Source organism: Prunus persica, chromosome G1 (assembly GCF_000346465.2).
Source record: "Prunus persica cultivar Lovell chromosome G1, Prunus_persica_NCBIv2, whole genome shotgun sequence".
In the NCBI taxonomy this organism is placed as follows: domain Eukaryota; kingdom Viridiplantae; phylum Streptophyta; class Magnoliopsida; order Rosales; family Rosaceae; genus Prunus; species Prunus persica.
The window spans coordinates 3,503,180-3,572,343 of record NC_034009.1 but is presented as its reverse complement, the minus strand read 5'-3'; the positions used below and the strand labels follow the sequence as shown (position 1 = coordinate 3,572,343).

At 36.9% G+C, this 69,164-nt stretch overlaps 9 protein-coding genes and 2 non-coding genes across 17 annotated transcripts; 3 read left to right on the top strand and 8 right to left on the bottom strand.

Moving 5' to 3' along the window:
* LOC18790095 (histone-lysine N-methyltransferase family member SUVH9) lies at nucleotides 6,662–13,745 on the top strand. 2 transcript variants are annotated; one of them, XM_020554579.1, is made up of 3 exons: nucleotides 6,698–9,023; nucleotides 9,161–9,301; nucleotides 13,184–13,745. In XM_020554579.1, exon 1 carries the CDS (start codon nucleotides 6,941–6,943, stop codon nucleotides 8,957–8,959), a length of 2,019 nt encoding a protein of 672 aa, XP_020410168.1. In that variant the 5' UTR covers nucleotides 6,698–6,940; the 3' UTR covers nucleotides 8,960–9,023; nucleotides 9,161–9,301; nucleotides 13,184–13,745. The 2 variants fall into 2 exon arrangements, with proteins under 2 accessions (XP_007226972.1, XP_020410168.1); XM_007226910.2 differs by lacking the exon at nucleotides 9,161–9,301 and having other exon boundaries at nucleotides 6,662–9,023.
* Nucleotides 14,326–18,155, bottom strand: LOC18789752. Its single transcript, XM_020555869.1, has 4 exons — nucleotides 17,825–18,155; nucleotides 15,934–16,004; nucleotides 15,547–15,682; nucleotides 14,326–14,681 (listed from the first exon to the last, which is right to left on the bottom strand). Exons 1-4 carry the CDS (start codon nucleotides 17,979–17,981, stop codon nucleotides 14,596–14,598), a joined length of 450 nt encoding a protein of 149 aa, XP_020411458.1. The 5' UTR covers nucleotides 17,982–18,155; the 3' UTR covers nucleotides 14,326–14,595.
* TRNAS-AGA lies at nucleotides 26,647–26,728 on the bottom strand. The gene has a single exon. It is a non-coding gene; the product is annotated as a tRNA-Ser (tRNA).
* LOC18791435 (glutamyl-tRNA(Gln) amidotransferase subunit B, chloroplastic/mitochondrial) lies at nucleotides 26,805–32,205 on the top strand. 5 transcript variants are annotated; one of them, XM_020569928.1, is made up of 10 exons: nucleotides 26,805–27,084; nucleotides 27,478–28,135; nucleotides 28,452–28,661; nucleotides 29,281–29,421; nucleotides 29,521–29,724; nucleotides 30,264–30,461; nucleotides 30,532–30,600; nucleotides 31,127–31,243; nucleotides 31,379–31,470; nucleotides 31,804–32,205. In XM_020569928.1, the coding sequence occupies exons 2-9, from the start codon at nucleotides 27,506–27,508 to the stop codon at nucleotides 31,457–31,459; spliced, it is 1,650 nt and encodes a 549-aa protein (XP_020425517.1). In that variant the 5' UTR covers nucleotides 26,805–27,084; nucleotides 27,478–27,505; the 3' UTR covers nucleotides 31,460–31,470; nucleotides 31,804–32,205. The 5 variants fall into 5 exon arrangements, with proteins under 5 accessions (XP_020425517.1, XP_020425515.1, XP_020425507.1 ...); XM_020569926.1 differs by having other exon boundaries at nucleotides 31,596–32,143; XM_020569918.1 differs by having other exon boundaries at nucleotides 26,806–27,084; nucleotides 27,482–28,135; nucleotides 31,379–32,143.
* Nucleotides 38,821–40,020, bottom strand: LOC18791352. The gene is made up of 3 exons (XM_020555113.1): nucleotides 39,697–40,020; nucleotides 39,097–39,599; nucleotides 38,821–38,977 (listed from the first exon to the last, which is right to left on the bottom strand). Exons 1-3 carry the CDS (start codon nucleotides 40,018–40,020, stop codon nucleotides 38,821–38,823), a joined length of 984 nt encoding a protein of 327 aa, XP_020410702.1.
* Nucleotides 40,685–41,941, bottom strand: LOC18790286 (F-box protein At2g05970). The gene has a single exon (XM_007224885.1). The coding sequence runs from the start codon at nucleotides 41,939–41,941 to the stop codon at nucleotides 40,685–40,687; it is 1,257 nt and encodes a 418-aa protein (XP_007224947.1).
* On the bottom strand, nucleotides 42,424–42,505 carry TRNAS-AGA. Its single transcript has one exon. It is a non-coding gene; the product is annotated as a tRNA-Ser (tRNA).
* On the top strand, nucleotides 43,826–44,708 carry LOC109947170. Its single transcript, XM_020556750.1, has 2 exons — nucleotides 43,826–44,269; nucleotides 44,543–44,708. The coding sequence occupies exons 1-2, from the start codon at nucleotides 43,854–43,856 to the stop codon at nucleotides 44,706–44,708; spliced, it is 582 nt and encodes a 193-aa protein (XP_020412339.1). The 5' UTR covers nucleotides 43,826–43,853.
* LOC18791101 (DNA mismatch repair protein MSH1, mitochondrial) lies at nucleotides 45,545–58,751 on the bottom strand. Of its 2 annotated transcripts, none has more exons than XM_020554870.1 (22): nucleotides 58,405–58,751; nucleotides 57,602–57,737; nucleotides 57,388–57,485; nucleotides 56,775–56,850; nucleotides 56,495–56,614; nucleotides 55,749–55,796; nucleotides 55,297–55,361; nucleotides 54,696–54,781; nucleotides 54,289–54,453; nucleotides 53,594–53,703; nucleotides 53,318–53,423; nucleotides 53,145–53,220; nucleotides 52,771–52,829; nucleotides 52,084–52,151; nucleotides 50,390–50,563; nucleotides 49,499–49,705; nucleotides 49,110–49,366; nucleotides 48,815–48,958; nucleotides 47,951–48,008; nucleotides 47,530–47,829; nucleotides 46,246–46,971; nucleotides 45,545–46,036 (listed from the first exon to the last, which is right to left on the bottom strand). In XM_020554870.1, exons 1-22 carry the CDS (start codon nucleotides 58,524–58,526, stop codon nucleotides 45,806–45,808), a joined length of 3,432 nt encoding a protein of 1,143 aa, XP_020410459.1. In that variant the 5' UTR covers nucleotides 58,527–58,751; the 3' UTR covers nucleotides 45,545–45,805. The 2 variants fall into 2 exon arrangements, with proteins under 2 accessions (XP_020410459.1, XP_020410460.1); XM_020554871.1 differs by having other exon boundaries at nucleotides 50,390–50,482.
* On the bottom strand, nucleotides 60,396–60,989 carry LOC18793266. Its single transcript, XM_020555107.1, has one exon. The coding sequence runs from the start codon at nucleotides 60,987–60,989 to the stop codon at nucleotides 60,396–60,398; it is 594 nt and encodes a 197-aa protein (XP_020410696.1).
* LOC18792646 lies at nucleotides 61,620–62,701 on the bottom strand. Its single transcript, XM_007226857.2, has 3 exons — nucleotides 62,116–62,701; nucleotides 61,829–61,912; nucleotides 61,620–61,700 (listed from the first exon to the last, which is right to left on the bottom strand). The coding sequence occupies exons 1-3, from the start codon at nucleotides 62,617–62,619 to the stop codon at nucleotides 61,620–61,622; spliced, it is 669 nt and encodes a 222-aa protein (XP_007226919.2). The 5' UTR covers nucleotides 62,620–62,701.

Genomic DNA, 69,164 nt, shown 5'->3' with positions numbered 1-69,164 from the left:
GCAAGAGAACTGAGACACTCAAGGGTATTATTGCAGAGCTGGTTCCTTCATGTTTTTTGGAATTTCTGCAACTCCAATATATTTTGCTCCTATGTAGTAAGCTTTATTCAGAATAATAAAACCAGAATTAATTAGTCCAGAACTTGCAGCGTTAAAATTAATTGGTTGGAAACTTGCAACATCATAATTAACTCATCGGTTAAAGAAAGAAAACAGGTTCAAGAATATTGAGAAATTGCAACGTAATAATATATTGAAGGGCAGTGTAACTTTTGGGCATGTATAAAAGGAGTTAACTAAAGCCAATTGAGATTCAAAGTATCTGGGTGTGTTCTTCATTGATATTCATATTAAAGCACAGGACATAAGCCAATTGCCAATTATTTATTTGTGTAGTTGTTAATTAATTTAGAAAAGTGGAAAGTTTGCGAGGTTAATAAGGGTAAATCAGGAAAAATCTTATTGAAGTATTGTTTCTCTCTCATAATAATGTTATCAAATAAATAAAAAATAAAGAATTAGCTATAGTTAAACTCATGGACATGTGTCAACTTTTAGGAGGGGTGGTGAGGATACACCTAGGGTTAAGATGGTGAGCAAAAATGCACCCATTTAACTTAGTCAATTTGTAGCATTAAAACTTTTAGGCCCCGCATGGTTCATAGAACGTATTTAAGGAGAAATCACTTTCCATGTCATTTCTCAATGAATGGGAAATGAAGAGTCATTTCTCAATGAATGGGAAATGAAGAGTCATTTCTCAATGAATGGGAAATGAAGATTCATTTCCCATGTTTATTTTGAGTAGAAATGGAAAACAAAGTTTGTATAATTTCCAATTATACCGATATTAAATCAAATAAAAAAAGAATGCATTGAATGATAGATATTACAGATCTAAATTGTTAAATAACGACAAAATAGTCATGAAAAATGTGCATTTAATATTGGCTCATTTTCCCAAACTTTCCTATGATATGGGAAAACAAAACCCAAAAGGGGAGGAGGGCTTTACTTTCCCCCTACTTTTCCATGTGTTAGACAACGATTTCCCATGTTTGGACTTACCACACATGAGAAAGCAATTGATTTCTCATCCCCAAGCATTCTTTCCCATGAACTAAACGGGTATGGATTTGATTTGTGATTGCAATTGACAATGAAGTTTAGTTTTAAAAAAAATTATTTTATGGCATCAATTCATGGTAATTTATTATTTATTATTTTCATGTCATATGAGGGTTCGAATTTAATTTTCACACAAGACCCTCAAAATCTCAATACTAACCATGACAACAGACCATATATATGGCGAAAGAATAATATAGTATGCTTGGAATATTTTATCCTTAGCAACTTAGCATGTTATGTTGTCATCCTGTTGTTTCGATATATTAATTAGGGTGTAGTGCCTTGTGCTTACCTACAACAGGTCATATTATATTGTCAGACTGTTAATCTAATATCATATGTGGCCAACATATTAATCTAATCTGATGAGCAGGTTACGTAATGTTTAAATATGCTACTGTTGTCTATAGTTTGGCAATTTTATGATGCTTACTATTAATAAAATTCATTGATTAGGTTAAGTAATTTTTAATTATGTTGTCCTTGTATTTATCATAACATGCCAAATATATGATAAGAGAATATTACTCCATATATGGACGACATAAATATAAAATCTTATCATTATTAATGTGATAGATTAGAAAAATTAATTTTTTTTTAAGATGACTTAGGAAGTGATATTTTTTGTTGTTGTTGAGTATAAGTAATAGTCTAAACTACAAATGATGGAGTTTTTTTTTTCACACAAAGACAACTAAGATGTCATGAAGGTTCGAACATGAGACATCTTGTCTACAAGTTAAGGTCGTTTTCTACTGAGCTATACCCCATTAACAGGAAATGATATTTTAAAAAACTCAAGGTATCACAAAAATCGATTATGTTATAAAAAATTTTTTAAAAAGGAAGAAGAAAAGGGTGAGACCATTTTTAATACCTCTTTGTCCACTCAATATCTATATTATTACTTAAGAGAACTTACCATTATGAATCACTTTCATAAACTTCCACTTACGCCCTTTTTTTTTATGTTAAATTCAATAGAGAAAAGAAAAAGTAATAGTGGTCTAACCCAATAGAAAATGGCATGAATTTTCACGACATCTTGTTAGTGTGTGTATGTGTGAGAACTCCTAGTCCTCTTATAATTTAAGACTAATATAATAAGGGTATACAAATAATTTAATGTTATAAATACGTAGGATGTGGATGACCTTTTGATATATTGTAACATATGTAATTAGTAGCCTTTAACTCATAATTTGTGGGTTATCTTCCTATCATTGTAACCTATAAATAGGTGATCATCAAAGAAGAAGATGACAAGTTTTTAGGGACTAATTTATATTGTCTTCCTCTATTCCTTATTTCTCTCTACAAATTCCCTTGGTTATATAACAATTAAATAATTATAAAAAAATTTGCTCCACATTTCTCTCACCACCTTGTCTTCCTATTCTTTTGCAGTAAAGCATTCTCACATGGATAACATTTGGTTAGTCTACTTTTTCTATGAAGTTTATAAATTGATATTAGAGCATCTACAATCATGCTTCTTATTTTTAGTTGAAATTTAGCTAAAAACACTATAAAGCTATTTTATGAGTTCTCTATAAAATATCAATTCCAACAATACTCCTTAGGAGGGTGTATTTAATTTAGATTTTAAATGATTTTAAAAGAGTTATAAAGTTGATGGAGTTTAATTGAGTTTGATTGAATTCTACAAACTCCACATAGATTTTGACTAAATTTGTGTATAGATTTTAATTGAGTTTGTTAGAATTTTATTATTGATTTTAATGGAGTTTATCGTGATGGCAGTGGTGGTGATGGTAATGGCGGTGGCGATGGTGGTTTGTGGGGGAGGTAGTGGTGGTGGAGGAGATGGGTGTGGCAGTGATGGTAATGATGTTGGCAGTGGTTGTGGTGGTGCTGATGGTGGGGCTAAGTGAGGGTGGTAGTGGTGGTAGAGGTGGGGGTAAGGGTGGTGGTGGCGGCAGTGATGATGATGGTGCTTGTGGTAGTGGTGGTCACGGTGGGGGTGATGGTGGGGCTGGTAATGAGGACCGCGATGAGTGGTGGTGGTGTTCGGGGTGGCGGTGATGGCTATAGTGGTGGCGGCGACGATGGTGGCTGTGGTGATAGTCATGATAAGATGGTGGTAGTAGAAGTGGTGAAATCATATCTTGAGAATAAAAATAATATATCTATCAAAATCTCTAGAGGAAATAAAGATTTGTCATTGCCTAAAATTAGTCTATTATCAAACAAAATCCACCACTTTTGTATTTCCTTTAAAATCAATAAGTTTTTTAATACACCCAAATTTTTATGAAGTTTTTTTTAAAGTTATGATTGAATACATCCAAATTTGAATGGAGTTTAAAAAGTCTTAATTGAATACACCAAGAATTGAATAGACTTCTATAAAATCGTGATTGAATATACCTAAACTTTTAAACTTCTTTAAAATCTTTTAAAATCTAAATTAAATACACCCCCCCCCCCCCCCTCCCCCCTTAGTTTAGGTAGTCATAAATGCTTTAATTCTTTTTTAATTTATTTTTGGAATAGAGTGTAGACAAAAAAAATATAATAACAAAAAATATTCATAGTATTAAAATAATCAATATTAAATTTTAAGGAGTCACTAGGAATCCTTTCTCTCTCCTTAGATTTAAGAGCTCCTAGAAGTCTCCCTATTTAGGAGGTAGATTGGAGCGTGATTGCAGTTGTGTATTTTCAATTCCTTCCTAAAAATTGTCTGATGAGTTGGTTTAAGGAGCCTATAGTAGATGCTCTTACTCATTAAAGAATTAACAAAAAGAAAAAATCTTTATATGTTTTCTTTTCTCTCTATGCCTCCTTTGCAAAACTTAGAGACGCCATGCTTTTTATTTTATTTGTTTGATCCATAAAAACCGATGTATTCAAACTTGAGACATTTTCCAACATTGAAATGCGACATATAATTAGACGAAGAGCTAATTAGTTATTGTATTTTCTTTTTCGGTGTAGCTAAGTTTAATTGTATAGACATAATTAGAGTGAATCCAATTTAATTTATAAATAAAATACAAGCTAAATTCAAATTAGGTACATTATTTTTTAATCTATATTATATTAAAGATAATTCTCTTATCTATCCTGATAAAAAATTTCACATATGCGTAAGGGGCTTGTAGCTAAAGTGATTAAGAGTATTTACCTATGCATCCGAGTTCTTATGTTCGATTCCCCCATCCCCTAATATTACTTGTATAAAAAAAAGAGAGTCAAATATGCCATTTATTCTTTTATCTATATATATAAAGCAAAAGGCAGAGAATGGTAAAACATTCAAAATACCAGAAAATGCCCTTGGTTAATGCAAACATTAAGAATTCAAATTATTAATTAAATGAGGATAATATGGTAAATTCACACTTTTTCATATTTAAAAAAATTAAAAGAAAAAGAAAAAGCAGATAATGGATCCTATTTTTATGGAACACAACTACCCATTATCTTTTTTAATTCTAAAATAAATTTACTTATTTTTTTTTTAAAAACCTCTCGCAAGCGCGGAAGCACGTGCAGAGAGGCTAATGTCAATTAAATTAGATTAATGTCATGGCTGATGTATGATGAATTTATAAATATTAGGATTAAATTTATTAAACTGGAAAATACTCCACATATTGTGTTTTGGAAATCTCATCTAGAGTAGTGTGATTCATAAGAGCTGGCTTGGATTCAATTACTATCCAGCCCAAATCGAGCCACCAAACGAAGCATAATAATTATGGGTAGAATAGTAATTGCGTAGAATCTCACTTTTTTGTTTGATAGAGGTAGAATCTCACTTTATTGGTTCCAATTTTTACTCTCATTTTACTTTTTCAACCAATCCACTCATTTCACATATCTCACTTTAAAAAAAAAAAAAAATTTATTTATTTTTATTTTTTAACACTTTAACTTATGATACGTGCATGCATCACATGTGCATCATTCTAGTTATTTATGGATCTAAATTTCATTTTTTTTTTGAACAATTTGGTACTTATGTTTTATCTTCATGTTATTATAGAATGGAGGGAGAAAAAAGGTGAGTTCGTAAAAATTGATACATTCATATAATGGTAAAAGGCAGGGGAATTTCTCTCACACACACACACAATGACAATATACTATGAGGGTTCAAACTTGAGACCATTGATCTGTAGTCAAGGCCCTTTTTCACTGAGCTAAACCTCATTATAATTGGTTACCATTAGTTTTGTTGTTGTTGTTTCTTCTATATATATACTAGCCTTTTTTGCGCTTGCGAAAGGCTTTTTATTTTTATTTTTAAAATTTTAAATTTATTTTAGAATTAAATAAGATAATGGGTCGTCCATTATCTGATTTTTCTTTTAATTTTAATTTTTTAATATGAAAAAGTGTGAATTTATCATATTATCCTCATTTAATTAATTAATTCAATTTTTAATGTTTGAATGTTTTACCATTCTCTGCCTTTTACTTTATATATAGATATTTTTTTTTTTCCATTTTAACATTAGGGAAAAGAAAATGAGTCTAGTTGTATTGCATGAAAATAGAATCCAAGATCTCATTAATTTCTTTTAATATAAAAACGGTTAATTTACTATATTATTCTCATTTAAAGAATAATTTCATTAAATGAAATATTGATAATTTACTATACTATCCTTATTTAATGAATAATTTTATTTGTTAATAATTCCGTAAACTAATGATATTTTGTGGTATTTTGAATGTTTTATCATTCTATGTCTCTGCCTTTAGTAATAAAATTTAAAGTTCATGATAATAAGGGCTTGTTTTTGAGTGCTTCTAGAGAATTAAAAGCACTTTCTGACTGTGTTTGGATTGAAAGTTTAGAAGCGCTTTATGATATTATATGCTTCTTTAGGAAGCACTCCCAAGTGCTTTCCAGATAGTAGTTGGATTTTTTTAAAATGAAAATTCAAGCTTTTTAATCATAAAAGTACTTTTTGTTTATCAATACATTTTTGCAACAAATTTTCTATAAAGCATTTGGATTTTTTATTCTATGAAAATTCAAGATTTTTATCATAAAGACGCTTTTGTTTATCAATAAGTTTTTGCAACAAATTTTCTATTTCCTACAACCACCATTATTCCAATACTCTGGCTAATTTGGGATTGCTTATCTAAAAAGCACTTATGTTCGTAAGTACTTTTAGGAAATGAGCTTTTATTATAAAAACCTTGAAATTAAGGTAAGAAAAGGAGTGCTTGCTTCTTGGAAAAGCACATAACATGTGCTTCTCCAAAAAATGCTTATATAATCCATAAGCACTTTCAAATTTTTCTATCAAACACTGCCAAAAATACTTTTAATTATTAAAATTTTTTTTCAACTTTTCTAGAAGCACTCCCAAACTAACCACTCATATATGGTAATTTTTGAGTGCGATAACTCCCCTCACAACACAAGCATAACATGTGTAGATAGTTCTGGATGAAAAATTAAAGTGGGACCCAAATGGGTGTTGTAATACATCAATCGTCAACTGATATTTGCTGTCCTAAGCATCCAATGCTCACGTATATTTTATACTCTATCTTAGGGACAGAGGGGCAATTCTGTCCAAGAAAGTCAGTTTCATTCAATTTTAATCTAATTTGCTGGGAAATTTGGACGCCAAAAATTGACGCCCTTGTCATTTTAACATTTCAAAATCCGCCATGAAAGTACCTCCTTCAAATTTCTCTGCAGAACCCTAACAAAAGCCCACCCACAACCACAACCGCAACCGCAACCTTCCATGCTCAACCTCCACAACCACACTGCCTTCCCACTCAAACCCATTTCATTTCTCTTGAAAAAATGGGCTCTCTCATCCCAATTCTAGACCTCAATAACCTCCCAGAATCAACCGCAGGCTCAACCCCAACCAACACCACCACCATCGCCATGAAAGTCCCGAAAATCGAACCCAAGCTCGAACCTTTCGACGAGCCACTCGATACCCAACTGCCCCAACTACCCCAAGAACCCTTCGTTCCCACTCCTACCCCCAACTCTTTCGCTAATTCCCAATTGACCCCTTTCTCCGACCCCAACCACACCCCTCTATCTGAATCCTCCACCGTACCCTCAGACCAAGACAATGTGTACTCGGAGTTCCATCGGATTTCCGAGCTTTTCCGAACAGCTTTTGCAAAAGGGCTCCAGCGTTTCGGTGACGTAGACGTTTTGGACCCGGATTCGCGAGCAATTGTCCCAGTTTCTCAAGAACAACAGCTCCAAGAGGTTGTCGTTGCGCGAAGAAAATACCCCCAGCGGTCCTCTGAGCTTGTCCGGGTCACCGATCTCAACGTTGAGGACCAGCGCTACTTCCGAGACGTAGTGCGAAAAACACGAATGCTATACGATTCGATTCGCATTCTGTCAGTGGCGGAAGAGGAGAAGAGGGCCCCGGGGCTCGGGAGACGAGCCCGAGGCGATTTGCGAGCCGCTTCGGTGCTCAGGGATCGTGGGTTGTGGCTCAATCGCGACAAAAGGATTGTTGGTTCGATTCCTGGGGTCTATGTTGGCGATATCTTCTTTTTTCGGATGGAGTTGTGTGTGGTTGGATTACATGGCCAAGTCCAAGCTGGGATTGACTATCTTCCGGCGAGCCAGAGCTCGAACCATGAGCCAATTGCAACCAGCATTATCGTTTCCGGTGGCTATGAAGATGATGAGGATGCGGGTGATGTGATTATCTACACTGGTCATGGAGGGCAGGACAAGTTTAATAGGCAATGTGCTCATCAGAAGCTGGAAGGTGGGAATTTGGCATTGGAGAGAAGCATGCATTATGGGATTGAAGTGAGAGTTATCAGAGGGATCAAATGTCAAGGCAGTGTTTCAAGTAAGCTTTATGTCTATGATGGCTTGTATAGAATTTTTGATTGTTGGTTTGATGTGGGCAAGTCTGGCTTTGGTGTTTATAAGTACAAGATTTTGAGAATGGAAGGGCAAGGGGAGATGGGTAGCGCCGTCCTTAAGTTTGCCGAGAGTCTTAGGACTAGGCCCTTGTCTGTGAGGCAGTCGGGTTATCTTAGTTTGGATATTTCTAATAAGAAGGAGAATGTTCCAGTTTTCCTTTTCAATGACATCGATTCTGACCAGGATCCCTTGTACTATGATTATCTTGTGACAACTGTGTTTCCAACGCAAGTATTTCATCAGTCCGGGCAGGGGACTGGGTGCGATTGTGTTGACAGTTGTTCTGGTAATTGCTTTTGTGCTATGAAAAATGGAGGCGAGTTTGCTTATGATCAGAATGGGTTTCTATTAAGAGGCAAGCCTGTGGTTTTTGAATGTGGGACCTTCTGCCGTTGCCCCCCCCACTGTCAGAATCGTGTCACACAAAAAGGGTTGAGAAATAGACTGGAAGTGTTTAGATCAAGGGAAACAGGTTGGGGAGTTAGGTCCTTGGACTTGATACATGCTGGTGCCTTTATATGTGAGTACACAGGGGTAATTCTCACTAGAGAAATGGCTCAGATTTTTGCAATGAATGGTGATAGCTTGGTTTATCCACATCGGTTTTCTGACAGATGGACAGAGTGGGGAGATTTATCTCAGATATATCCTGATTATGTACGTCCATCTTATCCTTCAATCCCACCATTGGATTTTGCAATGGATGTATCGAAAATGAGAAATGTTGCTTGTTACATGAGCCACAGTTCCACTCCAAATGTGCTGGTGCAATTTGTACTGTATGATCACAATAATCTAATGTTTCCTCATATTATGCTATTTGCAATGGAGAACATCCCTCCCATGAGAGAGCTGAGCCTTGACTATGGGGTGGCTGATGAATGGACGGGGAAACTTGCTATCTGTAACTAAATAATTTTGATGGCGTGATGCTTTTTGGATCATGCAGACAGTTACCGGAATATGAGATACTGAGGTAAATCCAAATTCTTTCTCAGGCAAAGTATTTATTTATTTTGGTTTTGTGTTGCATCAGATCAGCTTGCCTTGTTTCCCTTCTAATTGCTGAGAATCTTAAGCAGTGAGTTTCTCTTTTCTTGTGATTTGCTGTAGCTCTAGTTCAAACTTCAATGCCACCTTAGCACCAATTTATAGCCTGCTAGGTGTGTGATTCCTTGTGCAATGATGTACTCTAGTAATCATATGGTGAAGCATATCCGGAGGAAGGGGCCTTTAAGATTCTCTGTGATGGAGGTGATTTGTCTTGTTACAGATAGTAGCTGGTCATGCTAATCTATGTACTTAGGATTCACCTTTTCCATTTGTGCCTCTTTGGATCAAGACTGTTTCATTCATTTCCATTGTAGGTACTATCATGGTGCATGATACTGCCTATAAATTATAATCATGGAATTTTATTGTTAAGTTTTATAATTTTCTAAGATCGTATGTTCGTCTAAAGATAAATGATTGAGGGATAAAAGTTGCTCAATCTCTTTATCTGTTTCATGGTTGTGTCTTGTATGTGTCTGGAGTTGTACTTTTAAATTTGTTGCATTAGAAATAGGTGTTTGGATTGCTGTTGTTAATCTAGTTATATGCTATGAGATATAGAGGATATCATAGTCACCTGCAGTGAGAAAATAAAAGTAGTAAGGAGTAAAGGGGGACATCAATGCTGTTTAAAATCAGCAATTAGAATAGTTTGTCACCTCACAATTTGTTTGACTCCTGCAATATGACACCGAGTATCCAGAAATTTTCCATTTCTGTTCATGACCCCTAAGGGAAAAAAAAATAAAAATTCAATTCCTCTTGCAATGGAAAGAGATTTGACCCCTTTGACCTAGCCTAATCCTAACCCATCACCCAACCCTCTCTCCAATATTGCTCTACGTCAACAAGTTCAGATAGAAACTTTTGTTGAATTTACATAATGATTTCTTAACATTGAGCAGGGGCGGGCCTGTGTTAGTTTTCGCTATTCTGGGGTTGTATCTTTACGTGAGCAGGGGAAGATTGAAAGATTTTTTTTATAGTGGAGCATAGTAGCCAGTTCCCAATAAATAAAATCTTATCGATGAATTTTTTTGGTTACACTTATACAATTTTAAATTTGAACTTCCTACATGATTTCTCATTCTACAACAAAAGTATTTGCTTTTCAGTCCTGAAAAATGATACTCCCTGTTGTATGTTCAAACACATTAAAACAAAAATCCAACCCCCTAAATTATATATATTTTTTCAGTACGAAATAAAAATGATGCTATTTTTTTTTTCCCTTGTTAGGGGGTATAAATATTTAGTGCTTCTAGCAGGAGTGATTTTGTCATAGAGTCATATGCCCCATTGCTTGTAATTGGAGTCATCCTTTGAGTCTGCATGCCATTATATTACTAATGAGCGCAGCTAGAACAATATAGAGCATGCGTCATATTTGCACCTTTGGGTTCTGAAATCTGTGTTTGTATTTGAGATATGCCAGTTATAGGAATAGTTGTTATTTGAAGCAGTTATAGGAGTAACCTTTAAAGACGATGCTTTTGTTGGCAAAAGCTACAACTACATAATTGTGATCTCTTTATTTTATTTTATTTTAAACAAAATGTATAGAAAAATTAATACTTACTATTGATGAAAGGGAAGTACAATCAAAGTCCACAAAATATATGACCTTTTACTTACCATAAAGAGAAACTTATAGCACAATAACCGCCAACCCGCCCAACCCAACAAAGATAATGGGTCCTACCAAACTTCAACCAAAATAAGACACTGCAGTTCCCAATCCCTTAAAAGGAGAAAGAACGGGTAGTCTCTAAATGCAGATGAAACTGAAGCCCAAAGTGAGGCCTAATGTCTAGCCTTGTCGCACATGCTTTTAATCTATTATCCAGCGACTAGGAGAAAGACAGTATTTGATTTGTTTAGTGTTTCTAGTATTTCTTGAAGGGGACTTTAGTACAGGGAACGTTAAAGAGATTTGTGTGGAATAGATACGTGAAAGTCAAATGAAGCGAAAATGTAGTGATCTAGCTATGGAGTGTGGTTGACTATAATAAAGGGCAATAATTTGAGTTACTTCAGTAAACATGAGACACCCCAATTTTATATTTTTTCCCTAGGAAAAATTCCTGGAATTGATTGATGGGAAAGTAATGTAAAGACATAAAGTACTACCCTGATTTCATTTCAACTGACGCATTCATTAATCAGCAAAGTAAATAGATTAGAAGTATTAGAAGCATTAGATTATGAGTAGATAACAAAGTAAGTTTTACCTATGGAACTAGTTCTTGTGTTTTAAAGAAAAAACTGCAAGGCAAATACGCAGAGTTTTTTTGCAGGACCTGTTTTATACCTATGGTATACAGCATAGTTGTTGTGTGTATGGGGTGTTTGGAGGTAATTTACTTAAATTGTACAAATAAATGCTAGGGCTACAACTAAATGTCAACCTACTATCGTGTATGTTGATTTGGGAAAGGATACGCCCAAAAAATAACTTGTGAGAATCTTTGGCAAATATTTTTGGCAGCTACGAATGGACCAATTAGTATTCAGTTTCTTTCATGAATGCTATATGCTAATTTAATGTATGTGTTTGTATATAAAAGGAACTTCTTTAAAAAGGTGTCCACATTTTAAGAAACGTGTGGACTTCCTCTGTTTGGGTGACCCTGCAATTAATGTTTAATGATTCAAACCGTCCATTTCTTACAATATTTGTTCAATGGATCATCCTTGGAAAAAGTTTGGCAAATAGGGAACCATTTTAGTCATCAAAGTATGATCAAATAAGTTAACGAGCACAATGTTTCCGATAAGATTGAAATGATGACTATGATAATCAAATGACTAACAATTTCTGATTTGTGTAATATTTTGCAGAGACAAAATTGGTAGGTTTTCTTTCATCATATACTAGTTGAACATATAATTCTTTCCTCATTGAAATTCTTGGTAGGTTCTCTGTACATGAAAGTGAAAACACATTTGTTCTCTATTTCTTGCCCTTATCATATCAACTAGATAAAAAATACATTTGTTCTCTGCACTGACTCTATAGCTTCAGACAACATCTTGTCATCTTAATTGCTTAACCAAAATATTCAAACCATTTTTTAAAGGCTTGTTTTTTATCTTTCAGGTATGGTAGAAAATAAGGAATCCATGTTGGAATCATGTTTCTGTGTGACAAAGTCACTACTAGTAAAATTAAATTCTGTAAAAGTTCATTGCAAATTGACTAGAATAAGCAATAATTTAGTTTCAAATTGAAATTCATGTTTTTTATTAGAGGTGTATTTCTTTCCTTTGTTTTCTTTAAAACCAATTCATTTTTTAGGTTTGTAAAACTAGAAATTCGTTTACTTCTGCAAGTGAAGATTCAAAATGCATTTTAAGATAACATTCAGTTGGCCACTTTGCAGTAAGTGCCCAATGTATTCAAGCTCTGCCAGGCTGTATTACCACAAACCTGTTTCATACACTTGCCTGCACATGTGAAAACGCACACGCCACACGTGATTGCACATAGCTTGTTCCAGGTGTATATTTCTATTAAAATTTTAAGTTGGTTCATTAACTGTAGCTAAAGCGAGCGAGTCATGAAAATATTTGCATTTAGAAAAGGGAAGTTTTAAAGTTAATTGAATAAAGGAAGCAGCTTGCTTCCCCAAGGGGAGTATGATGAGCCTTCTCTATTGTTTATATCTGCAATTGTATATTATTTGCTTTATATAATTTCGACCAAAAGTTTGCAAATGGAAAGGCAATTCTCACTGGCCAAAAGTATGATGCACTAAATATTCTATCATCCAGTTATTAGTTCCCTGTTCTTTATAATCGTAATTCAGTTCATTAGATTTCTGTATATGATTCATAGTGCAGACTTGAAAGCTTACTCAGCCTTTCACTGTTGTGATCTGAAGCCATTAGTAGGTCATCTGGTCAATATTATTTTCTGTTTCATTGTATGTAGGTGTGCACATGGAAAAAGATTGTGAAACTCTGGTTATCAGACTATGATTGGATATGTTTGGTTATTGTTGCAATTGCATTTATAATATTAGATAACCAATAATCATTCTAATCATTCTAGCTCACAAATTTTGTTATCTTATTTTGCAGATGGCATTCGGACTACATAGCTCTGTAGTTTTCTTAGATGGCTTCTGAATTCTGTGGTCCATGAATTTTTCCTCGAAAGTAGATGCTGAAAATGTAAATTTTGCTATCAGATTATCCAAAAGCATTGACTTGGCTCATGTACATGTCAAATTGAAGTCACGAGGTGTAGAAAAAAAAAAGAAATGGGAAAATGAACTGGAATTGAGAACTCGCTGACCGAGCCACAAATGCTGCTGTGATGATTTGCTCTGACATTTTAGGCATTTTTCTGTTTCCTGGACTAAGTCTTCATACATGCAATTCCACTGCAAGTTGCAGTCTGCAACTGATGGTAGTTGCCGTTAGGTTTGTTAAGCTTGTAAGCACAACTGTAGTAATCTTCTGTACTTGTATATATAATGATCCAAATGGCTAAAGTTTGTACAGGAATTGTATAATTAGTGCTTCCACATATGTTTGAATAGAGTCCATTTGTTTGGTAACTTGGATAATTCATTTGTAGTGGATGATGATGATTAAGGGTTTCAGGTAACTTAAAATCAAGGATAAACTACTGCACTCCTGAATGATCTCTACTTGAATATAACTGTCATGTGTGAGCAAATTCTGGGCCATTGTGGTGCCTAAAACTTCCATGCTCAGGGATCATTTGTTTAAAGAACTTTTGTATGACCATGGAACTTGCTGCTTCCATGAACAAGACATACGTTTCATTTGGAGTCTCTTCTCATCTTGCACTTTCCGGCAAAGCTTGTTGACTATGAAGTTGAAGTATGTTTGCCCCATGCCATAAAAGATAAACATCTTAAAACGGCAGAGACCAATTTGATGTGTAGAGGATAATCTTAAGGACCATTAGTGTTACAAAAAAACCTAAAGGACGAAAAGTGATAATTTTGCACACCTCAAGGACCATTTGTGATAAAAAGCCTTCAATTAATAATCCAATTTTACATTTCAATAGAAAAGTAATAGCTATGTGAGTTAAACCCAAGACCTGATGAATATTGATTTTAGACAAATCGACCAGGCTAGAGAGAGGTGCTGAAACTAACTCTGATTGTTTCCTACTTAAAGGAAAACGATGATTTAAGCAAAACGATAAACTAAGAGGGTGAGAAAAGCAAGTTACCCAACAGCAAATAAACAAAGCATTAACTTTAACATTACTCCAACTGAGACAGGCCAAGGAACATAATACATATTCGTATATTATGCAGGGAGCTTTTGAGTACTGCATCTGCACAAGAATGGCTATGATTGCCAAGTACAATTTTTCTTTTGATAAGATTTTGTGTGGTCATATATAAACCTTTTTTGTTATATAATCAAAGTTGTAATATACACATTTGCAGACAACTCGGTCTCCGAATTCCGGTATAATATGAGCAATAATTTGTGAAGGGCATGGCTCATGCTTGAGATGCGAGTGTTCCATTTTTTTCTAGTTCACGTAGTCTTGCTCTCTCCATCTTCCTTTTACGCCATTCTTCCAAGGCTGCAGGACATTATGCAAATTGCTAAAAATCTAGTTCATAATAAATATAAAAAAAATAGCATCTAAACAAGTAATAGGAACTCAAAACCTTGCTATTTCCGGACCTCAAATAGAGGTCACAGCTAGTGAAAATATGGGAAGCAAATGCATAAAAAGGCTAAATGTATCTTTCTTGCATGTACTAATACTAGAAGTTGGAAAAATAATTTGACGAAAATTTTCATGAAACTCCACATTCATTTTGTAGGCTACTTAATTCACACAAGAAACAAGAAATGATGAATCCATCTGCTCTAGCATCAATTGAGTGAAGAATGTTTGATGAGTTCTCTGAAAGATTAAGGTTACCATCTAACTTAAAATGCGAGCAATTATCTGATTTCATGAAGAACAAGTAACTGACACAGTCGCACAGGTAGCAGGCAGCATGCTTCTAGACAAACACATGATAGACACATCTAAGGTCAGATTCAGAACGGTTCACATATCATCAATTGTTTTTACGTAGAGAGGAATATGCAATATCACATCAAAAAAATACCATCATGGAAAGGTGAGTATTATGAGGGATTCCGTAACCAGAGAGTTCCATTTCATAAACCTCCTCCTGATAAAGATATAATTCACCCAAAAACATTTCTGTTTTGGGTTCCCAGAGAGACTGAGATGCTTATAATGCAGACACAGGAATAGAGAACGCACATATCCAATTTAAAGCATGAGCTGGAAACACAAATGCTCTAAAGGCCGGTACTAGAATACAGCTTCCAGCAGGAAGAGTCATTATATGATCCCAAAAGGGAAAAACAGCTGTTTGACAAAAAAAAAGAAGCAAATATGTAGAGGAAAAATGACAGATTTTCACCTTTGAAGCTGGTAGCATCATTAACAGAATGCAGATCTTTCAATCTTTTAGAAAGGTCACCTGCAACGGTTTGCTTTGTGTCTTTCTCTTTAACTGTTTCTGGTTTTGCATATACTTCTTGTTGGATTTCCTTCACCTGAAGATGGAAGAAAATTTAATGAAAATCAAATTGTACCAAACCATGAACTTTTACAACGTTAACTATTGAAAAATTCCAAAAGTAAAAAGTTACAAATAACTCAAAATGGAAAGTGCACATTCAAATCAGAGAAGCAAGCAGTTTAAAACGAGATGGGTTCGGCTTTTACATGGGGCACTCACCACTTTATTTAAACTAGCAATAGAAGGAATTTTTTACTAGAATTATAACACTGATGCCATACTTACTCTTTTTATCAGTTCCAAGGGTCTCATAGCAAGACGAATTTCTTCAGATTCTCGAACATACCTAAGTGTGGCTGCAGTTGGAAGTATAAACAGTCTGTTCCAGTCAATCTGAATGTTCAATGCTCATTAAGTAATGCATATATACAGGGAAGATTAAAGAACCCAATTAAAGTCAAGAATATATCAAAACAAAGCATATGATATATCCCACATGAAGAACAGAAGCCTTTCACAGTTTCATGATTTGCGTACATTTAACTTAATATAATGAATGCATCAAAGTTTAACAATCACCATGTTTTCTTAAATGAAAACTGCAGTCCTGGCATTGTAATGCCTCATTGAAGAAATGTCTTAACAATCCCCATGTTGGACCATTTTTCCATTAGAATTAACTCATTATTACCATCAAGGTAAATCCCATGCGTTTAGAGTCAGATGAATCTTGTCCAAACATGTTCTCAGCTTCTGCTGATCCTCCAGTCCTAAACTTAGGGTCACAGAAGCAAAGAGAAACTTAGAAAGAAAACCTGCAATGAGTAAGACGTCAGTCCTAAACTAGGGCCATATTAATTTTGAGCCCAAAAGCTTATCTGCCTTCCAGTTGTATGAATCCAAGAGAGCTTAATTGATTTTGAGTTGAATACTGAGCTCTACTGAGTCCTTTTGCCAGCCAGTTACGAGACTTGATTGGTGAAAACCACGTGGACAAATCCCACAGCATGATAGAATGGTAAAGTAATATGGTCCTATTAGCCAAGTGGTACCTCTCCTCTTTTGATAAGGGGAAGTTCGTAGGTTGAGCTTTTGATGAATTAGGTAGTTGAACGAGAAAGGATCTGGAAGGTTTAGGGAAAGGGACTACTGAAGTATATTTAAATAACTTATGATCCATGGAAGCCAAGACAAGCACATGATTATGAAGCTAAAGATAATACTATATGAATATGACGCTAAAGATAATACTATAGATGAGAGCTAAATGCATCATATGAAATATATTTTGAGTAATTTACAAAATTTCTCTAACCAAAAGTTAATCTCAGGGTAACCAAACAAGAGATAGCAAACAAATCCAAGGTTTCACTAATCTAAACAGGGTATTAATTCTTCTCCAAGAAAAACTTAAAAATGGAATGAGATTATGTAGTTCTGAATTTCAGTTCCACAATAAAATTTCACGGCTGTTCAATAATCCCCATTTGGGGTTTGGAAAATTAAGTGCATGGAACTAAAGTCACAGAATTAATGGGGTTGAAATATCAGCTAGCAAATATCATATTTTACTTATTGATTTAACTTTTGAAATTGAAGCTGGTCCAAGTCCAAACTAGGAAGAAAACCTCATAAAGTTAACATTTAAGGGTTCAATCAACTATATTCAAATCCCAAAACCCAATTCTAAGGAGGACTTCCTAGTTAATTTAGAAAAGATGATAAATTCTGATTTTGAATTAAATAGAAGCCCTCAATCACAAAACTTTTAAGCCTAAAAATCCTAATTTAAAAGCATATGCTTAAACCTTCCAACATCAGCATCCTCATATGTCTAGTTTTTGTTCCAGTCACTTATCTACCATAAAGCTGTGCAACAGGATCATAATACCATTAAACCCCACATTAACCTTCCAAATTCCCCTACCCCAAACGAAATGGGTCTCCAATCCAATCAACAACAAGAAGAAAATAATGGGTCGGCAAGAAAAACCCACAACTCTTCATTTATCTAATCCCCAAAAAATTTTAAAAAGTCAGGAAATTTAGATGATGGGTCAGCATGCTTCGCAAAGATACAGAATAACCATGTGACAACTTGTTCTTCATTTGCAGAAACACCAGAGCTCCTTCACGACAAACGAAAAATAAGGCCGAGAGAAAGAGAGAAAGAGACCTGAATTGAGGTGAGAGGTGGACAATTTGGAGCGAGAAGAAGCAGAGGAGAGAAAGCCCTGAAGCAATAGAAGAGCTGTTATCACGTTCAGCAAACACATCATTATGGTCGCGCTCCTGAACGATAATATTGGCCTCCATGATTGCTGTCCCTCCATTGCTTTCTTCTTCTTCTTGTGGTTGTTTCGGTAATAATTTTGCTATTGTAGCAGTGAGCTTGGTATAAATTAGCAGCAAAGAACGACTGATCCCAACCCCGTCGTCCCCGGCATAATTACGACTGCAAACGTGTCTTTTACACCTTTCACTTTCACTTGAGTTCTGCTCTCAAGTCAACATGCTCTAAATTTTAATGGTCCAATTTACAGGTTAGGTGCTACTGCCATTAAAAAATAAAAAATGTAAACAAAATCAAGAATTTTATATAATTTTCTTAATATTATGTTTTTTTTAAGAAGTAATTTCATTAAAATGTAGACAAATTTATTATTTATAAGTAGACAAGTTAATATAGTTCCAACTTATGACGCAATGGACACGTCCTAACCAAAGATTAAGTCATCCCAATCTAGGTCCAATTTTTTTAATACAAGTTGAGCTTTTGTTTTTTTTTGAAGGGTTGCTTTTAATTTAGTTTTTTTTTAATCCTAATGTAAGTTCAAAATATTTAATGCAAGTTGAGTTGAGCTTTTCCACCAATGGTTTGTACAAAAAATAAAATTTCCTTTTTTTTTTCTTTGTCAACAAATAAAGGATATTTAAATTTAGGAGCTCTTAAAACATGAAGAGGAGAAATACCAATAAACTTAGAACTAACTATCTTTTTTCCAACTTAAATATAAAATTTCCCTAATATGAACCGAGTTTGGCCTAAAACTTTCATTTAGATTAAAACACATATAAAGTTTGGTAAAGGCCAAAATTTTTATAAATAAAAAAATATTGGATGGACCAATTAACTTTTGAGCATGACTAATTTAAGGTGAGTTGCAACATTATACTTGGAGCAAGTCCGTTATGTATGTATACACTTTTCTGCAAACTATGAAGAAAAAGTTGATAATGATATATTCTCTTCCAAAAAGCCAAAAAAAATGGGAATTTAACACTTAATAATTGGAATTTGGAGTTTTTATCAAAAATAGCCAAAATTTAACCTTCAAATTCATAAATGTTGTTATAAAGAAGTGAAGCCCACATAGATAGCTATAGGGCATTAGTAAAAAGATGGAGATATTGATAGAGGTATTAGTCAAAAGATGGGATAATGATGTTGGGGAGAAATCATTATGTCTCCCTTAAAAGTCATTTGCTTTGCCTATAAATAGACATTATATTTGCTTGTAAACATACGGAAGAGAAGAAGAGAAAGAGTGAGAGTCAGAAGAAGAGAGAGTGAGAGTCAGAGAGAAGAGAAAGAGTGGAGTCTATCTGAGGAGAAATTCTGTCAGTGTAAACACCACAAAGAGAAATATAATTCCACTTCCAATATTACAGTGGTACTTCTCATCCTCTGATTATTCTAGTTTTATAACACGTTATCAGCACGAAAGTCTCTCCTTTTTATTTTTGAATTTTTCCCAACTCAACACTATGTGGTTATTTCTCTGTCTCCTCTCTGTCATATGTCTACTCTCACTTTACTACTACGACGACATGCAAACTTTCTTTTTTGTGTTCTCACAATTTCTATGTTGTTTCATCCATGCTTGTTTAATTTACTTCTTTGTAACGTAATTTGGAATGACGTGGTTTTTATACCCCGTCCTGTTATTTTATGGTGGTGTAATTTTTTTTTACCCATCGCGTTGTAACACAAATTATTGTAATAAAATGATGGTGTGATCTTAAAACCCATCTATTATATCTTGAATAGTGGCGCAATTATATTGCCCACAATATATGATATATTATGCACTTCATATACATTAGGTGGAGGTTTTTATCCCCACATTTATTTTATTTATGGTATGGAGTAGGTTTATTACCCATACGGCAATATTTATTTAAAAGGGTGGCGCGGGTTTATCGTCCACGCCTTTATTTTTATGTATGGAGCAGAATTATTGCCTATACAACAGTATCTATTTAAAGGGTGACGCGGGTTTATCGTCCATGCCTTTACTTTTATTTAAAAGTATGGAGCAGAATTAGTGCCCATACAAGCACATTTACTCTTATTAAAAGTATGATGTGGAATTAACCCTCATACTTTATGAATTTACTTTACTGCACATTTACTTTTATTAAAAGTATGATGTGGAATCAACCCTCATACTTTATGAATTTACTTTACTACACATTTACTTTTATTAAAAGTATGATGTGGAATTAACCCTCATACTTTATGAATTTTCTTTACCGCATATTTACTTTTATTTAAAGTATGGTGTGGAATTAACGTCCATACAGCAAGCAATTTACTTTATGAATTTACTTTACCGCACATTTAATTTTATTTAAGGTATGGTGCGGGTTTATCGTCCATACCAGCAAATTCATAGCACTTTATTTTTATCATCAATTAATATACCTGAATAATGAGGGCCTGAAATTCCTATTAATAAGTGGCTTAATGTCCCAGATCTCGAGCCTAAAGTTTCGGATGGCAAATTTGGCAAAACTAGAGTTTGCTGCCTTGGACCTTTCCGGAGACAACTATTTATCATGGGTCCTGGATGCCAAAATTCATCTACGAGCCAATGGCCTCGGACAAACAAGTGTAGATGAGAATGATGCTTCGCCTGAAGAGAATGCGAAGGCCATGATCTTTTTTCGCCGCCACATCCATGAAGCGCTGAAGAGCGAAAATGTGGTGGTTGATGAACCGTTGGTTCTATGGAAAGCTCTAAGTGAAAGATACGATCACCAGAGGATGGTGACTCTCCCAAGAGCTAGATACGAATGGACTCACTTGAGATTTCAAGATTTCAAGTCAGTGTCCGAGTATAACTCTGCTATGCACAGAATTACCTCATTAATGAGGCTATGTGGGGAAAATATATCTGAAGAGGATATGCTCGAAAAAACTCTGAGCACTTTTCATGCTTCAAATGTCCTCCTTTAGCAGCAATACAGACATAGCGGTTTCAAGAAGTACTCGAACTTGTATCTTGCCTCTTGTTAGCTGAGCAGAATAATGAGCTCTTATTAAAGAATCACCAATCTTGCCCAACAGGCTCAGCACCACTTCCTGAAATAAATGCTGCATCTCAGGAAGTGAATGCCACTTCATCTCATGGTAGTATCCACAAACGTGGGCGAGGGGGCAAGCGTGGCCGCTGGCAAGGAAGCAGAAAAGATCGTGGTGCTCGTTCAGAGGGTTTAGGTCCAAGGAGCGGTCCATCCACGAATGGCAAAAATATATCACGTAATAAGGGAAAGGCACAGATGAGCCATGTGCCTAGAAATGTTGAAAGCACTTGTCACAGATGTGGTGCAAAGGGACATTGGGTGCGCGCATGTCGTACACCCAAGCATTTGGCGGATCTCTATCAAGCTTCACTTAAGAACAGGAAAGTGGAGACAAATTACATTGATCATGCTCCACCAGCCACAGATGGCTCATCAGAAATATCGCGTCAGCTAAACAAGACGCATCTGGATGTTTCTGACTTTGTTATTGAAAGATGGAATGAAGCTTCTGAGTCCGAATTAGATTAAATTCCTTAATGTACTATTTGTATTAGCTGAAGTGTTGTTTAATTTTTCATTTCAATCCAATAAAAGTGGTAATGTTTTCTTCTTTATTGATTACAGTGCTTATTTAAAGGCATGGATGTAAATTATGGATGCCCTCAAAACAAAGGCTATGGCAAAGATATTTGTCTCGCAGACAGCGCGACTACTCATACGATCCTTCAAGATCAGAAGTATTTCTCAAAAGTAATGCTTACAAAAGCAAAGGTAACAACCATATCAGGTCCTGCAGATCTGATTGAAGGCTCAGGAATAGCTCAGATTATGTTACCAAATGGAACAATACTGTCCATTCCAGATGCTTTGTATTCATCTAACTCCAGAAGGAATCTGTTGAGTTTCAAAGATATACGTTTGAATGGCTACCATGTTGAAACAAAGAAAGAGGAAAACATGGAATATCTTTGCATTACCTCCAGTGATACCCAAAAGCGTATACTGGAGAGTCTTTGTGCGCTCTCATCAGGGTTGTATTATACAACCATACGGACAATTGAGGCACATAGTGTCATGGACCAAGAGTCCATTGACTCAAATGCTTTTAAGCTTTGACATGATAGGTTGGGTCATCCTGGATCCACCATGATGCGCAGAATCATCACCAACTCTAAAGGACATCCCTTGTTGACTAAACACATTATGTTATCAAGTGACATCTTTTGCCAAGCTTGTTCACAAAGGAAGTTGGTGATCAGAACATCACAACCAAAGGTTGATGTTGAGTCTCCATCATTTTTGCAGAGAATTGAAGGGGACATTTGTGGACCTATTCATCCCCATGTGGACCATTTCGGTACTTTATGGTCTTGGTGGACGCATCTACCCGATGGTCACATGTTTGTCTTTTGTCTACTCGAAATATGGCATTTGCTAGACTTTTGGCTCAGATAATTAAATTACAAGCCCAATTCCCAGATTATCTCATTAAGTCAATCAGAGTCGATAATGCTGGTGAATTTACATCTCAAACTTTTGATGACTACTGCATGTCACTAGACATTGACATTGAACACCCTGTTCCCCATGTGCATACTCAAAATGGCTTGGCAGAAGCTTTAATTAAGCGCCTTCAGTTGATAGCACGTACTTTGCTAATGAAAACAAAGTTGCCAGTTTCTGCTTGGGGATATGCCATTTTACATGCAGCATCACTTGTGCGATTGAGGCCCGTCGCCAACAATCAATATTCTCCAATACAATTCGTATTGGGGAATCAACCAAACATTTCACATTTAAGAATTTTTGGGTGTGCGGTATATGTGCCCATTGCAGCACCGCAACGTACTAAGATGGGCCCTCAACGCAGATTGGGAATTTATGTTGGTTTTGATTCACCATCTATCATCAGATATCTGGAACCCCTGACAGGTGATATTTTTACCGCACGGTTTGCGGATTGTCATTTTGATGAGACAATCTTCCCATCATTAGGTGGAGAAAAATCTGTGTCTAAAGAACAAGGCAAACTCATTCCTGAAGAACGACATGAATTATTATGGAATGTATCCACATTGTCTCATCTCGATCCTCATACTGCTCAATGCGAAAATGAAGTGAGAAGGATCGTTCACCTCCAAAGTATTGCAAATCAGATGCCAGATGCATTTAATGATGCAGCAAAGGTGACGAAATCTCATATCCCAGCTGCAAATGCACCCGCACGGATTGATGTCCATAATGGACAAGGCAATGTGCCAGCAAATGGTTCATCTGTTGGACGCCTGAAGCATGGCAGACCACTAGGCTCAAAGGATTCAGTTCCTCGAAAGAGGAAGTTGATGGACAAAATGAATCCAAATGAAATAAATAGAGAGCCCACAATTCATAATTCAAATGCCCCAAAGAGGGACAGGTACTTCCTGAAAAGGAAAATGTCATTGGTGAGACAAGTGCCCCTGGAGTGGCAACTGTACCTGAAAGTCAAGAAATCTCCATAAATTATCCGTCCACTGATGAATTGTGGAGTAGAAATGAGATGATCATCGATGATATATTTGCATTCTCAGTGGCTGCTGAGATCATAAAAGATGATGATATTGAGCCGTGCTCTATTAATGAATGTACACAGAGGCAAGATTGGCCTAAGTGGAAAGATGCAATCCAGGCAGAATTAAATTCTTTGGAAAAAAGGAGTGTTTTTGGACATATTGTTCCAACTCCACCCAATTCGAACCCTGTAGGTTACAAGTGGGTATTTACAAGAAAGCGTAATGAGAAAAATGAGATCTCAAGGTATAAAGCGCGACTCGTTGGGCAAGGTTTTTCACAAAGGCCTGGAATTGATTATGTGGAAACGTACTCTCCAGTAATGGACACAATTACATTCCGTTACTTAATAAGTTTGACGGTTTCAGAAAAACTTGAAATGAGACTCATGGATGTCATTACTGCATGTATGTATGGAGAATTGGATACAGATATATACATGAAAGTTCCAGAAGGATTCAAGCTGCCTGAAGCAGCCAGAAATAAACCACGGGGCATGTTCTCAGTTAAATTGAGAAGATCATTATATGGGCTAAAACAATCTGGACGAATGTGGTACAATCGTCTCAGTAAGTATTTACTGAAGGAAGGATACACAAATGATCCTATTTGCCCATGTGTGTTTATTAAGAAATCAGAGTCTGGATTTCCGATAGTGGCAGTATATGTCGACGACATGAATCTGATTGGAACTTCTGAAGAGCTTCAAAAGACTGCTGATTATCTCAAACGTGAGTTTGAGATGAAAGACCTTGGAAAGACAAAATATTGTCTTGGCTTACAGATTGGGCATAGTGCTAATGGAATTTTGGTGCATCAATCAACTTATACTGAAAAAGTATTGAAACAGTTTGGCATGGATAAAGCCCATCCACTTAGCACTCCAATGGTCGTTCGGTCGCTTGACACTAAGAAAGACCCATATCGTCCAAAAGGGGATGATGAAATGGTCCTTGGTCCAGAAGTACCATATCTTAGTGCAATAAGTGCTTTATTGTACCTGGCACAATGTACTAGACCAGACATATCATTTTCAGTAAATTTGTTAGCAAGGTACAGTTCTGCTCCAACAAGGCGACATTGGACCGGCATCAAACATGTTTTACGATACTTTCGTGGGACAACAGACATGGGCTTATTCTATTCCAGTGAATCGACCAACGCCCAGAGTATTGTTGGTTATGCTGATGCAGGATATCTCTCTGATCCACATCAAGGACGATCACAGACTGGGTATGTATTTACATGCGGAGGAACTGCAATCTCATGGCGCTCAACGAAACAAACACTAGTGGCCACATCTTCCAATCACTCAGAAATACTTGTCCTCCATGAAGCCAGTCGTGAATGCGTTTGGTTAAGGTCGGTGATCCATCACATCCGAAGCACATGTGTCCTACCCTCAGCAACAGACACTCCAACAATCCTGAATGAGGACAATGCAGCTTGTATTGCTCAGATCACAGGAGGGTATATCAAGGGTGACAGGACTAAGCACATATCACCAACATTTTTCTATACACACGAGCTCCAGAAGAGTCAAGAAATCAAAGTCAGACAAATCTGCTCAAGCGATAACCTGGCAGATCTCTTCACTAAATCATTGCCGAAATGTACATTCCAAAAGTTAGTGCATGGCATTGGATTACGACAACAATACAAGAAATCAAGTTGGAGCATGCAAAATCAGGGGGAGCATTCAAGAGTCCTTTAACACAGGACATATGCGCGTTGTACTCTTTTTCCTTCGACTAGGGTTTTTTCCCACCGGGTTTTTCCTAGCAAGGTTTTAACGAGGCAACATGAGCGCATTACCCTTATGTCCCAAATAAAGTTGTACTCTTTTTCATTCGCTTATGTTTTTTCCCACTGGGTTTTTCCAAGCAAGGTTTTAATGAGGTAACCAATCTAGGGACATGTGGTCTTCAAGGAGGAGTGTTATAAAGAAGTGAAGCCCACATAGATAGCTATAGGGCATTAGTCAAAAGATGGAGATATAGATAGAGGTATTAGTCAAAAGATGGGATAATGATGTTGGGGAGAAATCATTATGTCTCCCTTAAAAGTCATTTGCTTTGCCTATAAATAGACATTATATTTGCTTGTAAACATACGGAAGAGAAGAAGAGAAAGAGTGAGAGTCAGAAGAAGAGAGAGTGAGAGTCAGAGAGAAGAGAAAGAGTGGAGTCTATCTGAGGAGAAATTCTGTCAGTGTAAACACCACAAAGAGAAATATAATTCCACTCCCAATATTACAGTGGTACTTCTCATCCTCTGATTATTCTAGTTTTACAACAAATGTCAGTTTTTCAAAAAACTTTCAAATATAGCCAAAAACTCACTTAAATTGACCCAAATGCCCTCTAAATTAAAACCTAACCAAAAAGCATGCTCTTCCAAGCCGTAACCTACTGAGCACAAGCCTTACCCTCAAACACAAGGACACTGCCTCTCGCCAATCACCCTTAATGGAAAGCAAAGTTAATATAGACAAGTTTGTGTTGTGGGAAGATAGTCTATGAATAGCGAGGGCCTTGCAATTTTTCTTGACCTTTTGTGCTGAGGGAAGGCAGCAACACATATGATGGTTTGCAAGAAAGTTTAACCCTTGATATCATATGCAGACTAGCAGTATTTATGATACGAATTTTGCAAGAAAGTTCAACTTTTTTTTCTCAATTAAAAGTTATTATGTCAAGAAACTGATTTTAACTTTTTTTATTATAAAAAACTCCCAAACCCACCGAATCAAGCCATAGTTGCAGAGATGATTTTTATTGCTTGGATTTATGAAAACATCGGCTGTTCTTATTCTTCTTCTTTTTGGTAATTACATTGTCATTTTTATGATAGGATTCATAGGCATGATTAAGTTGACGAAGCCAATCTTGTTTTTGTGCTCCTGCTATTTTCGGTTTTAGCTTTTAGGTGTAATTGAGTTATAATTTAGAGGGCATTTGGGTCAATTTAAGTGAGTTTTTTGCTATATTTGAAAGAATTTTTAAAAACTGATATTTATTTAAAAACTGATATTTATGAATTTGGGAGTTAAATTTTAGCTATTTTTGATAAAAACTCTGGAATTTGACATGCAAAAACAAAACAAACAAATTTTTTGTTTTTTAATAAAGAAAAAAACGTGAGCGGCAGGATTCGAACCTGCGCGGGCAGAGCCCACATGATTTCTAGTCATGCCCGATAACCACTCCGGCACGCTCACTTTTCTGATGGCCAGGGTCTCAATTTTCAACTTTTGTTGAGTGAGCAGATTTAATATGCGCACACAACCCATACGCGCAAGATAGAAAATCTGTGGGGTTCTGAGGTCCAGTGACTTCCTGGGATAGAAAATCTATCGGCTATTGGATTTAGAGCCAAAGTTTTGTTTTTAATTAACTGCCATAGCTTAAGCGTTGCATGGATGTCTCATGGTAGGCTAAGCCTATCTTTGGTTCTCTTCTCTAGTCTCCTGCTCGCCAGCTAAAGCAGAGTGTAAGAGAGTAACATCAACCTTCTTTTCAGCTTTGCCTTCATAGCCGAAACAGCGAACCTTAACTTCTGGAAGCACACACACAGGTGAGTTTTTTCGATTTTCTTATTTCATTCAGTGCTTTTTGTAATGTAATGTAATCCAATGAATACCGTTTTGCATTTTTGTTGTGTTTTTGGGTGGGCGAATTGTGATGATGCCCATCTGTTGTTCGACGACTTGTTTCAGTTGGCAATGGTGCCTTTTGGGTGAAATAGGAAATGGGTTTTGTGCTTCTGTTTGTATATTGAGAGATTAAATTCGATTATGATGTGCTTTGATAGTATTATACTGTTTTAATTTAACAGGTGAATGATATAGTTAGGATTTATGCCTGAAAATGTCACCTTATATTCAATTGTAGCTGTTTTAATCAATTTGGATTCAAAATCTATTTCTTTTTTTCCAACTAACCGGTGTATTGCTTAATGCTTTCGTAGACAGCCCCTGCATTATTGGATTAAGAAGATGGCTTCCACAATTTTTAGAAGCCTTCATTCCCACCCTTTTTTATTTCATCCAACTGCATTAATTAGAAGAAAATATGTCATTTTGTATTGCACAATGAGAAGCGCACAAACCCAGACAGCAACACAAGAAAAGGTCAAGCCACAAGTAAAAGTTTCGCCACATAGTACCCAGAGCAAAGCACTCGAGAAAGCCTCAAAGGACTATGAAGCAGTCATAGGTATCGAAACCCATGTCCAGCTCAACACTCTTACCAAGGCCTTCTGTAGTTGTCCTTATAATTATGGCTCTCCTCCAAACACCAGCGTCTGCCCCATTTGTATGGGTCTGCCTGGAGCTTTACCAGTTTTGAACTTGAAGGTCATTGAGTCTGCAGTGAAAGTGGGACTTGCACTCAATTGCAAATTGTCATTGAACTCAAAGTTTGATAGGAAACAATACTTTTACCCAGACCTTCCGAAGGGATACCAAATATCACAGTTTGACGTTCCAATTGCAACCAGTGGTTACATTGACTTGGATCTTCCGTTAGAGTTTGGTGGTGGGCATAGGAAGTTTGGCATTACAAGAGTTCACATGGAAGAGGATGCAGGGAAGCTGCTTCATTCAGAAGGTGGAAGTTACTCACAGGAAAGTACCTTTCTCTTTGTGCTTACCATCAACATTGTTCTACTTCTTATAAGTTATAAAAGAGTGAACTACATTCAGGTTCTCTGTGCCGTTTTATGGTTTCTTCTATTTTTGGTTTTACTATTTAAAGGCTCAATCAGATTTAGTATGGTCGTATGATTTGTGTGTAAATTCAGTTTTGTAAGTACATTGAATTTACAATGGAGTGGAGTGAGTAAATTTTACTTCTCATAAGTTTAAAAGATTATCAGCGGCTGAGGTTAATTCTCTATCACCTTTCTTAGACTCCTAGATACTGTTTGTTTCTGTTCTGCAGGTTGATTTAAATAGAGCAGGGGTGCCCTTGCTTGAGATTGTTTCTGAACCTGATATGAGAAATGGTATTGAAGCTGCAGAATATGCTGCAGAGTTACAGAGGTTGGTTCGGTATCTGGGAGTGAGTAATGGCAATATGCAAGAAGGTTCACTTCGTTGTGATGTTAATATTTCAGTTCGACCAATTGGGCAATTACAGTTTGGGACGAAGGTAAGTAACTTTTATTTACTTACACATTTGTTGTGTTGTTAGCAACTAGAAATCGAGTATAAAGAGAAATTCTTCTAAAACAGAGTAAAGAACAAAGACCTGAGGGGTCATTAAGGAAAGCACTGGATAACTAGATGTGAGTAAAATTGGGAAAATAAAAAAAGAAAGCAATGAAAAGAAAACTAAGGATGACATAAATCTATGATCCTTACATGTGAACTTGTCATTTATTAGTTGTTGGAGTTGTTGATGTTTGTGATAATCATTGCAATATTATGTTTGTTACAACCACTGCAATATCATGTTAAATTAGATTGTCAGACAATGTTATTTTTATCGTTGGCTTTTGGTGGCGTTTTCTCAGAAAGAAAGCATTTTGTACTTGCCCAAGATCTCGCCTGAATGACATAATAAGATATAGAAACATGTATTCTTGTATTCAAAGAAATGCACTATAAAATTGGTTATATTAAGCCTCTGTATATATTGGAATAAGAAATCCATTTGTTATAGCACATATGCACCTTCTCACCAGTCAACTGTAATGATTGTATCTAGAATACAATTATATATCACTTTTTGAGACTGATTTAATGCTTCCTATATTACATATTGGCAGGTGGAGATAAAAAATTTGAACTCATTTTCATCTGTTAGTAGGGCAATTGATTATGAAATCTCAAGGCAGGTGCTTCTTCATAGTCAAGGCCAGGATAAAGAAATTGTACAGGAAACTCGTCTATGGGAAGAAGGAGCTCAGGTGATTGTACCTTAATCGTCTGGTCGGACAACTGGATATATATGGCTTACATGGTCCCTTGGTGTCTATTTACATGTTCTGTTTACTTTTTTATACCAGAAAACAGTTACAATGAGGAAGAAAGAAGGACTTGCTGATTACCGATATTTCCCAGAACCAGACCTTCCAGGAGTTTTCCTCACTACAGACTATGTTGATGGTATTCGTAATTCTTTGCCTGAACTTCCAGAAACGAAGCGTCGGAGGTATGAAAAGATGGGCCTGAGCATGCAGGATGTTCTTTTCCTTGCAAATGACATGAACGTAAGCCCTCTGCCTGTCTTATTGTCCTCTCCCTAAACCTCTGTTTGGGAATTGCTCGATTGTTCTGGAATTTGGAAGAAAAGGAACGAAACATAAGTTGAAATTTATGACTGACTTCAACTGTTGTTTGTAGATTTGACATAGTGGCTAAGAAAATATGGATAAGACAACATTGTCGGATAGTTCCCTATCCCTAGAGATATTTGTTACTGAAATATTCAATGTAAAATAAACTTCCCAAGGTCATGCAACTGAAACTGCATTTCACACAAAGAAATAAAGAATGAAAGGACGAAAGAAAAGTGAGTGTTTGTCTACTTGCAAGATGAATATTGTATATGGCGTTCATGGGATGGGCATCTGTCTTTTCAGTGTCACTCAGTCTCTTACTGTGAGATGTAATCCAGAAGTTTTTAGTGTCTATAAATGTTTCCTTGAAGTTCGTAGTGTTGATATTCAAGTACAACTAGTTGATGTTTTCCTAGATAGTATAATGTTGAATGACCTGAAAGTGGCTCATTGTTTACTGTCTATCTTAGGTTGCAGAGTTTTTTGATACTACTATTACAAAAGGTGCTGATGTGAAGCTAGCTACCAACTGGATAATGGGCGATATTGCTGCCTATATGAAAAATGAAAAGTTGACCATCAATGAGATTAAGCTTACTCCTCAAGAGTTGGCTGAATTAATAGCTTCCATAAAAGATGGGACCATTAGTGGGAAGATAGGAAAAGAGGTACTTGTTTTTTCTTCTTCTGGACTAGTTTTACAATTTTATTCGTTTCTAAGATCAATAGAATTTGCAGATATTGTTTGAGCTTCTAGCCAAGGGTGGTACTGTGAAGGGACTGATAGAAGCAAAAGATTTAGTTCAGGCAAGTTGTTCAGTTTGTTGCCAGACTCTAATAAGATATAAATTATTTTCAAATTTTCAGATGTGTAGATGTGATTCTTTCAAATAGTTTGTCTGTCTGCTCATTTAAACTTTTATGGCAATTATTTCAACAAGATATGCGATGGTCACTAACTTGATCTGATTGACTGTTCCTAAAGTAACATTCTAGATTATTTCCTCTTTTAAAAATTGATGGTTTTTTATCTTATTTGAGATCCCAAGATGTATAGTTTGAGACGTCAAGAGAGAACTTTTTATTTCTGAGTATGCCCTATACTTTGTTTGTGTTAAAAGTGAGTGTACAGAATTATTACAATGGTAATAATGGAAATCTAACCTTTTTTTCAAGAAGACAATACAATACTTCCTGCCCCCCTTAAATAGATGATTGACTTTGTTAAATTCTTTACTTAATAAATGTCCAATTAGATAGTAGTTTTGCTGGCTGATATTATACAGAGTTTACCAATAAATTAAGGGTTCTCTAATTTCTTTGGTTATAACAGATAGTAGATCCTGCTGAGATTGAAAAATGGGTAGAAAAGGTGTTGTCCGAGAATCCCAAGCAGCTGGAACAATATCGTGGCGGAAAAACTAAGCTGCAAGGTTATTTTGCTGGCCAGGTAAAATCTTTCAAACTTTAACTGGTATGTTTTTTTATCCCCCCTACGCTCCCTTTTCCGTTCATGATTATGCTATTAATAACATAACGTCTTTTAAACTTCAGTGAAATGGTTTTGCATTTTAACCTCATGCAGGTAATGAAACTATCAAAAGGAAAAGCAAATCCAGGGCTCCTAAACAAGATTCTTTTAGAGAAATTGAACGCCAAAAGCTGATAAAGCTGCAGGTTGGTATCTGCAAACAGTTTGTGTATTTCACTGTCGCACACAACTGCTAATGCTGTTGCGTCTCTTGCGCATTCCATTATAAAATCTGAAGGAAATATAATATGTAAATATTGTTTGTAACAAGATGACCGGTCACCAATGGCAAACCTCCATTATTCTAGTCCGATGAAATCACTCACAATGGAAGGATTGTGACATTTTGTTGCATGAATTAATCTTGCCTACGGTAGAAGCGTCTCTTGAGTTTGATGTCTTAGTTTGCCAGCTACTTCTGAACCAATAGTCAGCAGCTGCTTGAGATTTTACTTGCCCTATCTGAATTATGGAATCAGGGTTTCTGGAGAGCGTAGAAATGATTGGCTTCTAGTTTTATATATCCTGTTGCTGTTTGATTGCGCTACAAGCTAGAAAGTTTCATTGGATGAATAAATATTGACTTGTAAGCTCGCCTTCCCACATATAGATTATTTTCCAGAATTCAAGCTCTTGTTTTGGAGTTCATTTTTCTCTCTATGGTTATGCTTGGTGGGCAAGCATACCATGTTCTGTTAGTCACTCTGCCTATTTTCCAGTAATTTTAATGCTTCAACTATTCATTTATACATTTTGTAATAAGATTCTTGATTGGTGGCATAAGGGTAACTAATTGACAAATTTGCCACTTTCTAGCTAGTTGAGCTTTTTGGCTGAGCTTGCTGGCTAATGCTTTCTAGCTAGTTGAGCTTTTTGGCTGAGCTTGCTGGCTAATGCTTTTCATGCTAGGCATCCAATTATTGTGGTCTAAAAGAATGAAATTTAGATGGTGATGTTACATAGTTTATTTTGTTGTAAATAATTAGTTGTGGAGCCCACATGTTCCCTAGGCTTTGCCGATAAAAGGGTTCATCCCTTCATTGTTCAATACACATAGAAATGAGAATAAGAAACTCAGTTTCTCTACTTTCTCTCTCTCTCTCTCAATTTCCTCTCCAAATTCTCCAGTTTTATAACACGTTATCAGCACGATTTCTCTACCTCCAAAATTCAGAGCCTCAACGCTCTCTCTCTCTTTCTTTGCCAAGCCTCAAACCTTAACAACCGACCTCTGCTTTGTTTCCCAGCATGTAGATCACAATAAAACAAGCAAGCAAGCAACCATGGGTTTGTAAATCACAGATCCAGATTTGTAAAACCAATCACTCTTCACTGGATACATAAAAGCGGTAACAAATTACCTACCCAACAGCTTCTCTCTCACACCGATCATCTTCCCCACCAACTGGCCTGAGCCTTAACATAAGAAAAATAAAAGAGCTCTCATTTCAGATCAGAATTATCAATCCAAAGCAGAGAAAAGGGCTACGAAGGCTAGCGGCAGGTTGAAGAAGTGAACCTAAGCTTCGAAGATGTCTGGCCATGGAAACAAAATATCAGACCAGTTTCCGGCAGGTATCGGCCGGCTACACCAGCTCACAGTCCTCAACTTCGCCGACCAACCTCTCCAGCCTCATGTACCTCGACCTCCGAAACAACAAAATCTCAGGGGAGCTGCCCCGAGACTTCGGCCTGAGCAGAAACACTCTTCTTCTTCTTCCTCCACCTACTCCTCCGAACACAACCACCACAACCATCACCAGAGCAACAGCAACAGCTCGAGACCACGACCATGGGTTCGGACCCCATAGCCAGCACCAGAGCAACAGCTCGAGCTCTGCCGCCGCCTCCGCCGAGGGTCATGTTTCAGAGCCTGACTGGTAAGCCTCTGCAGGGACTGACCATGATTGATCTGAACGACCTCGGGTGGCTCGTTTGACCAGAACTTGAAGGAGCTGGCTCAGAGAAATCCAGTCCCAGTCCCACCAACTCCAGCAGCTGTGCCTGCAGCTGGAGACCATGCCCTGAACCTGAACATGCAAGCAACAATGGAGAGACAAGCTTTCGGGCTTAGCAACATAGTGAAGAAGCAGCAGAGCTTCTAATGGCCTCATCTCTTGCCTCTGCCGCTGGGGTGTTTTCCGGCCAGAATCCCCACCAGGAACACGCCGTGGTTGCGGACGTAGTGGAGCGGCACCGGTGTGTTCTTCCTCACCGGGTTTGCTTTTGTTACTGTTGGTAGCAGTAAGTACGAAGGCTTCGCAGTTGCGGCAGCAGCAACAGCAGACGGAGGCTGAGGGCTGACGGAGAGTCTGGCCTTCCACCACTAGCTGTGCTTTGTGGTGTGGACGTGCAGTGGGTTTGCATTCTGAGGTGATGAGATGTTGAAGCAGAGAGATAGCAGCTGAAGCAAGAAGCAGCAAATTGGTATGAGGAGATGGCGGCTAGCCCCTCCCACTGACTCTGAAACTCGTCGTCTCTCTCTCCTAACAATAGGAGAGTGGAGTGAGCGTGGGGAGTGAGGCAGACCATCGGCTTCACCTGGGGCCCCGCCGGATTCTCCATCTACATAATCAACCAGCCTCATGTCCAAGTCATTTTCTTCATGGAAAAGGTTTTTGCAATGGCCGCCAGCCATGACAAGGCAACTTGGTCGTTGCTGTCTTTGGAGGCTTGCCAGAAAATCGAATAAATAAAAAAATAAAAAAAATAAAAAAAATAAAAAAAAAAGCAAGAGAGAGGCAGAAGATGAGAAGTAGTGGAAGAAGAAATTTGGTGCCGTCTGACTGGGTTAAAGAAATTGAGTGAGTGGGTGAGGTTGTAGTACAAACGTGGTGGGACTATTTGCGTCCCATGGATAAGCACAGATTGGCTGGCTTTTGAGGAAAATATTGTTAACAAATCTCACGCGGAGCTCCATAAAAGCACAGCAGCTCAGGCACACGAGATGCTGTCGGGTGGAAAGAAGAAAAGACAAGGAGAGGGTGAAAGAGAAAGCAACAGGCAAAAGTGGCCAACTTGATTTTTGCATTGTGGGCGGCATTATTGGTGCTGGGCAACTTGATTTTTGCATTGTGGGCGGCATTATTGGTGCTGGCCAACTTGCTTCAGGCATAAGTTTTGAAGTTTTCTTTAAAGCCCCATTGATTGTGCCGCTATCGAAATTACACATGCACACTAAATGATTGCCAGGCTTTACTGATTGACAGCCACCCACTTGGTCTCTTGGTTTTGGAATCTTAACGTGAACTTCGGTCGGGGTAAATATGACTTCTACTTTATAAATTGATTTAATATAATATCATACTATTTGATTGTGGTGTTGATATGAACCCACAAATAATTGCCTTTACTTTATCGCAAATTTACTTTCACTTAAAGCATGATGTGGAATTAACCCTCATACTTTATATTTCCTTTTATTTAAAGTATGGTGTGGGTTTATCGTCCATCCAATAATTTATTTACCAGCAATTTATTTTATAGATTAAATGTACTGTATGATGAGTTTTTACAGTATGCAGATCAGGACCAGAAGTTCCTTGATCCTCATCATACAATTATATCAGGACTTGAAAATCCTTGATGATGATATTAAAATGAGAGATGGCAGTCTCTCCGGTACTATATTTGTAAACATGTGATCGGACTTAAGGGTCCTTGATCCCTGACATGTAAATAAGGACCTAGAGTTCCTTAATGATGTAACAGTACCGTATTGGTTCATAGTGCCGTACACATGGATGATAACTATACTGGCAAATGTACTGTACACATGAATAGTGCCGTATACATGAATAGTGATGTATGCATAAATATTTACCATTTTGGGTAAACTATCACTATTCAAAAAGGGAACCTGCAGTTCCTTAAACTCATGGATGAGCAATTAAATGAGATGCCAGAAGTTCCTCATGATATGGACAATTATGTCAGGGCTTGAAGTCCAGAAATATGTACAGAAAATTGTAAATATGTCCATACCATTTGAACAGGGGCGAAAAAAATTCTGAGTTTGTGTTTAGCCCAGGCCAAAAGTTCCGGGTTCCCATACGTTGAAATATGAAATTTGGGAGAGTCGATGTGGTTATTTGAACCTATAAGGCACAAGGTTCCAAACCGTCATTTTGAAAAGACGTAAAAACCACAGGTGCAAGTTTAAGAATGTGCGCAATTATTATTACAGGAACATACAACTGATAGATTTTTCCACCTGCAATGAAGGTGCAGGTCCTGTAAAAATCTATAAAAATACATTATGTTCTGGAAGCCTCTGAAGGAAATTCCGAAACTTCACGCGGCCTCCATTAATGTTTGTCGGCACTTTCGGCGTTTTCAAGTATTATTTTCAAAGCCGATCTTGCTTTACGGATTTCACGGAGCTACTTTTTCAAAAGTAACCCGAGACTCTCGCAATTTTCCTATGGTTAATTTGAAATTCACCAGTTCTACCTATTCCTTTTATTTGTGTATAAATGTGTTACTAACGAAATTTTCTTTGCAGAAGATATCCAGTTTTCTCCATATCTAGTAAATGCGATATCTACTTGTTTTTCTTATCAGTGAGCACTTAATGTGCCCGAGAAGCAAGACTATCTCTGATCATCCATTCAGGAAGCGAGACTATCTCTGATCACGTTTCCCCCACATCAGGGAACTGTGAAGGCAACCTTATGCTCTAATCCCCGGAAGTTCTTCTAAACTAGAAGAAATGAGAGCTTGTAGTTTGCTCCCACCAGCTTCCTTCCCTGATTGCTTACCTTACCTTGCAATCAATATCACAATCTTTTTGCATTTTTTTTCTCTTTTTATAACTCTCTGTTCATAAGAGATCTTATTTCTTTAGAATGAACATCTGAAGAAAGAATCCATGAAGTGATCCTAACTCTGAGGGTTATTTGTTTTTGATAGAGAAAAGAATTGTGACTTTTGCTTTTGCAGGATATAACAAGATCATCAAGTACTACATTTACTGGGCCGATACGAGCTTGAATGATACTTGAGAAAAGTTTCTCCCACCTAAGATGTAAGCAATACTTGTGTTGTTTTATGCTTATATACTTATTTGATATTTTATCTTGAAAGGTAACCAAATAGGGAGATAAGTCCGTTCCAAAAGAATGGCTTGTATGTATCCATGAATTATTAACGCAAATTTTACAGATTGTAAGTTGGATACATTGATAATACACTGCACAGATTAAAGTCCCATAAGAACAGAATATGGGTATAGCAGTGATCAATATGATGCACGCCTGTTGCGTAGCAAATGATGTGGATTGAAGTCCCGAAAGGACAATCCTTTGACATGTCAATATTGATATTATGCACGCCTAATGCGTAGCAAATTATATGGGTTAAAGTCCCGTAATATGGGTTAAAGTCCCAGAAATTAATTGACATGTATGTATTAATCTGTGGCATGCCTGCAGCATGACAGATATATGGGTTCTAAATGTTCCAACTCCCTAAATGGAGATTATCCACGCCCTACTACTAAATAACGCTCCTATGGAGGTTATAATCCACATTCTCACATAATAAAAGCCCCATGAAGTGGCTTGGGTACCCAAAAGCAAAGAAATGCTTATAAATGATGCATGCGCATGCAAACGAGAATGGTGGGATCATGAATTGATGAATGACAATTTTTGGTTTTAGAGTAGCTACTCAAATCATCAATGGGCTGTGTTGATTGGAACCACGTTCAATTATTAAATGTCGACAATATCATTGGCCAAAATGGAAAGAGGTAATTCCATTATAGATGAGAATGAACGTGAAAGAACAAACCCACAGTACGAACCCCAACACATGTTAATACTGAAATTTATACTTGGGTGTTCGGAATAAAAGGGAATATACCTACTTTGTATGACACACTGTTTTCTGGCAGAAACAAGGAATGTTGGGTTTTTCTCCATATTTACAGATTCAATTGTGCCCCCCCTTATTACACAATTATGGAGACCAACATATTATCTTTAAGGGTTATTAAATGCACAGAGCATATCGCCAGAAGCGATTCCCTAAAGATGTATAAATAGCTGGGTTAAAGCTATATAATGTGTCATAAAGTTTAATCCCTTTAAACAAAATCCTTGAAAGGATTGAAATTGCATGAAGCAAGTCCCTAAAGGACATGTGCTTGAAGCACAAAGTTTGTACTCAATATTAATATGCATAAATTACCTCAGTGAGTACATTGATTATAATGTGTTTGCAACACATTAAAACTTCTGCAGAATTCACGAAATATTTGTCTCGACTTAAGGATTGAGCATTATGCCAACGAGATTCTTGCTTATACTCAGAGAGTCTTATCCGTTGGTCCTTCAATGTTTTTCCGGAAGTATACTAGACCAGATAGAGCTCAGCTCCACATTGTACTCTTTTTCCTTCATCCAGGTTTTTATCCCATTGGGTTTTTCCTGGTAAGGTTTTAACGAGGCAGTGTCGCTCAAGGGTTTAGGGTATACTATGAAAATTTTTATGGTCGCATACTGGAAAAGCTAGTCATGAAATTTTTTCAGGGGGAGATATTCACAAAAGGGAGCGTGGTTTTAATAAAGACCTCCATACACTGTACTCTTTTTCCTTCATCCAGGTTTTTTTTATCCCACTGGGTTTTTCCTGGTAAGGTTTTAACGTGGCAGTGTCGCTCAAGATTGACTCACAGAAGCAGTGTCAACTACAATATTCAGAAAGGTGATCAACAGCATGACTTAAAGATATTTTGCCAAGCATCAGGGGGAGCGTGCTATCAATACAGATCTTCAAACACTGTACTCTTTTTCCTTCGTCCAGGTTTTTATCCCATTGGGTTTTTCCTGGCAAGGTTTTAATGAGGCAGTGTCGCACGCGCGTCAATATACACAGAATTTTATGTTACACATGATTATGTACTCTTTTTCCCTTTGACCAGTTTTTGTCCCACTGGGTTTTTACTGGCAAGGTTTTTAACGAGGCATATTCCATATCATTTGTGGTCTCCAAGGGGGAGTGTTGTAAATAATTAGTTGTGGAGCCCACATGTTCCCTAGGCTTTGCCGATAAAAGGGTTCATCCCTTCATTGTTCAATACACATAGAAATGAGAATAAGAAACTCAGTTTCTCTACTTTCTCTCTCTCTCTCTCAATTTCCTCTCCAAATTCTCCAGTTTTATAACATATTTCTATTTTAGGTATGAATATCATGTGTGGCCTATTCATGTGGATTGGATACCATGCCAAGTAGTCTCTCAAAGAATGTCTTCATGTAAAAGCATTGGTCTTAATCTGAAAGTTGGTTTACCTTATTGTGTATCCAATTGCTACATTCTATTAAAGAACTTGGGCTTTTCTGACTTGATTTGTAAAATGAGATCAGTTGCATAAAAGAAAGAAGTGTTTCACCTTTAGATAGAACAAATCCAACCACTAATAAATGTTCTGACTATAACCTGATACATGAAAACATAACACGATCATATTCTGCCCTCCTATCTGCCTCTCATCATGGATTAGGAACAATCCAGAAGGGTGGTGGATCAATTTTCCACTTATCAAGCTGATCAAATGGCTTCACAACTTTATTTCCTATGTTGTAAACTCCATTATCATGACCACCATAACCATTCTCAGCAGAGTCTAATTGGAAATTTATATCCCACCTGTGAAGTAAATTGAGTTTTCTTCCAATTCTGGAAAATCCCTAGTAGACACTGACATCGATTGATTTCCGCCCAAAAACAAAGCTCAATTGTGCAGGGATGATTCTACTTTCTCCCACTTTTTGGCAGTGATGTTCAACTTGAGGATGTAAAACCGCAGAGTTCTATAGGGACAAATAACAGCAAACCCCTCAGGAAGATCCGTCTGACCAATGACTATGCCCTTATGGTTAACAAAGTTCCCTATCACTCTCCCCACATACAAAATCTCACCCAATGACTCCACCAGATAATTCTGAGTAGAATACTTGTAAATGGAAAAGTCTTGCATTATATCCGCCTTTTTAATCTCCGCAAACGGTTGAGCAAGATCAATGCTTTCGATGGGAAAGGACTTGATGAAGTCCCAGACTTCAACCGAGCCATCCCCAGCCAATGCAAACAACTGCTCATTGTGAAAAATAACATCACAATATCCTCCATGCACACCATTTAAGTCTGTCCGTCTGATTCTGCTGTCCTCCTCCGCATGCTTATAAAATGCAAGTTTTGACGGAAAAAAACTATGAATCACCACAACAGCGAAGTTGTTGTCACGAGTTGGGTCGGAGGAGAGGACAGCCTTGGCAATATGAAACCACATCAGCGGGAGCTGAATTTGACGTCGCGAAAACGGGTTTAAAAGATGTGAGTTTGCTTTGCTGTTGATGAACAGCCACCCGTGTGATGAACCCACGCAAAGCAGCAGCATGATCATAGTCTTGAAACGCGCTCTTGATGATGTAAACTTTCTGTTCTTCAAGACTGTAGAAGCAACGAGCTCCACTGGCAGGGTTTTTTTTGTCGTTTTCTTCATAACTACTAGGGAGCATGAGCCATGGAGTACTAGGGGTTCGAGGAGGAGGACATGATGAAGTGGCACAAGATTTTGCAGCGTGATTCCACGAAGAACAAACAGCTCTGAATCGAAGGATGTTGACGAACGAGAGATTGTTCATGATCAGCTGTAAGAGGTCGGGTTGGAGCTCAGACCAGTTTGCCATCATTGTTTGTTGATCAATGAATAATGAATGCATGTTTTGATGAAGGGTTTTGCTTTTGTAGAGAGTGAAGGCAAGCAGAGTTTGTAAATGTAATGGACTGAAAAGTGGGGCAATCCAGGTTGAGTTAGGAAAACCAATTCAAACTGGTTCAGAGTCATATCCTATATATATTTGGACAAACCAAAACACTCGCCATTCATGATTATACTAGTAATAACCTTTTTTTTGACTTGCAACAGCTTTTAGATTTTACCTGCCCCACCTGAAGAAATATGGAATCACAGTTAATTGGGTGCCTGGGGATTTTGAATCTCTGCTCATATGGATTGAGTCGGAAGAGAACCAACTAATCTATACCCACTGGCATAGTTTGTTTCTATAATTAAGTATGAATCATGTGGTTTGATTGTCTAAAAGCATATCTTCATGTAAAATAATTGGTCTTAATATTACCTTGAAAGTGGGCTCACCCCTTATTGTGTATCCAATTGTGCTACATTCGTTTAAACTTTTTCAACAAGCTTTCAAATTAAACCGAAAGTGGGTTGAAACCCAAAGATTTCAACCATAAAAGGCAGCTAAAAAAAGGCTTGATGTGCATTTAACTATAAACTAGTACATGAAAATATCATATGCTCATACATACGTGAAAACTATCTACGTTTCACCATGGATTAGGAACAATCCAAAAGGGTGGTGGATCAACTCTCCACTTATTAAACTGATCAAGTACTAGTGTCTTCACAATTTTATTTCCTAGGTTGTAAACTCCAACATCATGACCACCATAATCTTCCACATAATTTATCTCCTCCCAACGATCATCTGTGAAGTAAATTGAGTTTTCTTCTAATTCTGGAAAATCCCGAGTGGATACTGACATCGATTGATTTCCACCCAAAAATAAAGCTTGATTGCGCAACGATGATTCTACTTTCTCCCACTTTTTGGCAGTGATGTTCAATTTGAGAACGTAAAAGTGCAGAGTTCTATAGGGACTGATATAATCACTCTCCTGAGGAAGATCCCCCTCACCAATGTCCTCATGCTTGACAAAGTTCTGAATGATTCTCCCCACAAACAAAATCTCAGCCAAAGACTCCACCAAATAAGTCTGAGTAGAATGAATGCCCCTTGAAAAGTCTTTCACTATATCCACGTTTCCAATTTCTGCAAATGGTTGACGAAGGTCGATGGTTTTGATGGGAAAAGAGTTGTTGAAGTCCCAGACTTCAACCGAGCCATCCCCAGCCAATGCAAACAACTGCTCATTGTGGAAAATAACATCACAATATTCTCTACGCGCATTTAAGACTGTCCATCTGCTGTCCTCCCCATGCTTACAAAATGAAAGTTTTGACGGTAAAGAATCATAAATCACCACAACAGCGAAGTTGTTGTCGCAAGACGGGTCGGAGGAGAGGACAGCCTTGGCAATACTAACACACATCCGTAAACTTTCCAAGGAGAGATCACCGGTCAAGCGAGGAAAGGGCCAAATCAGCGGGAGCTGAATTTGACGTCGCGAAAACGGGTTTAAAAGATGTGGGTTTCCATTGCTGTCCATAATGACCAGCCACCCATGTGATGAACCCAGGCACCGAGCCCCATGATCAAAGCCTTGAAACGCGTTCTTGATGGTGTAAACCTTTTGTTCTTCAAGACTGTAGAAGCAACGAGCTGCACTGTCAGGGTTGTTTTGGCCGTTTTCTCGACTGCTACTACTAGGGAGCATGAGCCATGGAGTATGAGACGAAGTGGCAGCGTGTTTCCACGAAGAACAAACGGCTTTGAATTGAAGGACGTTGACGAAAGAGAGATTGTTCGTGATCAGCTGTAAGAGTTCGGGCTGGAGCTCAGACCAGTTTGGTGATCTTCTTTTCTTTTTGTGGCGACGGTGGTATACTTTCAGTTTTGCCATCGTTGTGTGTTGATCAAAGAACTATGAATGAATGTTTTGATGATGGAGAGAGAAGGGTTTTGCTTTGTAGAGAGTGAAGGCAAGCAGAGTTTGTATATATAATGGACTTTGAAAGTTGAGCAATCCGGGTTGAGTTAGGAAAACTAATCAAGATTGTTTCAGTCATATATCCTATATAAATTAGGACAAACCAAAGCACTCTCCATTCGTGTAGTAAATTTATTTATTTATTTTAAAATTGAGATTTTGAAAATTTTTGAGTGCTTAATTGATCAGAGTTATCGTTAAAGTATAATTCTGTCGATTGAATTCTTCACCTCTACTCATATGCACTGAGGTTCGAAAACTCTAAACACACCTAATGAATATTTGTGTAAACTCAGTTAGTCTTGTTAACAGATTCAAGTGAAAGTAAACTTTAGTCTTTTTAATAGATTAATGTGAATATTTGTAAGGTTTAAAAAAAAAAAAAAGGTAAAAAACGTGAGCGGCAGGATTCGAACCTGCGCGGGCAGAGCCCACATGATTTCTAGTCATGCCCGATAACCACTCCGGCACGCCCACTTTGACGATTCTAGAGCTCCTTATTTTCTCCCTAATAACATTATTTAGAGTCCACCATAACTCTGCGTGGATGATGATGTAGGCTATATCTCATCATCTCAAAGCAGGTTCTTTCTACTCTTCATTGTCAGAAAGTTTAACTTAGAATTATTCATTGGTCACACTCATATGAATATTCTTCTTACAACAAGGTATAGAATTAAGGCCCGTTTGATAACCATTTTAACTTTAGTTTTTAGTTTTAGTTTTTATTTTTTGTGTTATAATATAGAGGAAAATGAGAGGGAGAACAAAAGTGAGGGTGAGATTGAGAGAGAGGATGAGAGAGGAGGATGGGAGGAGTGAGTAACAAAAGTGAAAACAAAAACTTGAAAGTGAAAACAATTTCAAATAGATTTTAGGTTTTAAATTTTGTTTTCACTTTTGTTACTCCTCCCTCCCATCTCACTTTCCGTTCTCCCTCTTTTTCCTTTATATTATAGCACTAAAAATGAAAACAAAAAACTAAAATTGAAATGGTTATCATTATCAAACGGGCCATAAGGTTCTTTTTTCCCTTTTCTTAGTTATAAATAACAACCCTGAAGGAAAATGGGGGAAAATGTTAGAAAAGAAATGTAAAGGTAAAGGAGAGAGAGGAGGTAAGATATGTAGAATGAACAGCTATAAAATCTAAATTTAAAAAAATATATACATATTATATTTAAATTTTATACATTCTGTTTTTTTCTTTTACCTTCCTATTTCTTCTCCCCATTTGAATTAATTGGAGAAAATAAAAGAATAAATTAAAAATATATATATCAACGGGCCATAAATATATTTTTTCCCTTCATTTTTCAGGCGGTTTGGTGGTGGTTGTTTGTTTGTATCTTGTTGTTGAGTCAGTAGTGACAGATGTTTGAAGGCTTTTTTTGGTAAGTGAAAGATATTTCAAGTTTTCTTTTTTAGTAAGTGACATATATTCCAAGTTGTAACACTAAACAATGGATTTGTTCAACTTGATTATGAAAAAAAATCGTTTTTTCAGTTGTTAATTAAATCTAAATGTCTGCCAAGAACAGTAAAAGAACAACGAGGATTATCAAATGTATATGATTCTGTTTGAAACAAAATAAGGAAGGAAGGAAGGAAGAAGAAAAGGTTATGAGTTAGACTTTTAGCTGAAATCTCAACTTGAAACTGTTTCCCTCAAACATATTTGCTGGCAACTGACCTGGTCTCGAGTATGGTTCTAACAGCCTCCCCTAATAAGAAGCATAAACAAGAAACTTCCTACCCTTAATTGCAAAACCCTAAGGGGTTTGCTGGTCGTTGGGGTTGATGGTGGTGGCGATAACGGTGGGCCATGGAAGGTGGATGTAGACGGAGAGTAATGGTGGTAGCAGATCCAAACCAAGAGTCAGCAGGTGCCCTACAATATGCACTTTCTAAAGCAATTCGTGAGAACGACGAGTTGATCCTCTTCAATGTCGAAAACCCTAACTCGTGGCGAAACACACTAACGACGTTCCTTAGAAGACCTAGCCGCAGTTCAGGCTCAGCTGCCGCGTCCATAGAAGGCAGCTTAGGGCACGCCGACTTTCTTGAAGAAATGAAGAATGCATGCAAACTTGCAAAACCAAAAGTACGCGTGCGCGTAGAGAAGGTGGCGTTGATAGAAGGCAAAGAGAAAGCAAGCATTATTCTAGATCATAGCAAGGCTCTTGGGGTCGATATCCTAATTATAGGGCAACGACGGAGTCTTTCTACTATAATCTTAGGGTGAGTTTGTAGTGCCATCGGAATTTTTTGTTTTAGGTTCAAATAGTGTTGAGCATTACCATCACGTGAATTGTCTTTGGACGAATGTGAGTTAATCTACATGCTACATGAATCTCAACAATTAAACGCATTCAAAGGCTATTAATAAGGTGGTAATGCTCACCACCGATTAAGCCAAGATTTTCTTGATAATGTTACTGAGATTTATTGTGGGAAAACAGATTTCAGCTTGAATGATTTGCTTATTCTTTCTTGTATTGTGTACTCTGACAGATACAGGAGGCCCGGAGGGTCCACGCGAGGGACAAAACCAATAGACACAGCAGAGTATTTGATTGATAAAAGCAGCTGCACATGTGTTGGAGTTCAGAAAAAGGGCCAAAATGGAGGCTACCTTCTCAACACAAAGACCCACAAGAACTTCTGGCTTCTGGCGTAGATGCTTCTTTTGCCGTCAGTCTGCTGCATTGGGTTAACATTAAACATGTTTTCTTTTTGTTGGGAAGGCATAAACAGATCAAATCAACAACTTTAGTTCACCGAATCGGTTGACTGCTAGATATAGTGAGCTTGATGATGAGCCTACTTTTGTCGTAGGTTGTATATATGTAACAATGGTGGCTCCTGGAAACCAACATGACAATGTTTATACTAGAACCAAAGTAATGAGACAGCAGTGTATCTTTTCTTTCTCAAACAAAATCCATTGCGTTGACAAAAATGGAACCATTTATACGCATTAGAACGAAGGTTAGAGCCAACTGTCTGAAATAGCTCCCTGTTAATATGAAGCACAGCCCATGGGAAAAGTAAGTGCACAAGAAGGCTATAGAGCCAGAATATAGGCAACCAGCAACTTTTACAGAACTACAGAGTTTTAGAGCTCATCATGCATCAATATTTCAAAGTGAGGTTCGTCTCCACTAGATGCACACATGGGAAATTGTGTATTTGTGCTATTGATAGCAAACATGCTATGAGAAATTGAACGGGTTTCTTACGATGAGGATTTCTCTTGAGAAGGAAGTCTGGTTTTGGTTTTTGAATGCAGCACCCACCTTCTGCCATTGCTCTTTAAAACACTTACAATTTATTTCTCAACCTTTCTGGAAATTTGGAAGGAATTAACAATCAAAGAACATATACTTTTTCCTCACAAGAAACCCTCATCATAAGCAAACTCCATTCAATTTCCACCACCGCAACCCTAGCATTTATTATGCAGATTCTCACCACCAAAAGTTATTGCAACCCAGTACTGAAAAAACTAATACAGCAAACCCGAAATATGAAGCATCGGATTTTGGTAAAAAGGAGAAAATCGGATAAATAACAAATGTAATATTTTACAAGTACCGAAAAATTTCACCTCCATCTACTCGGCTGACAAACATGATAAGTGGAGCAACATAAACAAAAACAAAAATTGTTGCTGCCACTGCCACTACTACTGCATATATATACAGGCTACATGGAATGCCAACCATCTCTCCCTTTCCCTTACCACAGCGCCTAGTACAAAAAGAAACGGCAGAATTATCTACAAACTGACACACCATCCAGGGCAAGATTGGATGTGCCAAAATTCCTATGTTTACCATCAGCCACATTGGTCAGATGGAATCCTTGATAAGGGAGCTGGTTGATGAGAAGAGTCTCCAATTGGCAAGCCAAGCTCTTCCCTGGGACAGTGAAATAAAGGAAATTGGCGTTCTGCATTCCTTCCTTTGAACGATGTGCACGGACTCGGCCCTCTAGATCATCAGTCTATGAGAACAATCACAGATGCATTAGATTGGCATATTTAGCATAAGCAAAAATCGTATAATAAACAGGCGTAATGCCATAATTTTTCAGCCGATGACGAAAACAAACCATTAACAGCATGGCCTAATAGACCAACCTTGATTTCATGACTACTTTTTGAGTGTTAAACCACAAATAACTGAAAATAATTCATGTCAACAGAAAATTACCTGTCCGACATACAGTCTCCTATCAGGTCTGAGAATCACATATACACATGAAACACCTATGGTTGATGGAGGTGGCTGTTCCCTGGCACCAATTGGAACACAGTGTATATCAGTAACTTCTGATGTTTTTTCCTCCTTGTAGAGCTCAATCAGCATCTTTCGGCAAATCACAATGACTGCACTCTCAACCTCCTTCTGTAAGACTTCCATTCTGTTTGTTGATCCTGTCTTATGGACAGCTTCAACTTTATCACTACTCGACTGAGGATGGGATTTGTCAGAACTGCTAAAACCTGTAGAACAGAACTGTTCTAGTTTTGTGCCATTCTTTCCTAGAAGCACCTCATTTGCGTAAGCTGAATGATACAGGTCTTCAGCTCTTTCAATTATTATTTCAGGAATCCCTTCCTTCTTAGCTGTTTCAAATGCAAGGCTTTCCCTACAAATCCCATCCATCAACTTCCAGGTTGGTTTTGTTTGGCCATCCACATATACAGTTCCCATTGCTTTGTATACAGTGTTCTTTGTATTAAGAGGCAAACTAAAAATCCCATGCAGGTGAGTAGATATGATACCAAGACAACCTATTGTATCAAGAGTTTCAACAATACTACCAGCAATACATGTACCCTTTGCTGTTTCTGTTCCTCGGCAAATTTCATCTACAAGTACGAGACTTCTTTTAGTGGCTCCAGAAACAATGGACCGAATTTCTGACATCTCTACCTGTAACAATGAAATTGAGTAAGATGAACAGTGTGTAGCGATGCAGCCATTAAGCTAATGTTCTGATGCCAGCCTAGATGGGAATCAAATGACTATATACGTATAGGGAATTGACAAGACTCAAATCAAACAAAACGCTAAGGTGACTTTTGCTTTTTGATTAATTCACTCACAAGAGAGAGAGAGAGAGAGAGAGAGAGAGAGAGAGAGAGAGAGACAGACAGACAGACAGACAGACAGACAGACAGGGTGAACTTAGGTCTTAATTACCAAACAAAGCCATAAATGAAAACGAATTACAGAAAGTTTATTTACATAGGCAGTCTTAATAATAAAATTCCACAAGAATACATGAAGAAAATTAAGGGGCTCGAGTCCTCTCTGCTTGAAGTGGAGAGGTTAAAGGGCATGTAGGTTAACCTTTGTCAAAAAGACATATGTCCAATTGCTGCATTAATATGAAGCTTGAAGAGCTTAGCTAATTAGGAGCAACTGAACCCAGCATAAAGTTACTACATTACTTACTGATTACTAAGACAGCACATAATAATACCATACCTGAAAAGAACTTTTCCCATCAGAAGGGCTGTCATAAGATTTCATGTGAAGCATAATAGAATCAAAATGAGGGATCAAGGCTGACTCAGCAGGCACCATAAATCCACATATTCCAAGTAACGCAGCAGCACAAATTGATCGTAGCAAACTTGATTTACCACCACCATTCGGTCCAGTCAAAAGGAACAATGACTGCATATCAACGGTGTTATTCACAGCACTTCCCTCTGCTACATCCAACCAGTATGGTGATAGACCAACTATCTTCATCCCATTTTCTCCATTTACTGGTTTTACATCCTGCATCCAACACATTAATATATAAGCCACTGCAAATAAAAAAGACATGGTAAGGATATATCAATATAGGTGAGCTGCCAGCCTAATAGATTCAGGGGCACATTGATTTATTGAATACTACCTTCGACCTATAGGACTCTCCAAGGGTAGGAAAAACCCATTTCCTTCTTCTCCCTTCACTGCAATGTATCAGTTACACAAAATTAAGATACAATAAACACCATTATGGGACTGGGGTAAATTTGAACAAGATAGTACTTCCTGTCCTAAAGATGTGAATATAGAAACATGGAAAGATACAAAATGTGTCATTCAAAAAATAGGTACTAAAGTATCATAAAACATAGCATGATGATGTTCTTGTTGGTCGGTTCTCAGCCAACAGCTTCAATTAATTTAGGCAGAATTTTGGTTAACCAGCCTATCCCATCAAATAATTTCCATGACAACTTTCCAACATATGTTCCTTTTAAGAGCAAAGAACTCCAACTTCCTGAGATTTAGTGAATTACATAAATGTAAAAGTAATATCTGAAAATAGGGAGAAGCAATTTTGTACTTTCAAGAAACCACATGGGAGATCTGTGTAACTTACGCTTAAGACAACTAAAGAGAACTGAATCAAAATGTATATTAATGTTTAATAAACCATAAAAAATATAAAATAAAATAAAATAAAATCTTTTATTTCAGAAAGCCACCTATCTGCTCAGTTTATAAATTGAGAACTGGTATGAGTGAGACTCCGATAGTATCAGACTCTCAGTATGCTCTTACAAGTTGAAAACAGAACAATTATTATATCTCTGCATGAAAATACTGACCACAGAAAATGAAAATACAATAATAGTTAGACACCACTGATTCAGAGATATCACTATAAATTTTTCGATACAACCATTTAACTATTGAAGGACACCATTGATTATTATTACAGATAACATGAGTAATGTTGAAAGGCTTACTAAAGTTTTAAATATCCAACCTCACATGAGCAAATAATGCCCTTGCAATAACTAGAAGCATTGAGGAAAATACAAGGATATTGATCTTCGCTTGTAGATCAGAAGAAAGTCCCCTCAACAATTCCAATACCCTTGTTTTTGCCTTGGCACCTGCCTCATGATACCTACAACAGGAAACAAAAAAGAAAAAAAGGTAACTTTACTCAACATCAGAAGTCAAAACATATTTAGACTAATAGAAGATAATAACAAGTAGGTGTGTTAAATTGAAGAAGCATGAAAGGTACTTCCATAGCATTAGGGAAAATGGCACACCTTGTTAAAGCATCCTCCACGTTCATTGTGGTAAACCACTCTTCTCCAACTTTTCTACCTTTTGAATCTAGAGCAGGTTTAAGCTGTTTAATTTGTTTTTCACCAGGGGTACCAGCCCAAACAGCAGGCACAAACCGTTTTCCCTTAAACCAAACAGCTTCGTGCTCCCGCGCATATAATATTTCTCCTTTTGGGCCTCCAAGTGGAGCTGTGGTTGCTTTTATTCTAGAAAGAATGGGCACGAAATCTTCAGTAACCTGCAAAATTTTAAATGCTTATAAATAGGAAAGAAATGTTGAAATCGTAATGCAGTGTCCTCTTCTAGGACATTATATAATTTTGTTGAGACATGCAACAATGTCAGCCAAAGTTGAGTGATGGAGACCTACTGCTAAAGATAAAGCCTCAGCAGCCTTTTCCACTTCTGCGAATGCTTCCTCGATATGGATTCTCTTTATACGACGTTTCCATGAAGACTCCATATCTTCAAAAAATTCACTAGGAACAATAGGAAAAGAACTAAGCTTTTGATCATGTTCATAATCGAGGGAGATCATTTCTCCAATTCTACCTGACGTGGACTCACATTCATTAACCTGACCAAAAAAGGACTAGCATTATATGCATGGAAAAGAAACAGAAAAGACATGGAGAGAAACTATTTGAAAGCCTATGAAATTAAACCAATCCTCCAACCGTAAATATGGTATCTAGAGTGCTTTGAAATTGTAAAAAATAAAAGATATACCAACGCCTTCAAAAGTTTCATGCTTTATTAAAAGAAAACTTAGAAACTTATGAGTAATTAAAAAAAACTTATGACTATAACTTATGATAAACAAAAAACCAAGAACACCAGAGTGCATGAATAAGTTAATGTTGGATACATGATGTTTCATGGATTTGAAAAGAAATGGTATGACTATTTACACCAAGTCTTTGAGAACTAAGATTTGAGTGTATTAGGATCAAATAGAACGATGACTTTTGTGATTTATGCCCAGCTAAGTATTAATGCCCTTCATAAAAAATACAGAAAAATCATAGATAGGGAACTACATATTGAAGCTCGAACAATTAATGTTTCTTTTCTGAAGGTAGAGCCTTGAACACAAACATGTCAATTTTCATAAACAAAAGGCTCTACTTCTCACAAATCAAAAGTAGCAGGATGCTTATGCATTAACCTATACAATTATTATTATACTTTTCCTTTTGTAAACAAGTGGACATTTAAAAGAAAAAAAAAACAGTAAACTCAACCGAATGTCTGTACTTACTAATGTCTCAAAGTCAATTTTCAACCCAGTTGCCACCCACGTGGGATCCATCAACAACTGCAGGATTTCACACAACTCAGGAGTTTTACGCATCTGCAGTATTTCATCAAGAACATTTTTTATTCTGCAGAACTCAATATGATTGGCCTCCCTCAGTTCAAGAAGCTTCACCAGCTGTGGAACATACAATAACTCAGGAATTATATACTACAACATAGAAAGGCATGTGTTGAGTTGGCAGACACACAGCCAGAGACCCCTGTATAAATACATAGATGTGTTTTTGTGTCTATACATGTATGTATACTCACTAAAACATCCATGTACACATGAATCAAATGAAACATACTAAAATGACCAAACATATGGGGAAAAACCATGTATTCACTAAATTTAAATTCTACAGTTAAAAAAACAGTTAAGGCTACACGAGACAAAAGTACTTAAACGGGAGTGTTACAACCAGCAGAACATAGATAGAAGTAGAACAAAAGAATTCTCTTTTAAACTATTGCCTTTCGATCTCATAATATCTCAGGGAAGATCTAACCCATAAACAGTAAAAGACCGAAATCAGAGAAGTAATTATTCAGCTAACTTAGATACTATTCATACTTGAGTCAAGAGAAAGGTCAATGCCAACCATGGGGAACAATAAGCTGTCAATGCCAACCCTAAATATTAGTATCAAGGAAGGTATTAGTATCAGCACTGATGAAAGAGAAGAACCCATAAGCTGTCAATAAAAGAAAAAATGGTAACTAATTATACAAACTCCATCTAGTTCATTTAAATTCAATCTGTAATTTTAGAATGGGATAATTTTGATCAAGTGATCTATGGGTACTCTCACCCATCATTATCAAAGTGAAGCTCAAAGTTAACTCCACTTTCAATTGCTTTTTATCTTGATTTTAGTATTAATTTTAGCGCTCTGCAAGCTTGCATACATTTTATCCAATTGTCCCCAAAATTGTTGGTACACAGACCCCACTTTTCTTTATAATCCCTATCCTCAGCTACTCATTTTGCCTTTTAGGCTACACAGAGGGTAAGACAATACTTAATTAGCACTTCGACGCATGAACAATCAAATCTAAAACACCAAAAGAAGAGAGAGAGAGAGAGAGAGAGAGAGAGAGAGAGAGAGAGACAGAGACAGAGAGACAGAGAGACAGAGAGACAGAGAGAGAGACATATCAAGTGGTAACATTACTACGTCGGTAGAGATTATATCATAATGGTTAAATGTGATACTCAATTACTGGGATTAGAATAGGAGTGTGAACAACCCTGAGGCATAAATAAAACGCATACTGCCCCCCTGACAAAGACTCCACAAGCAATGAGGAAATAGATTTACTAAAAAGGGCAGCCCAATAAACAAGGCTCTAGCCAAAGCAGAGTTTAGTAAGGGCAAGACAAATGCAGCCATACCCCCTATTCTTAGAGAGACTGTATCCGTGACTTGAATCCATGACACCAAGTCACTTGGGACAATATCATTGCAAGAATTTGCACCTCAAATAGATTCATGAAATCTAACCAGAACTGATATTTCATAAAAACAAAATAATAAGAAATTAAAAAAAAAAACAAGAAGCCATGATTGATATTTCATAAAAACGAAAAGATAAGTAAAAAAAGAGCAAGTTATTTTCAGATCTAACTAATTAACAAGGTTAGGATACAACCTTTGCAGGTGAAACACAAGTAAACTCAGGAATCGAGCACGTTATGTCACTCATAAGTCTGCACGTTGCTGATTTTGAGAAAAAGAAAACTTGTCAGAAGATTTTGAAAAAAACAATAAAAAAATGAGATGGCATGCCAACATAACATGTTAATTGTGCAGTCTCTTAGGGGAACAAAATACTGTGATTAATACATTATAATAATTTAGAAAATCTCCAATCTTACAGACACATTCTATGTGAATCACCCAGGTTAGTGGCTCTTATTTTCTGACTCTTTTCTTTTCACTTTGAAGCCCTTCTACATGGACCTCAACATCTCTCTACCACATTGAAAAGTGCACCCTTATTAATTAAAACTATGTTAAATTTCTGAGTTCACCCCCACCCTCCTTTTAAAATATATCATACAAATTAACTGATCTGTCTCGTATTTGGTGCACGAGTGGACATGAATGTGGTGACACCTGTTTGAGCAGAAACCATATTAACCCATGCAACACTGCACCAGGTTTGACTTGGTATAAAACACTACAAAAGATATGGACAAGAAACAGTATGAACAATCAGGGGAAAAGTTTGCCATTTTATTAACAACCAAGGTCAAAAAGCTGGCATTATGGAAAAAATCATTTTGTATTCTATAATCTAATGCTGGACCAATACAAAAAGTATAACACAGCTCACCTTGAATTGTGGACGATATATCATAAGCAGGAGGATTAAGAAGAAGATCTCTAACATACCTGAGAAATCAGAAACTAACAAATCTAAGGAACATAGAAGTACAAAACACAGACACACAGGTGTAAGTGTACTTTAGCATATTATGAGAACGTACATTGGACAGAATTAAAAGAGTAAAAAGGAAAACGGAAGGACTTTGTCATTTGTATTAAAGAAAACCTCAGCCGTGATATAAAATGTCAAAAAGCAGTGATGTATTTGTGCACTCACACCAAAAATACAAAATACAAAATTGCACGTGCATGCATCCCCCAGAAGCTAGATACTATTCTGAATAAATTTAAACAGAAAAAAGGCATACAAAAAATACTCACAATAAAGGTAGTCCTGTGCAGTTTGAAGGAAGCAACACCTTCAACAAACAAGGTATTCCCTCAGTTGGTATGGCACCTGGAAGTATGCAAAACACTGATCAATACCACTTTAACTTGACAATGACTTCATATGATGAAAATAAAATTGAAGTGTCCAATGCAATTAGACAAACCAATTTGCGTTGCTGTTCCTAGGGTCAAAGGGTGGGGTCTGTTTTCTGAAGACACACTGACATTCCTAAATGTAACATCCTCATCAAGACCATAAAGATCTTTAACCTGAGAAGTCCAATAGATAGATAGCTGTTAGATAAAAAGTGTAATTTTTTATTTCAACAATAGCTATAATCATAAAAATATGAAACATGTATTCAATAGTGCAATTATTTCATATGATATGCTAGTGAACAAAAAGTAAAATACGCAATAAAATCATTAGACATGTTAACCTTAGACAAAAGATCAATGACAGGATTGCCTTCAAACCATTCAAAATGTCTACCACTACATTCTCCCCACAGTAGGCCTCCCTCACCAAATTCTCCCCAACGACAAGTGCCTGTAAAGGAGCCTCTTGATATAATTAAGATTCAAATAAATTACTTAAAGAAGAATAGCAGAAAGATATGTCAATGATACAATCAAAACAAAAGGTTTATTTTACAGGTTGTAAAGCAATAAAAATACTAATCACTCAAAACAAATTTTAGGTTATACTGAGGTTTCACAGAGAATTTGTAAGGCACATTTAGGCAAAAAAAGCTTCAAGGCGTACAATAACAGAAGCATAGATATTAGTTTTGTGTTTGGGAGTGTTCAGGCTCAGATGAGCCCTTGGTTTTATTTTTTTCTCTTTTTGGTTCCACTTGTTTGGTGTGGTCTTCTTGACCACCTGTTCTTGCTGGTTGCTCCTTCATATCTTCTCAGTAATATAACTGTATCTTTATACGAAAAAAATAAAAGTAATCTAAAAGGCGCTAGTTCCAACTTCCAATCCAACAGGTCTAACATCACACTTGGCAGAGAAAATTACAAGCTTCAACCCAATACAGTACACAATTTTACACTTCATCTTAATAGGAGCACACCACAGGCAACAAATGGCACCAAAAAAATTCCCCATTAATTAAGAAGTTATATCTACCTGAAAAATTGCTCCTCAAAGACATATGCAGAAATAAATGATGGTACCGACAAGTACGAAGCTTAGTAACTAGGGCCTCTTCGGTTAAACCATCCTCCGACGAATAAGTTTTCATAGTCTCCAGGACAAAGTTTATGCAATACCCTCTGGCCGAGTGAGATATTCCTGCCACATATATTTTACAACTATTATTAATCCTTAAACAGTCAATCTAAGATAGCTTTATTGCCTTTGACTACTATGAGCAATAGAAACTAACTTTTTGATGAAACAATCAAAGGCCATTAACTTATGCCTTTAAAATTTAAATAATCAAGGGCAACAAAATGAAACAAAACCCAAATAGAGAATCCAAAACAAAATCTCTTGGGATAACGTTTCATAGAAGAAAACTAACGTATTCTTACCAACTACAGGCATTGGTTCTGGAAAGTCAAGATCGTGATCAACCCCAACAAGTCCAAACACATATGGACTACCAGGATGTGCATGCCTGAAATACTTAACAAAACAAGTCAGAAGCAACATATGCATTTAAAGCATTTTGAATATCAAATTCAAAAACAAAACTTTGCCCAGAAAATATAAAGATACATGAAATCTTCATTATAACATGAAACTTTCTGACATAAAAATATGGGCACTCATAAGAGCATTTAATTTCCATTTTCAATAAATTCTAGTGGTTTATATAAAAATAAAATAAAAAGACCACGCTATTTAATTTTCCAAGAAGCAACATGAGTTTGTGTCGCGGATGACTCTTGAAAGGAAAACTGGCCATTAAGAATGTTTCAACATTTTATGACCACTGTACTAAGTGTTGTATCAGAAACACCATAACATGCTTCAGGATTGGAAATCTTTGTATCCCTTTCCTCGGAATAAGCAATAAATAAAAAATACTATCAATCACTTCAAAAAGAAAAAAAAAAAAAATTAAAGGATATGCTATATGAAAAGAATCACAGATTAAATTGAAAGAATGAGTTATCAATATGTAATTACCCCGATATAAAACGGCCTTTACGGGAACGAGCTTGTGTTGGACCCTGAACTTCTTCCACTATGCACTACAAGAACCAAACCATGAACATTGAGCAAACTAGTTGGATGATGAACGTTGAACAAACTAGTCAGATGATGACCATATATTCTTTGACATATGCTCACATTACTAATAAGGCAATTGATGCATAATACACCTCTATAGGCAACAAATCTAAAGATAAGTACAGGACAAACACCCAATGAAGCATGCATCAGTGGTTCAAAGGTGGAACTATACCATTTAGGCACCAAGTGCCCAGTCCATGAGTGGAGAAGAAAATAATGAAGACTCGAAGGCTTAATTGCATATTCCGCACAACAGTAAAGTGAATACTTAGAAAAGCATGTTAGAACTCTGATCTTGAATATCATGAATACATAAGATGAGTTATCAGAAATGCTATACTTACCACCGAAAACCCATTCCGTGTCAGATCATCCAAAGTTTGACGAAGATTCTGCAAATCATATGCAATTATGCATTGAGTCCCCAAGGGAATAAACACATGATTAAATGCATAGAGAAGGAATTGACTGACAAAAAGTCGAAAAAGCATGTCCTTAGATTAGATTGAATGGGGAAAAAATAAAAAAAATTATGCAAGCAAACAGGGACAGCAACAGAAAAATAAAAACTTGGAAGAAAAATACAAAAGAAACAGGAAGAAATTATGCTGTACCAATTATTTAACATGATTCCCAAGATATCATCCCAGAACTATGCAAAATAACACCAAATCTGAAGGACCTCTTCAGCATCTCCAATTTGCTACACATGGTATATTTCCCAGAGAAGAAAAAAGGAACAAAGAATTCATACTTTAATTCACACAGATGCCCCAATATGGGCTTGCAAACAAGCCCTCAAGTTTGGCACCACATTTATGAGTTAAAACCACCTTCCTTACTATCACAAATCTGAACTCATCTTCTTAACTCAACCATTGGAAATCCATTCAAAACTTCATTAAATCAAGTAATTCTCATGCAAATGGCACAGTATGGTTTTACTATTTGAATATGCAAGTTTCTCAAAATTAGAAAAGAAATTATTAATTCTGAATGTGAGGCAGAATGAAATTTAAAGGCAAAAGAATATTTAAAGATCAAGGAATGGAAATATAACATGCATATGATAATAAAGTATGATCAATACCACAACCGGGCATCCAGCTCTTGGAATGCTATCTGAACGCAGGCCACCAAAAGGATTCAAACCTGCATATTCAACCAAAATACAAGCATCTATTCCAAGGGCTTCATAAAAGTCACCAACCTGAAATATAAGTGAAATAAAACACTTGTTGCATCTATCATTAATGGGCACTATATAAACATTTAATGAATGCAAAGACATTTTCGTAAGGCAACCCAATGCAATTTAGTAGAAAAAGTTTCTTAAACCAAGAGGGCTGATAAAGAAATATGTTACATACTCTGCAGAGCAAAACTTCACGTGGAAACTTTGACTTGAACTGCAAGATCTCCCAGTTGAGTGTTCCCTCTTTTAGACTAAAACAAACAAGTTTTACTTAATGAGATTTACAGATAAAGAAGTAATCTTTATGAAGCTTCTAAGAAAGTGGGCCATTTTTAGTTTTCTATTCATACAAAAACTATGAACATGTAAATTTTTGAAAGGATACTCTTGTACTATGGAAAACACTCTTAGAGACCTTTCAGGTTAGATCAAATAATTATTCATATAGGAATTCAATTCCTTGAGATTTATGAAATTATGTTAATATGCCGACTAGCCACAAAAAGGAACTTTTTTTTTTTCCAATGCAGAGATGCAATGCCTATAACCACAATTCGGGAATTTAATTTGAGGAAACTACAGTTTGGTCCTTCACGTCATTTAAGCATGCAAAAAACAGCTCAGAAGAATAATTACAATAAAATATGCAAGAAAAAGCTCACAAGAGAAACTAATAAGAGCAGAAAAGAACAATGCATAACTCATATCTTTTTCTTCTCATTGTCTCTTCCATAAGCATACAGTTAAAATAGCAATAAGACAACTTTAGTATCACAAGGGGATCTCACCTCCCATTTTTTAAATTAACATCCAAGCCTAGCAAATTGGAATAGTCAAGCCTTTTAACCAGCTGGACAGTTGACGGCTTCCTGCACATCTCCATCCTCTGCAAATGAAAAACCCATGACATTGAAAGATATCAAGAAATTATATTCCCAAGAAATTCTTGTAACAAAAGGAGAAAAGCGTGTCTAGTCACAACAATAAAATGTAATAGCAAACCTCCTTCCACCACAGTATGTTAGAAAGAACTCTTTCATCCAGGAAATTATTCAAAGCATTAAGTTTATTGGTCGCCTTTCTGCTTCCTCTTAAAACTTTTTGATCTTTGAAACAACGAATCCTTCGAAACTGTCCACTAGTAATGTACAAAAAGAATCCTCAATAGCATTAGTTAAATCACAATGGTAAATTGCAAGAATCAAATGTAAAAATGAAAATAAAGGTTGCATAACCAACAGTACTAAAATCTGAATCTTGAATAAGAAATAATACACACAAACAAAGTACTACCTACTTTGCCAGTGAGTACGGCACACTCTTTAAACAAGTAATTAATCAGACCTTGACTTATTCTTCTGTTTCCATTTTGTTTAAATAAAACAAAAGGAAATCGTCATCAGACAACATTTGGAATTTATACCAAATTTATCATAACGATGTTTGAAAATACATTAAAACGAACTACATTGTTGAGTAATAACTTTGGTTTACTGTGGCATCACCAAACAAAACAATACAGTTACGGAGGGTTTCATATTTCTTTGCTTCTGGGTTATCTTGCTTTTAATGAAGTTTTGATTTTTTTTTTTTATACAAAATACTTCTAAAAGAAAATTTTAGAACTATTATTCCATGGAAATTTAATTCTCATACATATATAAATAACACACATTCCGCACAAGTGAATAAAGCACGTTCTCTCAGGCTTCAAAGGATTTTCCTTTTAGAGAAATTTCAACCACCCAAGACCATATACAACATAAATACAGAGAGAGAGAGAGAGAGAGAGAGAGAGAGAGTACAGGAGCGGCGGAGAGGGAATGAAAGAGCTGCTGCATTTACGAGAAGGGGAGCGAAGAAGAAGAGCAAGATGACGGCAGCGAGGGAGAGAGACAACGCCGTTACGAGTAGCGAGCCAGTACATGGCGAGTGGTGGTGACAGTGTATCCAACTTTTTGGTTGCGAAGGGATTTTTGAATTTTTAGGGTTTTAGAGGAGTTTTTCCCCTTCGCCAAATGCGAAGCCCTGTTCTCAACTTCCCGCCAGAAAGGCAACAGGGATGAGATAAAAGGCTACTACTTGGAGACTCGACTGGACTGGAAGCCTGATGGGATTATTTTTGTTTGTTTTGGCAATGAAAGGACAGGTGTTTGGTCTTTTCCTTTTATTCTTTCTTACTAGGCAGCCTCTTGGCTTTTTACTTACTTTTATGAAAATATGTTTTTAATTTTAACTTTAATTATTAAAATAATTGGGAGAAAAATGGTTCAGGGGTGAGGTGGTGATTGCCACATTCAGCTTTTCACTCCATGTTCTATTTCCACTTATCTTATCTTTCCATCCATTAAGGATCATTATATAGCCCTCAATTCGTGGACGAAGTAGATAACCCGAGATCCGGTAAGCAACGCACAACCCGTCAGAGAAAAAGGTTTCTTGAAGTCTAGAGGCCTGGACGATATTTTTATTTTTTGTTTTTGTTTTTGTTTTTGTTTTGTTTTGGGAAGTGAAAGGACAGCGAGTGGTGATTGCATATTTTCCTTTTATTTTAACTTCTTACAATACAGGGTGACCCAGTCTCCCAATTTCTGGTCCTAAATTTTCCATTATCCCTTTTTAATACAAAACAAAATTAATAATCATCTTTTGCGTCTAATGGTACCCATTTTTCTATTTTGTTAGAGAGCATTAGTCATTGATGAAAATTTTTGAATTCATCAACTACAATTGTTGATGAAAATAGCCCCTTCCCCTCTCTCTCTCTCTCTCCGTCTATTCTGTCTTTATCTTGCTCTAGGATGACGGCTAGCTTGGCTGTCTTCCAAAAAAGGAAAATTTGAAAGCTATGAAATTGATGAGATTCTATAAACTACGTTATCCTAGGCATGCAACGTCAACTAGTCTTTGATCTAGTGCTATTTGTCTTCATTTAATTGAAAGAGATCTCAAGGTCGACTCATATAAATAATGAGATCGATGTATACTTATGATAAGTTCGATATCTATAACTCCAATTTGCAAAATAGACAACCAAAAGCAAAAGAACAACCGCCGACCCAGCCAAGCAAACACCCACATGAGTGGGGAAGCAAAAAGACACAAGCCTTTTGCAGCAAACAAAACCCCACAAACAGAGGAAGAAACCTCCACAACACAGGGCAACAGCCCAAACAAACCACCACGGAGAAGAACAAGGCAAGAGTAAAAGGGAGAAGGAAAGAGAAGGAGAGGGGATTGAGGGCAGTGACCTCATTTTTCAGTTCAAATCTTATGACCGAGAGTTTTTTGTATTGTTGAATAAAAACAAAAATCTAAAGTATGAACTTGTGACAAAAAACATGAAATGATGATCTCGCAATTCTCCAACTATGATCGGTGATTGTTCCTATATCTTCCCACTTTCCGGGGATCCAATATAGGCATCGATCCATTACACTCTTTTTTCTAATAACATTACATAATTGTACAATTGGCAGCAATACTTGCAGCAGCAACAGCAATCTCAAATAGACGATATGCTTGAAACCATTTATTCTGAAAAAATGTACAAAACAAAAGAAAATTAAATAAGAAATGTGAAAATATACACCTTTCAATCCTTTAAAATTGAAAGGGGTACATGAGCATGAAATCAAAGAAAAAGACACTCACCCTTTCAGGTGCTTGAAAGTAGTAATTGTTATAAATCACCAGAGGCTGTGGAACTGGCGTCATTGCCTACATCAATCAACCATATAGGAACTTAAATTAGCTACTTTCGTAAAAGCACATTGTATACCGCATCTCAATTACTCTAGATAAGAACCATTAACATATACCACATCTCAATTATCTTGCTAAGCACCCTCGTAAAAGTGATTAGCAAACGATGATCCAAATAACGAAACAAGCACTTCACCTTATTGAGATCGGGGCTAGCACAAGGAGGAAGGCCTCTTTTGGATCGCAGCAAGACATGGTTATCCAAGAAATACGTATGGTGGTGATAAAAATTCTTGACGCCGTAGCAGGCAGCACAGAGATCATAGGTGCCCTGATGATGGCCAGCTCCTACATCAAAGCAAGCAACGCAGGTGAAATACAAGCCACAAAGGTACACTCTACACCCTTGGCACAAGATGTTCCTCGTTTTGACGATGTAGTAGAAGGTGAGCACTTCGTAGAAATCCAGGCCACCGTCGCCATTTCGATCTAGTTTCGTGAAGAAACTGGGGTCGTTAACAATCCAGCCGTATCCGCTTTGCTGCAGAAATTCATAAAACTCTGAGGAGCTGATTCGGCCATCGTTGTTTGTGTCCATGGATTGGAAGAAAGACCATGCCAGACGCTGAAGTTCGGGAGAACCATTGGAATAGTAGGCTAAGGCTGCTGCATGTAGTTCTTCCATTTCCATATAGAAGTTAGAACAGTACAGCTAAAGCCTATAGGCAGCTTTTCTGTTCTTTGGTTTTCTTTTTTGTAATTTTGGATTATATAAGTACTATATTAGTACTGACCGAGTTTTATGTTTAAATAAAATCAAATTGTTGTTGGGTTGACATTCTAATTAACAGCTTAATATATACCCAATCAATATTGTATACAATAATGCTAGAGTCTTTAAATTTGCTCATCAAATGATGTGTTGCTTCACATGTCAATATCTTTAGATTCGAGAAAACGTAAAATTATGACATCATTTAGTGAAAAACAATTTGATAGTCTCTTTAATTTTTTTTAGTACAAGCGATAGTCACATAGAAATAGTCTTAAATAATGATTAACTCACTTGTGAGAATAATATTACAGTGGGGGAGAAGAAAAGGCCAAAGACAGAAAGACCAAGACAGAGTCCAAGGAGACTACAGGTTGGTTCACGATGGAGTTAATAATTAAAAGCTCTTTCCTGGCTAGTTGGCTAGTTGCATCGCATCCCAAGTCAACTCCTTATTGTAATTTGTATTTAATACAATCGACAACAAAACTTTACAAACATGGAAAGAAAATAGGACAACTATGAGAGGCCTTTGTTGTAACATCACATAATTGTGCAGTTGTAAGCCAAAGCTGAAATAGAAAGAGCTGTCTCTAATGTTTGAAATGCTTGGTACCATCTATTCTGAAAAGTCGAAAACATATATAAGCAAAAGCATATATGAAGCATATTCAGTGGAAGAGTTAATGCATTTTCATCTCAACGTAGACAGAGGGTACGAGATTCAAATAAGCATCGGAAGCTCAACTCACCCTTTGAATTTCAGGCGCAGCGCTAGCTTGATTGACGTAGTAATTATTAGTAATATTCACCAGAGGATTCTGTTCAGCGACTGCCTACATGAGTCATATAGCAATTCGAATCAGAAAATCAAACCATCTAACAACCGGGGAAATAAATATATGATACCAAAGAACAAAATTAACCTCTGTTAAATAAAAAACCTTGGCAGGGCGGTTGATCTAATTCCAATTCCATACTTCTATTCCAAAATAAATAAACATGTTATATATGATGTTAGAATTAGTAATTCAATTACCATGGCAAGATTTGGCGGAGCATGAGGAGGGCCTCTTTTGGAGCGTAGCAAAACGTGGTTATCCAAGAAGTATGAGTGCTGGTTAATGTAGTTGGCATTACCATAGCAAGCAGCACACAGGTCATACGTTGGATACTGATGATGATGATGATAATTAGCTGCTCCTCCATCAAAGCACTCAACGCACGTAAAATACAAGCCACAAAGGTGTGCTCGGCAGCCTTGGCATGTGATGTACCTTGTTTTGATGATATAGTAGAACGTAAGTACTTCCTGCAAATCTAGGCCACCGTCGCGATTGCGGTCAAGTTTAGCGAACAAGTTGGGGTCATTATGGAGGATCCAGTAGTATCCACTTTGTTGAACGAAGTCGTTGAACTCGGCGTAGCTGATTCTGCCATCACCGTCTGTATCCATGGATCGAAAGAAATCATATGCTACACGACGAGTATGTTCATTGCCACGGTCATAGTATGCATAAGCTGCTGCATGTAGTTCTTCCATTGCCAGATATATAGCTAGTGATACAGGAAAAGTGTTATAGCTTGCTATAGCCTGTGCTTGGTTTTGAGAGAGGAAACCTGAATATCAGTTATGCATATAATATTATTAAGAGATCTCTGAACGGAAGCTTTATATATACATATATATATATATATATATATATTCAAACTCTCCAATATTAATTAATTTCCAAGTCTTTGTGTTTTTCTTTTTGTCTTGGTCAGCTCCAAGTCTTCATGTTTCGGATCTTGCGTAAACTTTGTGCACCTCTACATTTTGAGATAATAGAAAGGTGTGGATGATATGTTCTTATCTCCATGAATGAAAGACTAAGACAGTCAAAGAACACGCAGAGAGACTAAAACACAGTACTTCAAGTGTCCAAATTCCCGATCGATCTGGTTAAAAATTGACAGTGACAATGAAAGCAGAGAAAGGAAGCACAACGACACGACAACCCTACAATTTGGTGAGTTCCTAACTTGCACTGATGACTCAAGTCAACTTCAATTTGGTCCCATACTAGACTAGTACACAAGCTGCATCTCGTTAATCAAAGACGCGTTATGTTAAATTGTATGTTACGTCTGATTAATTAGAATTTACGTAATATTTTATTTTAAATGCAAACAAAAAACTTGAAGAAAAAAAATTAACATATTCAAATCTCATTAATGACAATTATGAATTCTTTATAAATTTTTTTATATAAAAAAAACCCCAATATGAAGTTCTATAATCTCAACATCTTGAACATGAGTCATGGAAATCAAAAGTGAACTTTTAGTTTATGCTTCCAAAAGTAGCATCATGACTTAATTTATTGTTTCTTTTTACAAGAGCATGGCTCCCAAAGGGTGTAATATATATATAGGAACTACGCATATCATCCAACACTTTCTTTTTGACTTCCACGATCTTATGAATTATTATTTTTGGTTGTGACAGGAACATCATCACATAGTAATTTGAGTTGATTTGTTATACCACGTGATGATGTTAATTATACAATAATTTTTTCAAAGTGTGTCACAAAATTAAGAGCATTTAACGTTGAAGTATGAAAGTTGTGTCAGTCTCTAAAAGATCTAAAACTTCTTCAGACATTAATTGTCAATTGATTTTGGATTGGATGCTCAAACCAATTCAACATACAAAAAATACTAGCTCAATAAAAAGGATATATATATGTACAAAAACAGACCAAGACACAGTCTAAGGCATCCAAGGCAGGAAGACCAAGTCATACATAAGAGGGAGTCCAAGTACATCAACTGCTTTACTCTTTCAATTTCCTGGTTTAGAATGAATCAAAATTAACCTCAAAGACTAACAGAGCAAGACGGTCCTAGTACACGCAGAGAGAAAGACCAAACAAACAGTCCAAGTGTCTAAGTTCCCTATCGATCTGGTTAAATAATTGACAGTGACAATGAAAGCTGCATGTCGCAAGTCAAGCCACGATTTCTCCAAGTCGCCAGCTAAGGTCGTCGTCGTTTTTACGTAAAATTATGTAGTAAATTTGGCTCACTCCATATAAGTTAAGTCAGTCGCCTTTTTTCCAGCCTTTGCACATAAGAGAATTCTTTGCTTCGTCACCACTGGATTTCAAATCCACGGAAACCCAAACCAATCTAGATATCCAAACACAGAGAGAGTGCTTGAGAAGCAGAAGCACATAATTCCCACCTACAGAGCATGTATACTTCTGCAAGGCAGCCATATTGAAATTTCAGTAAAATGAACAAATCAATATTAAATTTCATAAACAGGTCTGAACTGAAACAACTTCACTGTTGTTTTCCTTCTTGCGGCTCGTAAGTTATGGAATCCATTTGTTCTGCTCACCAAAATCCCATCAACAATCACAGACACGTCATCAAACTTTTAAATCAATTTTTTTTAAATTTTAAATTTCCAAACCTCATGTAATTACTCTAACCTTAACGGCGTTAAGGTTTACTGGAGATCTTGTTGAAAGTTGGGTTTCAGTTGTCAGTGATAGAATCACATTGGAAGAGGAGCACATGTTATTCAACGGCGCCAGTTACATTTCTCTGGTTTGGATTTAGTTTCAGCCTATTTGTATGTATGGAAGTACGTTTTGTGTCCGCAAACAAATCGATTGTGTGGGAACATGAAACTGATTCCTATAAAATCTTATTTGTCCCAATTTGATGAAAAATAATCAAACCCAGCACAAGAGCATTGACATTATATTGCTATATGGTTTGCCAAACTTGATTTAACCGCACAGAACTTGCAACCAGGAAGAGAGCATGCTCCCAATTACCAGGAAGAAAGAAGTTGAAAGCTTCAGCAGAGAATTCACGGTTCTGTAGCCGCGACGGCGCCAGCATGTTACATAGGATCCGAAGGGTACACTACCAGTCAACATAGCATCCAAATTACTGCCATTATCACCCAACTCCCACTTGCCAAATTCTCATTGAACCCAATCCTACTATGGCTCCCAGCCTCCTTCTTCTTCCCCTCACTTCCCTACCCTAAACTCCAATCGCTGACAGCGCCCAGTGTTGAAATGTAAATTCTGTTACTGGTTTAAGTTTGTTAGTTGACAGGTGTAAGGCTTAGATTTGTTTCTAGAGTGTAGGTCTCATAGGTCCTAGCTCATGCCAAGTATGCAGCTCATATTGCTGACACTAAATTGTATGGCTGAGATCATATTCTCTGTTGTACAAAAGGAATGTTCTGTTAGAAATGAATTCAGTGTGTGCATGATTACATTCTTTTTGCCTAACAGATTCTCTCCCTCTCCTTTCTCCCTAAAACCTTTTCTCATACACTTTCTGTGCATGAACCTCTACTATCCTATAGAAACTTCAACATGGTATCAGTAGCGAAGGTTCTGATCTGAGACTGGGCGTAGTGAAATCAATTCAGCTGAAGGTAGCATTATCTAGTCTCACATGGCTGGATCTAGCATGAGTGAGCTTCGTGCTCCCATCTTCAATGGAAGCAACTACGATTTCTGGAGAATAAAGATGTGCACAATCTTCAAATCTCACAAGCTGTGGGATATGGTTGAGAATGGATATGGGCAACCTGTGAAGATGGAAGAAGGAGAAACTCTAACAGCAGCTCAAAAGCTTGCTGTGGAAGAAAATATTGCAAAAGATGCTAAGGCATTGGGTCTGATCCAGAATGCAGTTTCTGATGATATTTTTCCCAGAATTGCTTTGAAGGAATCAGCCAAGGAAGCATGGGAAATCCTGCAGCAAGAATTCAGAGGAGACAAGAAGGTAAGATCTGTGAAACTTCAAGCTCTTAGGAGAGAATTTGAATACACTCGTATGCATGATGATGAATCATTGTCTGGATATGTCACGAAATTACTTGAGCTAGTAAATCAAATGAAGGCTTATGGTGAAGAGTTAACTGAACAGAGAATTGTTCAGAAACTCTTGATTAGTTTATCCAGAGAATATGATTCCATTGCTGAGGTTATAAAGGAGACAAAAGATACAGAAACTATAGGGGTTCAAGAGGTTATAGGCTCTCTAAAATCTCATGAACAAAGGCTACAGAGGCATAATGAGAGAGTGACTGAGAAGGCTTTCTCTAGTTTGAATGTGAGCTCTAAAGATCAGTCTAACACAGGGCAGGCAGGGGGTTCCAAATCCAAAAAGAATTGGAAATCTCAGAAAGGAAAGAAGTGGGACTCAAAGTCTGAAAACAATTTTAAAAAGGAAAGTCAGACCGAGGGAGCAAAGGTGCCTTGCAAAACCTGTGACAAATTGCACTATGGTGTCTGTTGGTTCAAAGGCAAACCTAAATGTTATAAATGTGATAGGTTTGGTCATATAGCCAAAGACTGCAAGGCAAAACCAGAGCTGCTAACTATGCATCACACAAGGAGGAAGAAGGCAACATGTTCTATGCTTGTCATACTGTTGCAATGGTGAAAAATAATGGTGTGTGGTATGTGGACAGTGCATGCAGCAACCACATGACTTCACAAGCATCCCTTCTAGTCAATATTGACACCAAAGTCACTGCAAAGGTAAAAATGGGCACTGGAGACTTAGTGGAAGCAACTGGAAAAAGGAACTTTGGCGATTGACACTAAAGCTGGGCCTAGATATATCAAAGAGGTTATGCTTGTACCAGGATTGGATGAAAACTTACTCAGTGTAGGTCAAATGGTAGAGCATGGCTACTATCTTGTCTTTGGTGATTCTATGGTTGAAATATTTGATGACAGGTCAATGGAAAATCTACTGGCAAAGGTTTCCATGACAGGAAACAGATGCTTCCCACTGATATTGAAATATGCAAACTTCTAGTCAATATTGACACCAAAGTCACTGCAAAGGTAAAAATGGGCACTGGAGACTTAGTGGAAGCAACTGGAAAAGGAACTTTGGTGATTGACACTAAAGCTGGGCCTAGATATATCAAAGAGGTTATGCTTGTACCAGGATTGGATGAAAACTTACTCAGTGTAGGTCAAATGGTAGAGCATGGCTACTATCTTGTCTTTGGTGATTCTATGGTTGAAATATTTGATGACAGGTCAATGGAAAATCTGCTGGCAAAGGTTTCCATGACAGGAAACAGATGCTTCCCACTGTCATTGAAATATGCAAATTCAGTGGCTATGAAAGCAACAATTGAAGAATCCACTTGGTATTGGCATAGGAGGTTTGGCCATTTGAATATGCAGAGTCTGAAGTTGTTACAATAACAGGAGCTGGTCTATGGTCTGCCTGAAATTGGAAATGCAGACAGAATTTGCCAAGACTGTGCAATTGGAAAATCCCACAGAGAGGCTTTTGGTAAAGAGAAAATTTGGAGAGCTAGTTTACCTCTGGAGCTGGTTCATTCAGATGTTTGTGGTCCAATGCAGACCACATCAATAGGTGGAAACAAATATTTTTTGACTTTCATTGATGACTGCACCAGAATGTGCTGGGTGTACTTCATGCAATTCAAGTCAGAAGTTTTTAATATTTTCAAGAAATTTAAGGCTATGGTAGAACTACAAAGTGGATACAAACTGAAGAAACTTAGGAGTGACAGAGGTGGGGAATATACCTCTGCTGAATTTTTGCAGTTTTGTGAAGAAATTGGGTTGGAAAGACAACTAACTGTGGCCTATTCACCTCAGCAAAATGGGGTTGCTGAGAGAAAGAACAGGACCATTGTTGAGATGAGCAAGACAATGATGAAAGAGAAGAAACTACCATACAAATTTTGGGGAGAGGCAGTGAATACAGCTGTCTTTATTCGGAATAGATGCCCCACAAAAGCTTTAGAAAATGTCACTCCATTTGAAGCTTTTAGTGGAAGAAAGCCTGGGGTTAAAAACTTAAAAGTGTTTGGTTCTATATGTTTCTGTCATGTGCCTAATCAGTTGAGGTCTAAACTGGAAGATGCAGCTGTTAAGTGCATTTTTGTTGGCTATGGCAAATGTGAAAAGGGGTACAAAGTGTACAATTTGCAAACCAACAAGATCACTACATCTAGAAGTGTGATCTTTGATGAGAACTCACTATGGGATTGGGACACACAAACTGTTGATTCTGTCACAGTTCAGATGAGGTCTGAAGACACTTCCAGAAGTAGTGAAGAGGAGCATGAAGAAACAATGATAGACATTTCCAGTCCACCTCAAGTAACTGCAGCTGCTACAAATGTTATTTCACCAAGTGATTCTCCAAGTTCTACACCTGTAAAGCTTAGAGACATCACTGAGATTTATGCTAGATGCAATATGAGCATCATTGAGCCAGAGAATTTTGCAGAAGCATCAAAGGATAAGGCTTGGCAAAAGGCAATGGAAGCAGAAATGGAAATGATTGAGAAAAATGAGACTTGGGAACTAGTCGATAGACCAAGTGATAAACCTGTGATTGGTGTGAAATGGGTTTATAAGACCAAATTGAACCTTGATGGCTCAATACAGAAGCATAAAGCAAGGCTGGTGGTCAAAGGCTATGCACAAAAGCCTGGAATCGACTTCAATGAGACTTTTGCTCCTGTGGCCAGACTTGACACAATTAGAACTCTCATAGCTTTGGCAGCTCAAAAGGGGTGGAAATTATACCAGTTAGATGTCAAGTCTGCATTCCTAAATGGTGTGCTTAAGGAGGAAGTCTATGTAGATCAACCGGATGGTTTTGTAACTACAAACTATGAAGACAAAGTGTACAAGTTGAAGAAAGCCTTGTATGGTTTGAAACAGGCTCCAAGGGCCTGGTATGAGGAAATCAATGCCTATCTTGTTAGCTGTGGTTATGTCAGAAGCACAAGTGAGGCTACTTTGTATTGCAAGACTAAAGAAGACTCTGGAACTCTAATAGTCTCAATCTATGTTGATGACATTGTGTATACAGGCAGCAGTGAAGAATTAATTGATGAATTCAAGACTGAAATGATGAGAAGGTATGAAATGACTGATCTAGGCCTTTTATATCATTTCCTTGGTATGGCAGTGATTCAAACTGAATCCTGCATTTTCATAAATCAAAAGAAGTATGCTCTGACTTTGCTGGACAAGTTTGGTCTGAAGCACTGTAAGC

What these genes read in the sequence shown, in the direction of transcription:
- LOC18790286 (XM_007224885.1), bottom strand. Translation starts at nt 41,941, where the DNA reads ATGGCAAAACTGAAAGTATACCACCGTCGCCACAAAAAGAAAAGAAGA.
- LOC18793266 (XM_020555107.1), bottom strand. Translation starts at nt 60,989, where the DNA reads ATGGAAGAACTACATGCAGCAGCCTTAGCCTACTATTCCAATGGTTCT.
- LOC109947170 (XM_020556750.1), top strand. Translation starts at nt 43,854, where the DNA reads ATGGAAGGTGGATGTAGACGGAGAGTAATGGTGGTAGCAGATCCAAAC. An exon ending in CTTTCTACTATAATCTTAGG is followed by an intron (nt 44,270 to 44,542) that starts GTGAGTTTGTAG and finishes GTACTCTGACAG; the next exon opens with ATACAGGAGGCCCGGAGGGT.
- LOC18791435 (XM_020569928.1), top strand. Translation starts at nt 27,506, where the DNA reads ATGGCTTCCACAATTTTTAGAAGCCTTCATTCCCACCCTTTTTTATTT. An exon ending in AAGGTGGAAGTTACTCACAG is followed by an intron (nt 28,136 to 28,451) that starts GAAAGTACCTTT and finishes TCTGTTCTGCAG; the next exon opens with GTTGATTTAAATAGAGCAGG. An exon ending in TCCTTGCAAATGACATGAAC is followed by an intron (nt 29,725 to 30,263) that starts GTAAGCCCTCTG and finishes TGTCTATCTTAG; the next exon opens with GTTGCAGAGTTTTTTGATAC.
- LOC18789752 (XM_020555869.1), bottom strand. Translation starts at nt 17,981, where the DNA reads ATGGAGGGACAGCAATCATGGAGGCCAATATTATCGTTCAGGAGCGCG. An exon ending in CACCTCTCACCTCAATTCAG is followed by an intron (nt 16,005 to 17,824) that starts GTCTCTTTCTCT and finishes TTCCAACTGCAG; the next exon opens with CCACACTTAGGTATGTTCGA. An exon ending in TGATGCTACCAGCTTCAAAG is followed by an intron (nt 14,682 to 15,546) that starts GTGAAAATCTGT and finishes AATGTCCTGCAG; the next exon opens with CCTTGGAAGAATGGCGTAAA.
- LOC18790095 (XM_007226910.2), top strand. Translation starts at nt 6,941, where the DNA reads ATGGGCTCTCTCATCCCAATTCTAGACCTCAATAACCTCCCAGAATCA.
- LOC18791101 (XM_020554870.1), bottom strand. Translation starts at nt 58,526, where the DNA reads ATGTACTGGCTCGCTACTCGTAACGGCGTTGTCTCTCTCCCTCGCTGC. An exon ending in AGAACCAATGCCTGTAGTTG is followed by an intron (nt 54,454 to 54,695) that starts GTAAGAATACGT and finishes TATATGTGGCAG; the next exon opens with GAATATCTCACTCGGCCAGA. An exon ending in GAGAGTCCTATAGGTCGAAG is followed by an intron (nt 47,830 to 47,950) that starts GTAGTATTCAAT and finishes TGTTGGATGCAG; the next exon opens with GATGTAAAACCAGTAAATGG.
- LOC18792646 (XM_007226857.2), bottom strand. Translation starts at nt 62,619, where the DNA reads ATGGAAGAACTACATGCAGCAGCTTATGCATACTATGACCGTGGCAAT. An exon ending in CTCCGCCAAATCTTGCCATG is followed by an intron (nt 61,913 to 62,115) that starts GTAATTGAATTA and finishes TGACTCATGTAG; the next exon opens with GCAGTCGCTGAACAGAATCC. An exon ending in CTGCGCCTGAAATTCAAAGG is followed by an intron (nt 61,701 to 61,828) that starts GTGAGTTGAGCT and finishes TCGACTTTTCAG; the next exon opens with AATAGATGGTACCAAGCATT.
- LOC18791352 (XM_020555113.1), bottom strand. Translation starts at nt 40,020, where the DNA reads ATGGCAAACTGGTCTGAGCTCCAACCCGACCTCTTACAGCTGATCATG. An exon ending in TGCGTGGGTTCATCACACGG is followed by an intron (nt 39,600 to 39,696) that starts GTGGCTGTTCAT and finishes CATATTGCCAAG; the next exon opens with GCTGTCCTCTCCTCCGACCC. An exon ending in TTGAACATCACTGCCAAAAA is followed by an intron (nt 38,978 to 39,096) that starts GTGGGAGAAAGT and finishes TTTACTTCACAG; the next exon opens with GTGGGATATAAATTTCCAAT.